This window comes from Somniosus microcephalus, chromosome 28 (genome assembly GCF_052327205.1).
Source record: "Somniosus microcephalus isolate GS21.2 chromosome 28, FLI_Smic_1.0, whole genome shotgun sequence".
In the NCBI taxonomy this organism is placed as follows: Eukaryota; Metazoa; Chordata; class Chondrichthyes; order Squaliformes; family Somniosidae; genus Somniosus; species Somniosus microcephalus.
Genome location: NC_141014.1, coordinates 42521774 through 42593862, shown reverse-complemented (window position 1 = coordinate 42593862; position 72089 = coordinate 42521774).

The window sequence follows — 72089 nt, the reverse complement described above, 5'->3', positions numbered from 1 at the left end:
TGCACTGCAAGTCTAGATTGCGTGATCAAGTGCGTGAGTGGGGTTTCAATCAACCCTCTGACTCAGATGTGAGTGTACTGCCATCTGAGCCAAGCTGGCAATGTAGGCAAAGACACTTCTTGTGTGAAGTTCTTAGTTTATCACCTTAAATATCTCCCAACACTAACACCACCAGTGATGGGTGCCATCACCAGTACTTCACCCTAGTGTATGCAGTTCAAAATGCTGCAGGCATTTCAAGTTTGCAAAGACAAGCTATATACAACAACAGCTTGCATTTATATTGTCCCTTTTAACGTAGAAGAGCACCCAAAACGCTTCACAGAAATGTAATCAGAGAAAAATTGACACCAAGCCAAAGAAGGAAATATTAGGAGGGGCGACTAAAAGCTTGCTCAGAGGTAGGTTTTCAGTAGGTTCTTAAAGGGAGAGCGAGGCAGGGAAGTTTAGGGAGGGAATTCCAGAGCTTGAGGCCTAGATGACTGAAGGCACTGCTGGTTGTTTTTCATATTTCAGGTGAAAATGTTATTCTGCTTGACTGAAATCTTAATGATAGCACTGCTGGTACTTTCTTTTGTTGGCAGCAGATTGCTGGAAATCATCATGCACACTATGAACTTTAAACACATTTTTCACCTCAATATATAAAAAACACTTGGAGCCACAATGAAATGCAGACCATTGTATGGACTTATGTTTGTCTCTGCACTTTTAGTCAGACTATTCCACTATACATTGTACAATTCAATAACGCCTGCATCAGAAGAAAGAATAAATGCTGAGTTTAACGATTTAGGCCTTTCTCTGTAATGGTTAACTGCACTAGGAGTGTCTGCTTTATTTAGTGCTGTGGTGTGATGCTATGTTTTAAATTACCGTTCCTGATTTAGCGAACGTCTATTAGGGCAGCAGAAAGAGAATTGCAACAGGCCTCTGCGTCTGTGGTAGGAACGAGAATATTATGCAGCATTCCCACTCCTGATTGCTGTCCAGCACTCCAGCTAGTAGTGCACATGTGGATGCGAGGTGTGGACAGGATTAGGCTTGGCTGTGATTCACGATATGCTTGAATACGCTGCTGATACTCACCATTTAGGCACACATGAAGGAACTGGAGGGCTACAGGCACTTGTGGAACGATGTCCCGAAAAGATTCGGAGACTTCGAGGAGAGGAAATAAAAAATAAAAAAACACCTAGCTGGTGCGCTTGTTCCATGACACTGGCAGTGCAACTCTAAACATAAAAGTGAAAAAGTTTTTCCCCTGCTTTAGGCCCATGTAGAATATATAAGGTTAAAACTACAAATGCCTCCAGTGTACAACTTGGAATTGATTTAGGGCGAGAGTTGACAAGATTATAACGCTTGATCTCGAGAGATAAAATCACTGTGCTCTCGTATCTATTAAGTTGTAAAATGTGTCCTTCTCTTCAACAAACGTCAGCAACAGCCTTTGTGAAGATTGCATGCAAGCTTAATGATTCATAGCAATGAAAAAGATTGATTCATCACTGTGAATTATTTGAAATTCTATGCAGTATATTTAATCATTAATTTAAAGGCTGTTCAGATACTACATGGATGGGAGACAATTCACTGGAATGAATAGGATGTCACTAATGGCGGTGAGTTCTGTGCATACTTTCACTCGTGACATTCCTGTTTTAAGAGAATGCCCATGAGATATGGAGACCAGTCTGTGGAAGAACACATGTAACTGTTAGCCTTGAGAGCTACTCTATACTATGTTCTTCCAAGCACAGATGTTTAGGAATTGCTCTTTCACAGTATTTGCAGTGTGTTGGTACCAAGTGCACCTAGGAACACTTGACTTCCAAGACAAGTTAGTCACTGTCAGTCATTGACTGGATTAATATGGTGAGTGGAAGTTGAGCTAGTGAAAGGACTGGATTTTAATCCCCTTCATCAAATTGAAGAATCTTTTTCGCTCACTCACGCTTTTTGCTGGCCAGTTGAGTGTGAAATATGTAATTAATATTTAATGATTTTTTGTGCAGCTTTTTAAAGAAAACAAAACCTAAAAATTGAAAGAATTATCCACCTTCAGGTAAAGTAATGTTACTGTATATGATGGAATAATAGGATAAATTGTTGATGCTAAAGTTCGCAGAAAATAAATGTCACTTGACAACTCCAATCTCCAGCCATCACCCTATATCTTCAAATTTAAACTGCAAAATAGGATCACAGAGTATGAGTTTAAATTGATGAAAAGTGAATTTAGGCCAAATGTTGGGAGATATTCTTTGCTTGGAGTGGTAGGGTGGTGGGGATAAAAACCGTGCCAGTGTTCAAATGCCTTGACTCTATGGTGGGAGGGTGGGAATGCTGGAGGGCTGTGCTGCACTGACTAGAAGGTGGTGTTCTCTAGACTTTGGCTTTAATTATATATGTTAAATAATCTTGTATCTTCATGAAAATAGTCCGACTCTCCTTTTCTACAGATTATCAGTGAAGACTTACTCGTCAGATTCACATCCAAGTGAACATTTTCATTCATGTCATTTGCAGTGCAGAGCCTTGCAGGCTCTTTGACACCCATTCGGCGCTGCTTCTATTCCCCGAGGTTATTGCGCATCCAACCTACCGTGCTGAAATCTAGTGACATTCCGACTTGCTGTTGGCAGATAGTGTATTTTGGTACATGATCTCATGCATATTTTTAGGAGCCAGTTTATGTGAAATGTAGCCTCAGATTTCAGGAAATGGGCTGTTAGTGCTCTTTCCACGTGAGATGTATTTTTTCCCCCAAATATTCTTTAAAATGTAATGGCACCCTGTATGATGGTGGTAATGAAAGTGTTGGTTAGCTCTGGGATTAGGACTTGTGATGAGGTTATAAAGCTGGTGTACCATTTATAGAATTTTACAGAACCTAGATTAGAGGGAACATGGTCTAGGTAAGGAAAAGTTCATTGTCTCTTGTTGAGAGAACAACTAAAATTTAAACAACCCTGATTATTTCCTGTGATTTTATTTTAAAAGCTTGCTCAGTGCCTTCTCAGTTTCTCGGTTTGTTATGGAGCGATGTCTGTCTTTGAGCATGCTTTATAAGTTGGCCGAGATTTGCATTGCAACGCTCCTGGGCCCAACAGTGCTTAATCCATTCCAGATCATGACCGATAAAGCTTGTTTCATTGCTGCTTATCCAGTTTAGAATGGACAAAGCTGCTTTAGCTGGGATTGTACAAATCAGATCAGTAACCAGCTTTCTGACATTATGTCAATGCTTTCTGACATATGTGCCTTTGCTCAGCCATAAATCTTGAATTTGCCATGTTAGTTTTAGTGTTAAAATGACTAATCTTACAATCTAATATAATGCCATGTGATGTATATATTTGCTGATCTCCAGTAGTGTTCAAGAAGTCTAGTGTTTGGAGTGCAGTTGTGATAGTATGTTCCCATTCTGAGTGGGGGACTGACATGGTGGGGGGAGTTTCAGAGGGAGTGAGCGTCGTTGGCTGAATAATAGTTTGTGGAAATAAATATGCCACTTGACTTGATGGTTACAACACCATGGCCTGAAATGAGTGCAGCACTTGGCAGTAGCCCAGTGACAATAGAAATATGACTGTTCCCAAAAAAGAGTGAATACTCCACAGTGTGAACTGCTCGGTGTGCTTCGTCGTGCATCTTTTTATGGAATGTTTGCCAACTGCCTTCAGCGTATTCTGAACAAGGTACAGTAAGTAACTTTTTAGTTTCCATTGTGTTGGATGAACCAATATCTTGAAAATCACTGCCTTTTTTTTCAGTTGCTGGTTTAGTTGTCAAATGGTTTTTGGAGTGTTTATAAGTCAAGTAGATTTATCTTGTTTTTCTCTAATTTCTCCCTTTCATTCCTAAAGCCATTAACTCTTGCTAGCCTAAGTGCAACAAATGTGTTTGCCCCGCAACCCCATTCAAATGAGCACTCTTACTGTATGAACTGAGGAAGTGTCAGCAGGCTGTCCAGTTGTGGGTGGCATCACAGCTGAGTTCAATGTTCTCACCTCTACTCGCGCCTTTGTGCTTTCCAGTGGGTCTCACTGGATACCGATTAGTATTTAACGATAATCTTTAGACCCAAAGCTTATTGTAGCGCCCCAGTCTACCGAGACCAGATGATTCCCTACAGCTCGAACCGTTTGGTCTGTATGGCTTGTTCGGTGCTGGCTGAGTTTACCAACCGAGTCACTGGCAGAGTCTGAAGGTGGATTTGTTTGCTGCCACAATAACAACTCCATGCGTCACTAACTGAATTTTATGGTTGACATAACTTTTTCCTTTTGCCCCCAGATGATTGCAGTGCCTACTTTTGGGGAATGAGAATTGTACTTTGCTTGGCTCTTGTGCATATACTCTGGCTTAGGGGAATGCTGGGATGTTTCATCGTTTGCCGTTGATTTGGGGTTTTCTTATTGCGAGTACTCTTCAAAACCTGGTTATGAAATTAATTGAATGGGAAATTGAGAGCACTTGAAGGCAGTTTTTCAAATGGTTAATCTAGGCGGTTACATTATTTGTTACTCCCACTTACTTGATTGGTGTTCTTGGTGAGTTTTAATTATTGGTGAAGCTGGGGTTGTCTGAATGTGTTCCGTCCAATTAGTGTAACTCTTAAATAATTGGTCAAAAAGGACTGCTGTCTAACTTTGAGCGAATGTTCTCCACAATGGAATACAGCTCATTTATGAAGTTTTCAGTCATTTAGATTTGCAGCACTTAACCTTTGGCATTTGCAATCTCTATTTTCAAATAGACCTGAGCTTGTGAAATAAAAAGGAGGGGTTATATAGTTTTTTCACAGGAGCTTTGTATGCTTGCTGCATGGATATTCATATTTTTGATTGCAGTTTACTATTTGGAAGCTGAAAAGAAATTGAGTTTCCTACAATAAGTAGCACAGACATTTCCAGTGTTCTTTGCTGATCTGGATGGCGTTCTTGTTGCTAATCATCAATCAGGAGGATTTTAAAATGTACAAGTCTGGCATTTAATGTATGAAAATTCACAGCTCTGGTGCTTAAAATGAACCATTCGTGGCATGTGGGAGAGGATCCACAATATGCAGGCAAGTATGATACAGTGGGTACTAAATACTTCTTGGTGTAATGTTATGACTTGATATTAACACCAGCCTATGCTAAGACCAGTGCATTCGGTAGCAGATCAATGTCAGGAGTGGGACTTACTTGAGGAACCTCAGTATATGCTCTGATCTGTGCTTGTACCTACGAGGTTTTTCTTGGTAGCTTCAGTTTTCTCTCCTCCTGTTAATGTTGGAGGGAAGCCTATAGCAAGTTCTTATAGAACTATAGAATTTTATAGCACACAAGGCTGTTTGACCCGTCATGCCTCACTGACTCGGAGAGTGATCCACTTCGCCCCCATTCCTTTTCCCCAATAGTTATGAAAATAATAGTCTCACTACAAAGTTCTTAGACATTAAAAAAAAGTAATTTTTCTTGCCGATATGGAGACCCTTGTATAAGTTCTTCCTGTAGTCATTGGGTGGGTGGGTGGGGGGAGATATTGCTGCTGAGCCCAATCCTGCCCTCATCGGACGTCCATACTTTCTTCTAATATGTTGATCGTAACAGAAAACCTAACTAATTTAAACAAAAATCCTTTCTGGAGCTGAGGCATGTACAGGCAAGTTGTGGTGCCTCCAACTGCATGAAGCTGCTTGTAGTTCTTTTTAGCAAGGTGCCTACACAAAACGGCCAGTATGGGCGTTTGGTGAAGTACCACATAATAGACCTGTTAGCAGAATTTGAAGCCCGTGGGATTAATGGGGCAGTGGCTGCGTGGATAGAAAATTGGATAAGGGACAGAAAGCGGAGAGTAGTGGTAAACGGTTGTTTTTCCGACTGGGGGGATGTTCCCCAGGGGTCGGCATTAGGACCACTGCTCTTTTTGATATATATTAATGACCTGGACTTGGGTATTCAGGACATAATTTCAAAGTTTACAGATGACACAAAACTTGGAAATGTAGTAAACAGTGAGGAGGATAGTAACCGACTTCAGGAGGACATAGACAGGCTGGTGAAATGGGCAGACAGGTGGCAGATGAAGTTTAACACGGAGACGTGTGAAGCGATTCATTTTGGTAGGAAGAATGAGGAAGGCAATATAAACTAAATGGTACAGTTTAAAGGGGGCACAGGAACAGAGACCTGGGGATGTCTGTGCACAAATCTTTGAGGGCGGCTGGACAAATTGCGAAGGTTGTTATAAAGGCACATGGTATCTATGGCTTTCTAAATAGGGGCACAGTAGGTTATCCTAAACTTTTATAAAACACTGGTGGGGCCCAGCTGGAGTATCGTGGTCAATTCTGGGTATCAAGGATATCAAAAGAGGCTGCAAAGGAGATTTAATAGAATGGTATCTGGGATGAAAGGCTTCCGTTACGTGAAGAGACTAGAGAAACTGGGGTTGTCCTCAGGGCAGAGTTTAAGTGGAGATTTGAGAGAGGTGTTCAAAATCATAAATGGTTTTGATAGAGTTAACAAGGAGGAACTGTTTCCAGGGGCAGAAGGGTCAGTAACAGAAGACACCGATCTAAGGTAATTGGCAAAAGAACCAGAGGCGACATGAAGAAAACATTTTTTACAGAGCGAGTTATGATCTGGAACACGCTGCCTGAAAGGGCGGTGGAAGCAAATTCAGTAGTAACTTTCAAAAGGGAATTGGATAAATACTTGAAGTGGAAAACATTTCAGGACTGTGGGAAATGAGCAGGGGAGTAGGACTAATTGGACTCTTTTTCAAAGAGCTGGCACAGGTGAGATGGACCGAATGGCCTCCTGTGTTGTATCATTATATGATTATCTTGACAAATATGCATGGCTTTAAGTATCGCGCAACTGTCCAGTTTGTCATCTGGTTAGGCTGTTCTGTGTTTCTGCAGCTTGTCCTTTGTTTTTCCCTTTCTCCTTCCTTCCTGTACTGTTGGAGGTGCTATCATTTGAATGAGACATGAAACCTGAGGCTCTATTTAGGTGGAAGCAAAAGATCCCGCTATTCAAAGAAGAGTGAGGGGCTCCCCTGTTAGCCTTGTCAACATTCCTCCCTCCCTCCCTCCACTACCAAGAAGCAGTTTCATTCAAGTAAAAGGCAAAATATAACAGATGTTGAAATCTGAAACAAAAACAAAAAAGTGCTGTTTGCATTTCAGTGCACCTGATATATTGAGGAAAAAGGGGAGCTAGTAATGAGTGTTAGCTGTAGAAGCCAAAATAAGTCTGGACAGTCTGTTTTTGTAATTGGTCATTCATATTACTGACTGTTTGTTTATAGTAAACTTGTGTGCCCATTATATTTGCCTACATACAACAGTGATGACACTTTAGTAGTTAATTGGCTATGAAGTGTCCAGAGAACAGGAAAGATACTATATAAATGCAACTTATTTCTTGATAATCCTCTTGTAATAGTAGAGGAATGTTATACTTTAATTGGCGTCTCTAGCTAACACTCATTACCAGCTCCCCTTTTTCCTCAATCTGTTTTTTATATTCTTCCCAGTAGTTTCCCTCACCTTTCTCCCTACAGGTTTTGTAGAGTTTGATTTTTATAATCTGCTTAAAGTTTTGCTAATCCATTTAGGGTCACGTTTATTAATCTGTATTTGCTAGCCTTTTGTAAGTCTTAAAGTATTTAATTTATCCCAACTGAGATATTCTTGAGCACTATTGCCCCACCTGGTACATTTGTTTAAGCCCTCCCTTATTCTGTTGAAGTTGACCCTTTTATAGTTGTGTATGCCTGAGTTGGTTTATCTCGGATCAAGTAAAATTTAATCAGATTATGGTATTGGCTTTTTGAGATGCGATTTACGTCTCTGCATTTGCTCAAACACTGGGTTAGAAAGCAGTCCTGCATTTCATTCACTACCTTCCAGACCATTTGGTGTTCCCTGTTTGTATTATTTGTTTAAATAAATCAAGTTTAAATAAACATCAATTCCTTCCTTTATATTATTAATTAATCTTTTTGATTTTGCCATGTTCAAATAACACCAATCTCTCCAGTACTAAACTGGTTTACCCAAAAAATGTGTATTATACATAAAACCAGCACCATTTGATCTGAACCAACTGCTTAGCCAGTCGTGCTTCCATAATTCTATTTGTGAGTTCTTCCTTTTCCAAAGACACTAGTAAGTACACTGCTTTAGAGTCCTGTCTTTAGAGTCCTAGATTGGATGCCATTACCAAGGGATTGAATAATGCCCAATACATTTATTTAAAAAAATCTGAGCTGGACATTTCAAGATTCAATAGTGATTTGTAAAGAACCCCATTGCAGCTACTTGGAGTGAAATGTATTGAGAAGCAAATGTGCAGGAAGTTTGGGGGCCTTGATTTGGGGAAATGAGTGAGACGTGGAGATGTTTCCCAGTGCATCAGTGCTCATTTAACCCTGGATGTGTTTCCTTGTACTTCCTGTGTCTCTGTGTCAGGCTGAAGCTGCCCTGTGAGCTGCTGAAAATGGTGCTGTTTCCCTGTTGGCCCCAAGTAATGTCATTTGCATTCTAATTGTGCCTGGCTGCATTTTACCTATTCATTCTTGTATGAGGTTTTTTGATCACTGATTTAGTGAGAGATAAATCGATGTGGTCAGACTGTCACCAGACTGAGAGATAAATCGATGTGGTCAGATTGACGACTGATAGAGAGTTTTAAGCGATTGAGTATATAGGTATCATCCAGATGTCTGCTTGCCGTGGGTAATGTTCGTGAGTTGAAAATATAAATTAGTTATGTTTAAGTGACTATCAATACCATGGCTCCAACATAATGTAAAATCAGCAAGGGAAATTGTTTTCAGAGCAACAGTAAACTGAAAAAGGTGAAGTTGGTTAAACAGTGTTGTTTTGAATTTAAACTTTGGGCATTTTTCCAGTAATTGGCATTTTGGGGATGCAAATATTTTAAGACTTTAACTTGTAAAGAATTCCTGTACTAAAGAGAAAAATGGCAGGATAATTCTTTGGGAAATTTGGATCATTCTTAACAACTGCTTTTGTTTCTTGTGTAAAATGCAAACAGCAGGGGATGTGTGTGCGCGTACGTGGTATTGCACATCTAGATTTCTTTTTGTTGCTAATCTTCTCTCCTTTGCTGAAAGCACTGACTCTTGCATTGGTGCATTTCCATGGTTACTGGTCACCTTCTGGTACCTTGCCCAAGTGGTTATTCTTTGTGTGAACCTAGCTATGCTGACAAGCTATTTGGTTGTGGAGATCCATCCAAGCTCACCCAGGATGTTTGTCCTCCCCTAACATTCACATATGTGAATTATCAAGCTGGAGTCACTTGATAGTGAACCGGGATGTGACCTCATTCTCTTTCTCTTCCCCCCCCCCCCCCCTCTTCGCAAATGTCCATTGTAGCGCCCCAGTTGCTGTTGCAACAACAGCAGCTTGCATTTATATAGCACCTTTTAATGTAAAGAAACATCACAAGACACTTCACAGAGGGAGGAGAGTGATTAGGCAAGGTGACCAAAACCTTAGTTGAACACCGCACAGAAGGATGCCATTTGGCCCATTGTCAGCTCCCTGTCGGAGCAATTGGATCAGCCGCCCATTTTACACCCCGTAATGGACAGTAAAATCGAACGGGGTGTAAAACTGGTGGCTGATCTGATCCATCAGTTTCCCGCCAGGTGGCATAGGTTAAGATTACCCCCGAGGTGGTAGTTGAGAAAGACAGATGGATCAAGGGTAGTTTATTTTTTAAGAGGTAATGACGTCAATTTTGAAGGAGAGAGGAGTGGTGCATGAAGAAAGGAAGCTGTTGACATTGTCTTCTCGAATGGGTGCCATGAGGGGGAGTTGAGTGATCAGGAGTTGTTTGGGGAGGGGGGGGGGGGGTCATGGGAGCAGGCGGGGGGACTAATGGGCGAGAGGACTTCTGATCCTTCCGGATTAGTACTATATCAGGCAATGCCTTATCCTTTGGAGGCGATATCAGATTTTAATCATGTGGCAAAGTGGCCATTCGACCTGAAGCCATGGTGGTTACAGTAACAGATAGCTAATGTAACGAGAAGTTTTTAAAATATTACTTTGAATGTTATAAATGAAAGGAAAATTTGTAGTATTGTCAATATTGAAAAGCTGTTGAGTATATAAGAATTATATTTATTTCCATCCCTAGTATTTAATCAAGACTGGTACACAAACTTGAAAATAGAATTGTGACCTAGTTTTGTATCGCACATTTCTAAAGTCTTGAGGCAATTCAATTAGTTAGCCATATCTTTTGTTATATGTTCAGGATATTACGGGGAACAGATAGGGTCAATAGAGAGAAACTATTTCCGCTGGTTGGGGCCTCTAGGACTGGGGGCATCGTCTAAAAATTAGAGCCAGACCTTTCAGGAGTGAAATTAAGAAACACTTCTATACACAAAGGGTGGTAGAAGTTGGAACTCTCTTCCGCAAACTGCAGTTGATGCTGGGTCAAATGTTAATTTTAAATTGGAGATTGATAGGTTACTGTTAACCAATGGTATTGAGGGATATGGGCCGAAGGCGGGTGGATGGAGTTAGGTTGCAGATCAACCATGATCTCATTGAATGGCAGAGCAGGCGCGAGGGGCTGAAAGGCCTCCTCCTGTTCCTATGTTCAGAGCTTGCACCACATTATACAGATTTTTGCAATGTCGATTTGCACTCTGGTTGAAGAAGATCGTTTTGTTAAAATGAGAACAAAATATTTGAAAGGTACAGTAGATGCATGGACATCTGAAAGGAGAAAAAAACTGTTAATGTTTTGGGAGGTGACCCTTTGTCAGAAGTTAGATTAGAATTTTACTTTGAGTACCGGACAGCAAATTGAAATGTTTAAATTCTGCTTGAAAACAAGATTTGAGGGAATGCCGATCCAAGTTGTAAAGAGATCGAGTACATTGGAATGCCATCTTGTGCCACAAAGTGTGGGACACTGGTTTGCATCAGTGATTTTCCACAGTCAGATCCTGATAATTTAAAAGAAATTAATGATCTAATGGGTAAAGGCAGCACCGTGTAGTGCTAATAATAATAGGATGGCAGAGTGTAACTAGTGGAGTGTCGCAAGGATCCGCGTTGGGGCTTCAGCTATTTACAATCTATATCAGTGACTTAGATGAGGGAACCAAGTGTAATATATCCGAGTTCGCTGATGTTACAAAGATAGGTGGGAAAGTAAGCTGCGAGGAGGACCTAAAGAGGCTGCAAAGGGATATAGACCGGTTAAGTGAGTGGGCAATAAGATAGCAGATGGAGTATAATGTGGGGAAGTGTGAAATTATCCAATTTGGTAGGAAGAATGGAAAAGCAGAATATTTTTTACAAGGTGAGAGACTAGCAAATGTTGTATTCAGATGGATTTGGGTGTCCTTGTACAGGAAACTTTGGTTTATCCGGAGGTTATATGTCCGGAATACTTGCTCTAACGGCAAAAATCAGGAGCCGTTTTCTATAAGGTTTTTTTAGTTCTTTTTTTTCCCCCCAGTCGGGCACTGCAAGGTCTGTAGCTATAGCAACAGCTTCAGCTAGAGACGCTTGCAGCTGCAGCCGACTGTTTTGAAGCTGTTGGGTTTGTTGATTCACACTGAGCTTTTCAGTTCTGTATGTTTCAACATTAACGCTGGTATGTCCGGCACTTTTGATGTTACGGCACCAGCTCGGTCCTGTCAGTGCCGGATATCAGAAAGTTTCCTGTACAGAAATCACAAAGTTAACATGCGGACTCAGACATGTTAACTCAGAATAAGGGGTCGGCCATTTAGGACTGAGATGAGCCATTTCTTCATTCAGAGGGTGGTGAATCTTTGGAATTCTCTACCCCAGAGGGCGTGGAGGCTCAGTCGTTGAGTATATTCAAGACAGATCGATAGATTTTTGAATATTAAGGGAATCAAGGAATATGGGGATAGTGCAGGAAAGTGCAGATGAGGTAGAAGATCAACCATGATGTGTTGGATGAGAATAAGATTGGGCGTAGGTGTGGAACCCTCCATGGCTGTATAGCTCATTGGCAGTCCAATTCCAATTCAAATGCTTTATTGGCATGAAAGTTTACAGAGAACCATATTGCCAAAGCTTACATAGCAAAAAGGTACAGTTTTCCAACATTCTGTAGGTGTCAATCGATTTGACATTTGTTGGGTACATACAATATTACTTTTAAACAATATTAATTTTAAACAGTCTTTGTACTTCATTTGGTACGTTCAATATTAATTTTAAACAGTCTTAATTTTAAACAGTCCTCAGGTTGTGACATGTTGTTATATATTTGGCCCCAAGGTATGGTCTGTCTCCTTCTCCTAGGACTAATCTCAATTTTGACAGGTCATCCAATTCCTTGAAATCTGGGGTTGTTTGGCTTAGCTTGTTGAATAATATGTTTCTTGATGTGTTGAATTTTTCGCATTTTAGGAGGAAATGCATCTCTGTTTCAACCTCGCCGGCCAGACATTGATCGCATATTCTATTCTCTCTAGGCTGCCAGGATTTCTTGTATCTGCCTTTTTCAATTTCCAGTTGGTGGTCGCTTAGTCTGTACCTGGTGAGGGTCTGTCTCTGTTTTGTGTCTCTGATGGTCGTGAGGTAGTCTGCCAGTTTATATTCTCTTTTTAGGGCCCGGTAACATTCTAATCTGCTTTGGCTTTCGGTTATTTTGTTCCAATGTTCCAGGTAGGTTTCTTTGCATTTTTTAATGATTTGGTTCACTCGGATTGGTGTTTGGACGGCTGTGTTGGTCTGGGGCTGGTCAGGGTCCGGCTGAGTACTTAGTTTCAGTAGCAGCTGACTCAGGGGACTCTTTTCTGGGTTTAGCTCTTGGGTCTGAAAGGCTTTGAAATGAAGGGTGTCTGGGGAGCTAGATTTGAGGTGATTTAGGAAGTTTAGTGCTCGTTTTTGGATGTTTATTATCAGTGGGTATCTGCCTAGTTCGGCTCTGCATGCATTTGTTGGCGTTTTTCTTTGGGTGCGAAGGATGCTTCGGCAGAATTCTGCATGTAGGGCTTCTATTGTGTGTTTTTCCCATTTAGTGTAGCTTTGGTGATTTAGCGGGCCCCATACTTCACTACCGTACAGTGCAATGGGCAGGATTATGCTGTCAAATATTTTGAGCCAGATTTTGATTGGGATTTGGATGTTGTAGAATTTTCTTTTTATTGCATATAGGGCTCTTCGGGCTTTTTCTTTTAGTGCATTCACTGCTATGCTGAAGCTCCCTGATGCTGTAATAGTTAGACCAAGGTAGGTGTAGCTCATAGTGTGTCCTATAGTGGTATCACTGAGGGTAAACTGGTATTTGTTTTCCTGACATCTGGGCCTTTTTTGAAAAATCATGATGTTGGTTTTCTTTAGATTTACTGATAGAGCCCAATTTTGGCAGTATTTGTCGAGTAGGTCAGTCACTGTCTCGGTTCACAAAGGAAAAAATGGCCCGTTCCTGGGACTAGGGACAGGGTCACTGACAAGGCTTGGAAGCTAAGCAGAGCCAGGTCTGGTTAGTACCTGGAGGGGTGACTATCAGGGAAGACCAGGTGCAGAAGGTCACGGAAGGAGCCCCGAGGAGGGGTGGTTGGTGGGAAGGTCACGGAAAGAGCCCCGGGAGGGGCGGCTGGTGAGCAGGCCCGGGCGTTGGGCTGAAGATTGTCGGACAGGAGGAATGGTGGAAATGGAATGGCGGTGCGCAGAGACGCAGCGGCTTTGCTTCTCCCAGGACGGTGCTATTTACGTTTAATGTTTATGTTATTTGTACTGGACTCATGGGAGCTTGCAAGATCACATTTCGTTGTTTATGTACTTGTGCATTGTACAATGACAATAAAGTTGAATTATTTACGAAGGAAGACACAAAAAACCTCCCTGGGATATCGGGAAAAATAGGGACATTGGCAAAGGAGGAACTGACGCAAATCAATATCTCTAAGGATATGGTGTTAAGGAAGCTAAAGGGATTGAAGGTGGACAAATCCCCAGGGCCTGATAACATGCATCCTAGGGTACTGAAGGAGGTGGCCCTAGAGATAGCGGATGCACTAAGGATGATTTTTCAGAATTCATTAGACTCGGGAACAGTGCCGATGGATTGGAGGGTAGCTAACGTTACCCCACTATTCAAAAAGGGGGGTAGGGAAAAAGCAGGTAATTACAGACCTGTAAGCCTTACATCAGTTGTGGGCAAAATGCTGGAGTCCATCATTAAGGATGAAATAGCGGAGCACTTAGCAAATGGGGACAGGATAGGACAGAGTCAACATGGATTTACAAAGGGTAAATCGTGCTTGACTAATCTATTGGAATTTTTTGAGGGAGTAACTGGTAGAATAGATGGGGGAGAGCCAGTAGATGTGGTGTACCTGGACTTCCAAAAGGCCTTCTATAAGGTCCCACATAAAAGATTAGCATGGAAAATTGAGGCTCATGGGATAAAGGGGAAAGTTTTGGCGTGGATAGGGAACTGGCTGTCAGATAGAAAACAGAGAGTTGGAATAAACGGCTCATTTTCTGAATGGCAGGCAGTAACAAGTGGGGTACCACAGGGATCTGTCCTGGGCCCCCAGCTGTTCACAATTTACATTAATGACCTGGATCAGGGAGTCGGATGCAGCATTTCCAAATTTGCAGACGACACTAAACTAGGAGGTGGGGTGGGCTCAGAGGAAGAGACCAGGAAGCTCCAGAGCGATTTGGACAGACTGGGCGATTGGGCGGATAAATGGCAGATGCACTATAATGTGGACAAGTGCGAAGTTATCCACCTTGGGTGCAGGAACGGGAGGGCAAATTATTATTTAAATGGCAATAGATTGGGAGAGGGGGAAGTACAGAGAGACCTGGGTGTTCTTGTACACCAGTCACTGAAGGCGAGCATGCAGGTGCAACAGGCGGTCAAGAAGGCAAACGGTATGCTGGCCTTCATAGCAAAAGGGTTAGAATACAGGAACAGGGATACCTTGCTGCAGCTGTACAGGGCACTGGTGAGACCACACCTCGAGTACTGTGTACAGTTTTGGTCGCCTCATCTGAGGAAGGATGTTCTTGCCATGGAGGGGGTGCAGCGGCGATTCACCAGGCTGATACCAGGAATGGCGGGAATGACCTATGAGGAGAGACTATGTAGTTTAGGGATGTACACACTGGAGTTTAGAAGATTGAGAGGGGACCTCATAGAAGTGTATAAAATTCTGACAGGTCTAGACAGACTGGATGCAGAAGGAATGTTTCCCTTGGCGGGTGAGAACAGAACTAGAGGACATAATTTAAGGATAAGGGCTAAACCATTTAGGACAGAGATGAGGGGGAATTTCTTCACTCAGAGAGTGGTGAACCTGTGGAACTCATTGCCACAGAGGGCAGTGTACGCCAGCTCATTAAATATATTTAAGAGGGAATTAGATATATTTCTACGGGCAAAAGGGGTTAAGGGTTACGGAGAGAAGGCGGGGACGGGATACTGAATTAAAGGATCAGCCATGATCTCATTAAATGGCGGAGCAGGCACGAAGGGCCGAATGGCCTACTCCTGCTCCTATCTTCTATGTATCTATGTATTATTATTTAGCGGAGATGCAGCTGTATCCCATTCCAGGTTACTGTCTTCAGGAGGAGAATTAACTGCTCTTCAAACAAGATCTATTCTTGATGCAGTACCGTATCGCCTTTAGTCCTCTTCACTGATAGAATTTCAACATCTAACACTGCACCATGGCTGAGTATTCAAATGTAGCTGTGCAATCAATACAATCACCTGTCTGCATGACCCTTCTTGTGAGCGAATGCTTATAATGGAGGGGGAAAAGTCTGTGTTTAGTCTGTCTGACCCAGCTACTCGCTGGGTAAATTCACTCCGCCATTGGGGAGCTTGTTCTCTCTTTAATTGTAAAGCCAATGTTCTGACCTTGGAGCTGAAAACCGAGGGTATTGAAGTTATCAGTGGTTGTCATGGCACCGTTGCTCTGGGGCGATACAAGAGCAATTACTGCAAAGTACCAATGGGGGAGGGGATTTCCTACATCAATAAGCCATGTCGTTAGTTGACAGTTCAGAGTATATAGTGTAAAAGAAATTGTAAACTAGGCTCGGCAGCGGAATCATGGGACTTGATTGCAAGCTGGATAATCGCCCGGATGTGCTTTTTTAAAAAAAAAAAAAAAAATTTCAATCAAGAATGAAGCAATGACTATTTGCGATTTCCACCCATGCTTGATCCAATTAGGGGTGGGAGAAGCAGGCAGTCTAGACATCGGTAGGTGCTTCTGCACAGAGCTGTACAAAAACACTGAGCAAATGCTGCTTTTGAGGCAAATTTGGAAAACATGTTGTTTCCTCAGTAGACCAATGATTCAAGGGCTGGTGTTTTCTGCTTCTCCACTCACCAGCCTGCGATTTACGTGAATGGAGAGAGATTTGTGGCCCGCACACCTGGATACTTCTGGCCAAAATAACCACATTTCCTTTAATGTAAATTCTATGAATTGTTGCATTCAAAAACATGAACCTAAAAGTATTTTACTTGCAGGATATCTTTGGAAGCAAGATCACAATTTAGGATGTTCGTACTTGTATTTGGCTTGCTCGATTTGATTTTGTAGTGTGACTTTATTCCTCCCTTTAGGTTTTTTGTTGCCTGCTCAAAGTGTCAACCTTGCTGACTGGTAGCGCACTCACCTCTGAGTCAGCAGGTTATGGGTTCAAACCCAGTTCAGAGACTTGAGCATATAAAAGCAAAATATCGCAGGTTATGGAAATAAAAACAGAAAATCCTGCCAACTATCAGCAGGTCAGGCAACACCTGCAGAGAGAGGAAGGTAGGGTTAACGTTTCAAATTGATGACCGTTCATCAGAGCCCTTCAGTATTTTCTGTTTTTACTTGAGCACATCATCTTCAGGCCGGTACTGAGGGAGTGCTGAACTGTTGGAGGTGCCATCTTTTGGATGAGATGTTAAAACAGGTGGAAGTAAAAGATCCCATAACACTTTGAAGAGCAAGCGATTCCCGGTCCTGGCCAATATTTATACCTGAATCAACATCACTAAAACAGACTAGCTAGTCATTTATCTCATTCTTGTCTGTGGGACCTTTCTGTGCGTAAATTCGCGCAACTATTTAAAAAGAATATCTAAACACAAAAGCGCAGAGGCCTGGTAGGTTTTGCAGTTCTTTGAAGAATACAGTGCATTCTTCGGTCATCATGGTTGTGAAGGTGGAAATCACTGGGCCAATGTGTTGATCAATAATGCCCACTAGTTGAGGTAAAATTAAGGGTAAAAAACTAGATTAAAACTGCCACACACCAAATCCAGATTTTTGCTGCCCATCTTGCATCTTTTTTAAAAAACCATTGAAAAAAAATTGGTCCACCAAAAATGGCAACCGGTATAACCAAAATTTACAACTCGGGATAGAAAAAGTTGCTAAGCCGCCTATCTCTGTTTCCTGAATTGTGTCTAACGCTGCTATGGTGTTGAATGTGCCATGGGCAACTACCTCATGTTGTAGTTACAATATACTTGTGACATACTGAGAGCGTTTTTGATAAGTCACCGTTGTGGTAATATGGTACTAATTCACATTGAGCTGTGAGCAGTCACTGTCGACATTAATTCCAGTACATGGTAAGCAGAGTTCTGGAGGATATGTCAGACAGTTGTTTAAAGCTGAATATTTCCAACCATTAGTCACATGCCCAGAACTGAGAGGTTATGACTATGTGAAAAGACTGAATAGGCTGGGGCTCTTTTCTCTAGAATAAGAGAAGGCTCAGGGGTGACCTAATAGAGGCCTTTAAAATTATGAAGTATTTTGATAGGGTCCAAAACTAGGGGCCATCAATATAAGATAATCGCTAATAAATCCAATAAGGAATTCAGGAGAAACTTCTTTACCCAGAGAGAGGTTAGAATGTGGAACTTGCTACCACAGGGAGTGGTTGAGGGGCGTAGCATCGATGCATTTAAGGGGAAGCTAGGTAAACACATGAGGGAGAAAGGAATAGAAGGATATACTGTTAGGGTGAGATGGAGATAGGTGGGAGGAGGCTCGCGTGGAGCATAAATACCAGCATAGACCAGTTGGGCTGAATGGCCTGTTGTTGTGCTGTTAATTCTCTCATTCATTACAAAATGTTGTCAATGGAAAATAATGAATCGAAAAGAGGCACTTGGTAGGAGCATGGTTCGACTCTGTGGAACTGTATTGATCAGCTTGTTTGGAGACTGGATCGCAGAAGCTTGGGTGCTAATAAAGTCCCTTTAGTGAGATGGTTTTTTTTCAAATCTACTAATTTTTTCAGTTTCGTCCCAACTAGTTTTTAATAATCTTGACTGTTTTCAGCTTCAACCCTCATCCCCAGCAAGTAAGCTTTTTGTTGTAATAAAAACAGCAAATGCTGGAAGTATAACAGATCAATTACTCTCGGTAAAGGGGAAAGACATTTTGGCTGTGTGCCCTAGATCATAATCTGAAATGGCTTAACTTCTTTACCTTTTACAGATGCTGACATTACCTGCTGTATATTTCCAGCATTTTTTATTTGTATTTGTGTTACTATACTTGGTCCTAATGGATTTTCAATTAGTAGATTATCTATTTTTAAAAGACTGGTTAAATTACAGTACATCATTACTTACCAGGTATCATCTTTCCATACCTGCCAATTATTTAACCGCCTGTTATTTATGCCAGTTTGCCAGATGCTGTCCATTTATCTCACTGTGCAGACAATAGAACTGCTTTGGAATTGAGTGCAGTTTTCACAGCATAATTAGAAGAGCTGTTCTTTGCCCATTGGTATTTACACACTAGGTTTTACAGACCTTGTTATAAGAACTAAAAAAGAAAGACTGCTGGTAGCTTGAAATAAAAACCATGTCCCCTCTTTAGTTTTGATCAGTCCTATGGGCTCTGGTGCTTTGGAATTTGGATGACCAGCCATGATCGCATTGAATGGTGGAGCAGGCTCGAGGGGCCGAATGGCCTACTCCTGCTCCTATCTTCTATGTTTCTATGTTTCCTATATCTGTTCTAGTGAAGGGTCCCCATGTGAAATGTTAACCCAGGATAGCTAAAACTTGTGATTACTAGCCAGTTTCGCAACTTACAGAAGTTTAAATACTTGCGATTAACATGGGAAATTTTAACATATAAATCGCAGAACTCTAGTAACTCGGGAGTGTTGGCAATAGTGTTAACCTGTGTCCTCATTTTAATTACTGATGGGCTTACCATGTATTTCCAGAATACTGTTTTTCTTTTATTGTTTAGGATGGTTCTAATTTCCATCTGCACAAACATAGAAAGCATTAAATACCTGTCCAGAGATAGCAGAGGGCACTTTAATACAATGTATCGGTCATATGATGAGCTTTCAAATCAAATATCACTGCTTCACTGCACTCTTCTCGTTGCATCAAGTTCTCCATCTTGCTGTTATGCTCAATATGACAGGATAACAAGATGGCTGGGAATGAGGACAGCCTTCCAGCCTGTCCTAGCTCCTCTATGCAGAAAGAGCCCAGAGTCCCCCCATCACAGTATCCAACTGTTTCTTACAAGGTGCATGGCTAAGCTTGGCAGCAGGAGACTGGCTACAGGTCATAGACACTGGGCTTCCAGAATCCAAATTAAAAGAACATTAGTAGTTCTAAGACCTCGCATCCCAGAACCGACCTCTCTTGGATGTTGGACTGCTATCTTCACTAATATGTGTATTTACAAGATGTTTTGCAGCATGATTGTCATAGATTGTTCATGTGCTGTGGTGTTCTTTTTATAGGGTAATATTGAAGTTTGTAAAAAGCTATACTACTTTTGTGATAGATAATGAAGTTATTCCATATGTAATTCTGGCTGGCCTCCCCTTTCCACCCTCTGTAAACTTGAGTGCTTCCAAAACTCTGCTGCCTGTATCCTAACTCGCACCAAGTCCTGTTCACCCATTACCCCGTGCTCGCTGACCTACATTGGCCCCTAGTCCGACAACGCCACAATTTAAAAATTCTCATCCTAGTTTTCAAATCCCACCGTGGCCTCGCCTCCTCCAGCCCTACAACCCTCCAAGATCTCTGCGCTCCTCCAATTCTGGACTCTTCCACATCTCCGATTTTCATCATTGGTGGCCATGCCTTCTGTTGCCTAGGCCCCAAGCTCTGGAATTCCCTCCCTAAACCTCTCCACCTCGCTACTTCTATCGCCTCCTTTAAGGTGCTCCTGATAACCTACCTCTGTGACCAGGCCATGTCCTAATACAGTATCTCCTTATGTGACTCGGTGTCAAATTTTGTTTGATAATCATTCCTGTGAAGCACTTTGGGACGTTTTACTATGTTAAAGGCGTTCTATGAATGCAAGTTGTTGAGATGATTTTGGACCAAAATATTGTTTTCTCTCCAGGTACTGGCAGACTAGATGTGTACTTGTAACATTTTGTGTTTCTATTTGATTTGCAGGTTTTTTTGCCTTTTTAATGAAATGGTGGTAAAATTGTGTATCAAACTTATCCTCCGAGTTTGGATGATTCCGTAAACCACAATTAAAGTAATCAACATGCTTCCAAGTATATATTGCTAAAATAAATGCAAAATTCTGCAGAATACTGTTTTTTGTTCAGTTGTGAACCCTGATCTTTGTGTTTTACTATTAAATGACCATCAACTTTTCCCATGTATTGGTGTTGTACAATATGAATAGTGTTACAGCATTGTGACATAGATCAGTCAATAATTTATGGTTGGTTTATAGCAAACCAGTGTTTTACAGAGAATAAAATGATGTATTCTATATATAAATAATCACCCAGGATAGTAGAATTGAAATGTCGTCTTTATGCTCACCTATTTTGGGTTGGGTAATTTCAAGAAAGTGGCTGGTCTGTTGACTATATTACTGAACAATTAGGCCTCATAAATGCAAGTTCTTCTTATTGGAGACTAGGATTTGAATTTAATGGAGTCGATTGAATTATTGATATTTTTTAGTCAGTTTACACTGTTGGCTGTTGCTTGGGTTGAGTTTCTTGGCTACCTACATTCAGTTTGTCCCCTTTGTAGCTACTGTTGGACACCATACATCAGTCAGCCGGTGCTCCTCCGATCTGTATTATTGATGGAACTGCTTTGGTGCTATTGTATGAGCTCATTATATACCCTTTTGAATCAAGAGCCTGAAATGGTGCAAACACTCAGGTTTAATTAAACAGGGCAGGTTAAAGATGCAAAATGTGACCACCGTGGGGACTGAAACTACAAACTGGCTCTTTGGTGTATGTTTAAAAATACAAATCAGAAATAAGTTTTTGTGGTTGCATTCCCCTGGGATAAGTACATTAAGCTAGTACAGTATTGTTCAACTGGAGATGATGATGCTGTGTATTTACAGCATTTCTGTTTTTATTTTGGATTTTCTTCATTTTTCCATTTTTCCCTTGAAACTGTTGACACACTAGTTTGAATTGAAGTTTGATTCAAAGGTTTTCCAATTTCACTCCATTTAATTAAAGGTGCCATATAAATAAGTTTAAAAACAATCTACTGTACCAGGTTCTTACAAAAATAATGAGCAAATGACCTGTTTTCAAACCTCTGCTCAATGCTGTTGAGCAGACGAATGGGAGGCCTGAGAGAGACTTTGTGAGTTTTTAAATCCTCCTCCTCTTTTGGAAGTTTCCTTTACTCCTCTTGACCCCTCCCTTCAGTGTATTGCATCAAATGGGTGTAAACCTGCACTGCTGTGCCCAGTCCCGCTCTGTCATTGGAGGGGAATTTATACTTTGATCATTTTTTTTATTTTTTACTTTTTTTATTCATTGATGGGATGTGGGCGTCGCTGGCTAGGCCTGCATTTAGTGCCCATCCCTAATTACCCTTGAGAGTAAATAAACTGCTCCATTCAACTTGCAGGTTACCAGCTGCACAGTTGCAGGAAATGACATATTTACAGTTAACTAAGTACACTGTGTGGAACTTCCTGTAATCGCTTATACAACATTAATGTGTTGACGTCACAAAGGAGTTTAATGACCTTTTGTGAATGTTGCAGCTCTGAGGCATTGAATTCTGCTGGCAGAATATATATCGTTATATCTATATCTATCTATATCTTGCTTTGGACAGACCGCATTGGAAGAAATGGGTTGCCTCATGTGCCACCAGATAGCGGAGACTCTTAACTAACTAACATTACTTAATGAGGGAGAGATCCATGACTTGTATTCCCAGCCTCTCCCAGCCCAGAGATGCTGGAGCCAATTGTAGCACCCCCAAGGTCATATCACGTCCGCTAACTCGGCAAAGACCAGGTATCGAGCTTGGAATGCTCTGGTCTGTGAGACGTATTCACATGCTGTCTTTACTAAATGAGCCTTTGGGGGAGCATCATGAACTTTGTTGTGAAATGGGCTGAAATAGTGAAATATTATTGCTCTAACCTATAGCAACAGATTTTCTTTTCCCCGCCCCATCCCAATTCTGTGATGTATTGATCTCTGAGGAAAGCAGCATTTTGAACAAGTGCAGTGCAGTGAAGAGATTGGTGCTCTTTTACAATTGTCCAAGTACACCGGAGGAAATGAATCTCTGCCTGTTGAGTTTCGTACTTGGGTTGTTCAAAAGGAAGCGGAAACATGAAAGGATATGAAATACATACCTTATCTAATGAAGGACCTTGCTCATCTCTTCTCATTAACCTCAGGAAAGATGATGTACTTTTCACTTCACTTCTGTATCTGGACACACTCTCTCTCTTGGCTCCAGGTGCTGATTTTAAAAAAAAAGTCAAAAATGTCACCAGTGATTACCATAGTTATGCATGTTGAAGCATGAAATTATGCCTCATTTGAACATTGAAACCTTGTTGACTGAAGGGTGTCTTCAGTGTCTGTTCATGCATGATCTGTGTAAATGCAGTCAATGGCAGATTGATTTGATCGCCAGACCTGATGGTGCAATCCCCAGCACCTGTGTTTACAGACCCCAACTACATATCTCGGGCAGTAGTGCAAATGTGGTCTTCTGCAGTTTGGATCCAAAGGAGAAAAGACGAAAAGATTTAAACAATATGTCATTGTTTCCTAATCCATTATGTCTCCTGGGGATAATGTGAAAAATATTTTTAATTGCTGCAAAATTACCTGAAGTGTTTATATGCACGTGCTGCGACGTCACCATACCAACAAATCACTCAAACTCGGATTGAATTTTGGAGGTGCCAGTATGGATTGGCCCTCTAAACCTGAAGTGAACTCAGCAGCGAATCACCTGAGAATTCCATCAGTGGAGTATGATTGCACTGTTAAACTATGCTCAGACCAAAAAAAACCTGACCTTCCATAATACAATGCTGGTGGCCTATTGGATTTAGTCGCAGCAGGTTAGGGTTGATGCCGAGTCTTTACTGAATTACAGAACTGAAACGTTCAAAGGATGTGAATGTGATACATAACCAACCGTTGCACTGCCACGCTAAGAGAAAATGTGATCTCTGATCATGCATAGTGATGGCCGAAGCATCAACTAGTTGTTTTCACAGCTGAGTGAATATTTTCATTAGTGTTATTGGAAGTACCTATCAAAGTTCAGTGTACACTTGGAGGGAGAAGGAGGGGACAAGAAATATGTACTTAATGCAATGTATGGTTTTAAAATGTTAAATACAAAAACTGGTATGAAAGTATGATGTAGATCTTGGAGTCTGGTTGAACAGTAGTAATGCATGACTTTTATAGTGTCTCAAAATTAAGGCTGGCGTGGCTAGAATCTACACTGAAACTTCAGTTGTACAGCTTATTCACATCTTGGTATTCGCATACCTATTACTGTGCATTACTCCACATGTCTGGTGATTGCAGCAGTGTCTAAATTTGCCACAAGTCTCTAACTGCTGGCGCTACTTAAATTGGGGAGGGTGGTGCACAAAGACATGCCGTGCATGTACTATCTAACAAACAGGATGAATGTGATTGTCTATTATCACCTTTCTTTTCATTTTATACATTGGTATGAATGTTCGCTAAAAATCGCATTGCATAAATGAAAATGATTTCTCAATAAAACCCACATTCCCTCCCCCCCCCCCCCCCCGAGTAAAAATATCACACTGCACACCTGCATTCCAAGCCCAATTCCCAACACAAAATATCATGCATTGTTACTTGAGGTGAGTGCACTGCTTTCATCTGTGTGACTGAAATTGTCGGCTGCAAAACTGTTTAACCACCATTTGAATGCAAAAACTTGTGAATAAAAATACTAATATCAGAAAGGCCCAAGCAGCATGGATTGAATGTGCTGACGTGCTGAGTCTGCCGTACTAAATGTCCGGCCAATGTGAGGTATTTAAACACTGAATTAGAACAGTCACTGTCCTGTAGGTGGAGCTTACACATTTAGAAACTGCGCACAAGGGGAGTGAAGAATTAAAACAGGTGATTCATTTTGATATTGTATTCTCTGGGTGCATGGTGTTACCTGCAATTCAGCCTCAAAATTATGCTGCATTGTGGTCACTCGGACAATTGACCGATGATGCAAGCACATTATACACCTGTGAAAGGATTCCGATTCATGGCAACAAGTTATAAATAATGAAATTAGGAGGAAGGTGGTAAGTCAGCCAGCACCTTAATAGATGTGGAATAAGTTATCAAAGTAGGTCATTGAAGAGGACAATGTAAATGATTCAAGAGACAATTAAAGGCATTTTTAGAGAGAAGGTATTGAGGGGATACGGCCAGACGATAGATAGGTAGGGTTGAGGGATATGGCCAGACGATAGGTAGGGTTGAGGGATACGGCCAGACGATGGATAGGTAGGGTTGAGGGATATGGCCAGACGATGGATAGGTAGGGTTGAGGGATATGGCCAGACGATAGGTAGGGTTGAGGGATACGGCCAGACGATGGATAGGTAGGGTTGAGGGATATGGCCAGACGATGGATAGGTAGGGTTGAGGGATATGGCCAGACGATAGGTAGGGTTGAGGGATACGGCCAGACGATGGATAGGTAGGGTTGAGGGATATGGCCAGACGATGGATAAGTCTGGTTGAGGGATATGGCCAGATGATGGATAGGTCGGGTTGAGGGATATGGCCAGATGATGGATAGGTAGAGTTGAGGGATATGGCCAGATGATGGATAGGTAGGGTTGAGGGATATGGCCAGATGATGGATAGGTAGAGTTGAGGGATATGGCCAGATGATGGATAGGTAGGGTTGAGGGATATGGCCAGATGATGGATAGGTAGAGTTGAGGGATATGGCCAGATGATGGATAGGTAGGGTTGAGGGATATGGCCAGATGATGGATAGGTAGAGTTGAGGGATATGGCCAGATGTTGGATAGGTCGTGTTGAGGGATATGGCCAGATGATGGATAGGTAGGTTTGAGGGATATGGCCAGATGTTGGATAGGTCGGGTTGAGGGATATGGCCAGACGATGGATAGGTCGGGTTGAGGGATATGGCCAGACGATGGATAGGTCGGGTTGAGGGATATGGCCAGACGATGGATAGGTCGGGTTGAGGGATATGGCCAGACGATGGATAGGTCGGGTTGAGGGATATGGCCAGACGATGGATAGGTCGGGTTGAGGGATATGGCCAGACGATGGATAGGTCGGGTTGAGGGATATGGCCAGACGATGGATAGGTCGGGTTGAGGGATATGGCCAGACGATGGATAGGTCGGGTTGAGGGATATGGCCAGACGATGGATAGGTCGGGTTGAGGGATATGGCCAGACGATGGATAGGTCGGGTTGAGGGATATGGCCAGACGATGGATAGGTCGGGTTGAGGGATATGGCCAGACGATGGATAGGTCGGGTTGACTTCTACAAAAATGCTGGTGCTCCGAACCTGCCTCTCATTCGTGATGCTGTTAGCATCTTGATTGCCAACATCCCCACACACCAGCAGCCTGGGAGAGGCCAAAAAAACATTCAAAAACCACGGCCTAATTAGGGAGAGAAATATCTGGAAAATTCCTCTCCCACACACTAAGGTGATCAACATTAATCCGTAAGATCACAGTGATGAATTTGTGAACCGTTCATTTATGTGTATATGTTATAAATATGGTCTGAATTGTCCCACAGGATTTCGGCACAGCCAGTCACCTACTTTGGCTTTATTTTCCCATGTGCCCTTCTTTTGACTTTTGGGACATGTATGGCTTCCTTTTGGTTTAATTTTCTTTTAAATTGGGGGAAAAAAGTTATTTTGGCCTAGTGGCCTTTTCCTGTTCGTAAGATTCATTATAGAATATGCCTTGAGGTCCATTTGGGTGTAGGTCACGGCACAAACTGCCCATAATTCAGCACTGAATGTGCAGTGTTATTCAGGACAATACAAATAGTTTGCTGCCCTTGTCCTTCTAGGTGGAAGAGGTCGTGGGTTTGGGAGGTGCTGCCGAAGAATGTTCTCTTTACCATCACTGTCCTTCACCTTGCTAACTAAATTCAGTAAAGAATATGCTTTTAAAAAGGCTTCCCTCGGAATTGTATAACGTGCCTTGTCCTGCGCCATTTAAAATTACTTAATCAAGTCTTGGCCATTAAAGTCACATGGACTGGCCATTGCTTTGGCATAGACTTGGGACTACTGCTGAGGCAGTAGGCTTAGAAAGATACTGATGTAAAGGTAGTAGAGACAGAAAACTGTAGACTGGAAGAACAAAAAGAATCAGTTCAGTGTTAACATCAACTATTTGTCATTTAATCTATAGGTGCCACCATAAGCAGGTGACTTCAGCAAATGTGATGCTTATACAAGAGTGGTTTTTGAACTGTTCTGTTTGTTCTAACTTCTGAAAGGTATTGTCAGAGACCTGAAGCTATCATTGCAGAAAACATGTTCTATTCAGATACAGTAACACATCATGCAAGTCAACAAAGACTGAAATCTGATGACAGATGGACGGAGATGTAACCTCAGGGATAAAAACAGAAAATGCTGGAAATACTCAGCAGGTCAGGCAGCATCTGTGGAGAGAGAAACAGGGTTAACATTTCAGGTCGAACATTCCAGATGCTGCCTGACCTGAGTATTTCCAGCATTTTCTGTTTTTATTTCAGATTTCCAGCATCCACAGTCTTTTGCTTTTGTAACTTCAGTTTGAAAACCTATGTTCTATAGTGTGAAATAATGAGTTTTAGAAGTAAATCAATATGAAATGTTTCAAAGCTCTGGTTTTGTTCATTAAAAGGTTGGGCAGGTGGAGCTTTTTATTGCCTATGTGGATATTAAGTATGCACATTGTTCAGAGTGGGGTTTTAAAATGATTTGTTCTTGGGATGTAGGTGGAATCTTTATAAATGTAGTTTCACAATTGGCCCTGTTGGGATTTGAACTCATCACCCTGAGGCTGATGTACCTTTCTGCATGTCCTGTATTTGTGATAGCAGTGTGGTGGAGCAAATGTGTGCACCAGCTGCTATTATCTTCTGGGTTGAGGTTTATGTGTGTGCACTGATTAACTATGGCTTTGCATTGTGCAATACAGCAGCATAATTTAAAGCAAAATTATGAATTATGTTTTATGGATTTTCAAGAGCTTACTACAATAATTTTTAGAATTTTCCCTCTGATATCTCCCTTTCACTCACTCCTGAAAGTGGCACCTTACACTGGTTTACTGTTCAAATAGGCAGCACTAGCTGACCACTTTTTGGCACCTCGTGCAAATGGCTGTTGTGTGCGAGTGTACAGATAATGGATTGAACTTACTTGGCTGATCTATATGGCTCAGCTAGCTACGGGATGAACTTGCTTAGCCATTGGTGGATATTTAAAGGGTTGGTTAGAGGAGGGGGGAGGAGGCTGGTCTAGTGAAGTCGCACGTAAGTGACACACAAGTGAAAGTTTTGCCAAATCTGGTGTCCTGTTTGTTTTAAGGAGATGGTTACTGATATAATCAAGGCATAGAACTATTAGGATGTAGCCAGAGCTTTATTCACTAATCCGATGTTTCCAAAAAGGCTAATTAAAGTGCTTGGCTTGGCCCTGGTGTGTACTGATCCCAGTGGATATCTGGTGTGTTTGTGTGAGGCTCCAGTGAAGGACAAATAGTGGTTGGGATCAAGATGTTCAATTTTGAAACCGATGTGAAACAGGAAATGGCGTGTGGCTGGATTATTGTTCTCGTCTGTCTGAATTGGATATTCGTCTGCTCGGCACCTGGAAGTCACAGAATGGTAAGGCTGCTAAACTTTTCTTCAGTCCTGATTTCAGAAATTATAAACAACTATTTATGGTTCTTGTGCTCACCAGAAGAGATTTGCTTCAGGATATTATTGCATCTAATTTTTTTTTTCATGCATTTTATCTCTTTCCCCCCCCCTTTTTTTTAACTTTTTTACTCTTTTTCCCCCTCCCCCCCCCCAAGTTTATATTGCTCCTCATCTCTGGCATTTGTTTCAAGTGGTGAGTGATGGCGTGTTTTTTTTCCTAATTATTACTGGTTCGGGAACAATTATGTTTTTAATGACCCTAGACATAGCGAGCTAGAAAACTAGCAAAAGCTATACAGCAGCTTCAGCAAAGCTGGCATAGCCCAAGTGCATCCTTGAATAAATACCTCATGATAGGATACTATGCTGAAAGTGCAGTGGGAAAATGGACATGTTTTAACTTCAGCACCTCCCTCCCCGCTACCACGACCACTGAGAAGGACGAGCAGTAATGCCATGGGAGCACCAACACCTCCAAGTTCCTTTTGAAGTCGCACGCTGTTCTGACTTGGACGTACATTGTCCTACATCGCTGGGCCAGTTTCCTGGAATTCCCCACCGAAAGCGATCGTGGGAGCACCATTACCACAATGAGTGCAGCAGTTCAAGGTGAGGGCCCACAAGGTAACTAGGAATGGGCAATAAATGTGGCCTTTCCACATCCTGAGAACAAATTAAAAAAAACTAACCCTGGTATTGGAGGATAAGAGAATAAGTACATGAAAGTCTGAAAGGAAATGGTATTTACATAACCTAAGAAATAAGGACAGTAGTAGGCCATTCGGCCCTTCAAACCTGCTCTGCCATACAATAAGATCATGGCTGATCATCGACCTCAACTCCACTTTCCTGCACTATCCCCATATCCCTTGATTCCCTTAATATCCAAAAATCTATCGATCTCTGTCTTGAATATACTCAACGACTGAGCATCAGGGGCAGAGAACTCCAAAAATTCACAACCCTCTGAGTGAAGAAATGTCGTCTTATTTCAGTCCTAAATGGCTGTCCCCTTATCCAGCGACTGTGACCCTTATCCTGAGACTGTGACCCCTTTAAGGCAAAGATTTATTTTCTAGGGCGATCAAGGAGCATGCACACCTGAAAAACTTAGATTCTTGACGCTTTATTTTGTTCATTCTGGAGGCTGTATTGGATCCACTGATTCATTCCTCTCTGCCTCCACCCTCCCCATCTCAATCCTTCTGAGTAAGCATGGTTTAAATAATTAATTATATAACATTTCAACAAAATAGGCATTTAAAATATTCGAGGTGAATACAAATGTAATTAAGCTATTACATTTTGATGATTTTTGAAAGAAACCTAAAATGGGAAAAAGCTTATCTGAAGTGTGAGCAATTTGAAATGTATATCATTTTTTCTTACAATTTGCAGGCTGTGTAATTAACTGTTGATTTTGTAAAATATCAAGTTGACCTCCAAGTTTAAAAAAAAAAGTTTTCTTAAGTATAGATAATTAAAAAAAAAAAAACTTTCCAATATTGATAATGTTACAGTTTGCAGCCAATCTAATTAAATGTTGGGGTGAAAAATATCAAATTATTTGCTTGGATGCTTTGCATTGAAAGGAGTGGATAGATAGAATTTGTAAGTGGGAGAGAGACACTGTCCTCTCTCGCTCTCTCTCAAATTTTTCAAATTCAAATTCTTTATTGGCATGAAAGTTTACAGGGAACCATATTGCCAAAGCTTACATAACAAAAAAGTACAGGTTTCCAACATTCTGTAGGTGTCAAACAATTTTGACCTTCGTTGGGTACAGACAGTATTAATTTAAACAGTCGTTGACCCTCGTTGGGTACATTCAGTATTAATTTAAACAGTCGTTGGGTACATTCGTATTGATTTAAACATTTTTAGAGTATATATGCTATGGGTGTGCTCGTTAGTCACTCACTGTTCCTCAGGCTGTGACATGTTGTTACATATTGGGCACCAAGATATGGTCTGTCTCCTTCCCCCAGGACTATTCTTAATTTTGACAGGTCATCCAATTCTTTGAAATCTGGGGTTGTAAGGCTGAGCTTGTCAAAATATATGTTTCTTGTTTTGTTGAATTTTTCGCATTTTAGGAGGAAGTGCACCTCTGTCTCAACCTCGCCGGCCAGACAGTGATCACATATTCTATTTTCTTTAGGTTGCCAGGATTTCTTGTATCTTCCTTTTTCAATTGCCAGTTGGTGGTCGCTTAGTCTGTATCTGGTGAGGGTCTGTCTCTGTTTTGTGTCTCTGATGGTCGAGAGATAGTCTGCCAGTTTATATTCTCTTTTTAGGGCCCGGTAGCATTCTAATCTGCTTTGGCTTTTGGTTATTTTGTTCCAATGTTCCAGGTAGGTTTCTTTGCATTGTTTAATGATTTGGTTCACCAGTCTGTGCTTGGTCCCCAGGAAAGAGCTGTGCCTGGCGGGAGAGAGACACTGTCCCTTCTGCTGGGAACTGCTCCTGGACAAGAGATGTGATACAGGAGCTGCTTCTGTCACCACTTGGCAAGCAGTTGGATTCACCTAACTCGTCCTCTTGCGAGTGCTTAAGGAGTGATGTCTGCACAGTGCTTGGTGGTCACTACCAGGCGCATACCTTGTTTCCCTTGTGCTGCACCTCAAAGTCTTGGTTCCTGTGTGACAAACACTTTCATATCAGTTACATTTAACTTTTAAACTGTAGCCCTTGACTTACTTGCAGCCACTCTGTCGAGGAAGTCCAATCCCAGTGCTCACTTCTGTCTGTCCTGCTGAATGCAGGAATCTCAGGAAGTGGCAGTGTCTGCGCAATAGGGGAACGGTAGCGTAGTGGTAATGTCACTGGGCTAGTAATCCAGAGGCCTGGACTAATGATCTGGAGAAGTGAGTTCAAATCCCACCAGGGCAGCTGGGGAATTTAAATTCAGTTAATTAAATAAATCTGGAATAAAAAGCTAGTGTCAGTAATGGTGACCCTGAAGCTATCGGATTGTCGTAAAAACCTATCTGGTTCACTAATGTCCTTTTAGGGAAGGAAATCTGCCGTCCTCACCTGGTCTGGCCGATATGTGACTCTAGACCCACAGCAATGTGGTTGACTCTTAACTGCCCTCTGAAATGGCCTAGCAAATCACTCAGTTGTAACTAACCGCTATGAAACAAAATAAGAATGAAACCGGACGGACCACCCGGCATCGACCTCGGCACACCCAGCCCAGTCAACCCTGCAAAGTCCTCCTCACCAACACCTGGGAACTTGTGCCAAAATTGGGAGAGCTGTCTCACAGACTAGTCAAGCAACAGCATGTCATAGTCATACTCACAGAATCATACCTTTCATCCTCCATCACCATCCCTGGGTATATCCTGTCCCACCAGCAGGACAGACCCACCAGGGGTGGTGACACAGTGGTATACAGTCGGGAAGGACTGGCCGTGGGAATCCTCAACATTGACTCCGGACCCCATGAAGTCTCGTGGCTTCAGGTCAAGCATGGGCAAGGAAACCTCCTGCTGATTACCACCTACCGCCCTCCCTCAGCTGATGAATCAGTACTCCTCCATGTTGAACACCACTTGGAAGAAGCACTGAGAGTAGCAAGGGCACAGAATGTACTCTGGGTGGGGGACTTCAATGTCCATCACCAAGAGTGGCTCGGTAGCACCACTACTGGCCGAGTCCTGTTGGACATAACTGCCAGTCTCGGCCTGCGACAGGTAGTGAGTGAACCAACACGAGGGAAAAACCTACTTGACCTCGTCCTCACCAATCTACCTGTCGCAGATGCATCTATCCATGACAGCATTGACAGCAGTGAACACCGCACAGTCATTGTGGAGACGAAGTCCCGTCTTCACACTGAACACCATCCATCGTGTTGTGTGGCATTATCACCGTGCTAAATGGGATAGATTCAGAACAGATCTAGCTTCTCAAAACTGGGCATCCATGAGGCACTGTGGGCCATCAGTATTCCACCACAATCTGTAACCTCATGGCCCGGCATATCCCTCACTCTACCATTACCACCAAGCGAGGGGACCAACCCTGGTTCAACAACGAGTATAGAAGAGCATGCCAGGAGCAGCACCAGGCGTACCTAAAAATGAGGTGCCAACCTGGGGAAGCTGCAACACAGGACTACATGCATGCTAAAAAGCGGAAGCAGCATGCTATAGACAGGGCAAAGCAATCCCACAGTCAACGGATCAGATCAGATCAAAGCTCTGCAGTCCTGCCACATCCAGTTGTGAATGGCGGTGGACCATTAAACAACTAACGGGAGGAAGAGGCTCCATGAATATCCCCATCCTTAATGATGGTGGAGCCCAGCATATGAGTGCAAAAGTCAAGGCTGAAGCGTTTGCAACCAACTTCAGCCAGAAGTGCCGAGTGGATGATCCATAGCGGCCTACTCCCGAGGTGCCCATTATCACAGAAGCCAGTCTTCAGTCAATTCGATTCACTCCACTTGATATCAAGAAACGGCTGAGCGCACTGGATATAGTAAAGGCTATGGGCCCCGACAACATCCCGGCTATTGTGCTGAAGACTTGTGCTCCAGAACTAGCCGCGCCGCTAGCTAAGCTGTTCTAGTAAAGCTACAGCACTGGCATCTATCTGACAATGTGGAAAACTACATAAAAACCTAGACGATAGGAGCAGGAGTAGGCCCCTCGAGCCTGTTCCACCATTTTATGAGATCATGGCTGATCATCCGAATTCAGTACCCTGTCCCTGCTTTCTCCCCATATCCCTTGATCCCTTTAGCCGTAAGAAATATATCTAACTCCTTCTTGAATATATTTAATGAATTGGCCTCAACTGCCTTCTGTGGTAGAGAATTCCACAGGTTCACCACTCTCTGGGTGAAGAAATTCCTCCTCATCTCTGTCCTAAATGGCTTACCCCTTATCCTTAGACTGTGACCCCTGGTTCTGGACTCCCCCTGCCATCGGGAACATCCTTCCTGCATCTAGTCTGTCTAGTCCTGTTAGAATTTTATAAGTTTCAATGAGATCCATTCTCATTCTCCTAAACTCTAGCGAATATAAGCCTAATCGACCCAATCTCTCCTCATATGTCATTCCTGCCATCCCAGGCATCAGCCTGGTGAATCTTCGCTGCACTCCCTCCATGGCAAGAACATCCTTCCTCAGATAAGGCGACCAAAACTGCACACAATACTCAAGGTGTGGTCTCACCAAGGCCCTGTACAACTGCAACAATACATCCTTGCTCCTGTACTCGAATCCTCTCGCTATGAAGGCAAACATACTATTTGCCTTCTTAACCGCCTGCTGCACCTGCATGCTTACCTTCAGCGACTGGTGCACAAGGACACCCAGGTCTCGTTGCACGTCCCCTTTTCCCAATCTATTGCCGTTCAGATAACCTGTTTTTGCCACTGAAGTGGATAACTTCGCATTTATCCATATTAGGCAGATGCAGTATAATCACCCAACCTGTCCAAATCATACTGGAGTTTCTCTGCATCCTCCTCACAGCACACACGCCCACCCAGCTTTGTGTCGTCTGCAAACTTGGAGATATTTCACCTAGTTCCCTCGTCTAGATCATTTATATATATATATATATATTGTGAATAGCTGGGGTCCTAGCACCGATCTCTGCAGTACCCCACTAGTCACTGCCTGCCACTCTGAAAAAGACCTGTTTATTCCAACTCTTTGCTTCCTGTCTGCCAACCAGTTCTCTATCCAAGACAGTACCTTGCCCCCAATCCCATGTGCTTTAACTTTGCACGCTAATCTCTTATGCGGGACCTTATCGAAAGCCTTGTGAAAGTCCAAATACACCACATCCACTGGTTCTCCCTTACCTAGTCTACCAGTTACATCCTCAAAAAATTCCAGATTAGTCAAGCATGATTTACCTTTTGTAAATCCATGTTGACTTTGTCCAATCCTGTCACTGTTTTCCAAGTGCTCTGCCATTACATCTTTTATAATGGACTCTAGCATTTTCCCCACTACCGATGTCAGGCTTACCGGTCTATAATTCCCCGTTTTCTCTCTACCATCTTTTTTAAATAGTGGGGTTACATTAGCTACCCTCCAATCCATGGGAACTGTTCCAGAGTCTATAGAATTTTGGAAGATGACCAGCAATGCATCTACTATTTCTAGGGCCACTTCCTTAAGTACCCTAGGATGTAGATTATCAGGCCCTGGGGATTTATCGGCCTTCAATCTCGTCAATTTCCCTAACGCCATTTCCCTACAAATACTGATTTAATTCAATTCCTCCCTCTCGTTAGACCCGATGTTCCCTGACACCTCTGGGAGGTTATTTGTGTCCTCCTTTGTGAAGACAGAACCAAAATATGTATTGCCCAGGTATGTCCTGTCCACAAAAAGCAGGACAAATCCCACCCGGCCAATTACCACCCCACCAGTCTACTCTCAATCATCAGCAAAGTGATGGAAGGTGTCATCGACAGTGCTATCAAGCGGCACTTACTCACCAATAACCTGCTCACATGCCCAGTTTGGGTTCCGCTAAGACCACTCGGCTCCTGACCTCATTACAGCCTTGGTCCAAACATGGACAAAGGAGCTGAATTGCAGAGGTGAGGTGAGAGTGACTGCCCTTGACATCAAGGCAGCATTTGACCAAGTCTGGCATCAAGGAGCCCTAGTAAAACTGAAGTCAATGGGAATCAGGGAAAACACTCCATTGACTGGAGTCATACCTAGCACAAAGGAAGATGGTTGTGGTGGTTGAAGATCAATCATCACAGTCCCAGGACATTGCTGCAGGAGTTCCTCAGGGCAGTGTCCTTGGCCCAACCATCTTCAGCTGCTTCATCAATGACCTTCCCTCCAACATAAGGTCAGAAATGGGGATGTTCGCTGATGACTGCACAGTGTTCAGCACCATTCATAACTCCACAGTTAATAAAGCAGTCCATGCCCGCATGCAACAAGACCTGGACGACGTTCAGGCTTGGGCTGACAAGTGGCAGGTAACATTTGCGCCACAGAAGTGCCAGGCAATGACTATCTCCAACAAGCGAGAGTCTATCCAGCTCCCCTTGACATTCAATGGCATTACCATCGCCGAATCCCCCACTATCAACATCCTGGGGGGTCACCATTAACCAGAAACTTAACTGGACCAGCCACATAAATACTGTGCCAACAAGAGCAGGTCAGAGGCTGGGTATTCTGCAGCGAGTGTCTCGCCTCCTGACTCCCCAAAGCCTTTCCACCATCTACAAGGCACAAGTAAGGAGTGTGATGGAATACTCTCCACTTGCCTGGATGAGTGCAGCTCCAACAACACTCAAGAAGCTCGACACCATCCAGGACAAAGCAGCCCGCTTGATTGGCACCCCATCCACCACCTTAAACATTCACTCCCTCCACCACTGGCGTACCGTGGCTGCAGTGTGTACCATCTACAAGATGCACTGCAGCAACTCGCCAAGGCTCCTTCGGCAGCACCTCCCAAACCCGCGACCTCTTCCACCTAGAAGGACAAGGGCAGCAGGCACATGGAGGGGAACTTGGAGGTGGTGGTGTTCCCAAGTCTCACACCATCCTGACTTAAAAGTATATCGCCAATCCTTCATTGTCGCTGGGTCAAAATCCTGGAACTCCCTCCCTAAGCACTGTGGGAGCACCTTCACCACATGGACTGCAGCAGTTTAAGGCAGCGGCTCATCACCACCTTCTCAAGGGCAACTAGGGATGGGCAATAAATGCTGGCATTGCCAGCGACACCCAGAACCCATAAAGAAATTTAAAAAAATACAAATCGCCTGTAGTGGCTCTAAGTTCTGCGGATGTTTGAATCCCCGCTGCAGCTGGTGCATACAAAGAAAACTTAAATGGGATAAAAAAATATATATAATTATGCGCAGCCTGTTTGTTACCCCAGTATTCCTTTTTTAAAGTTTCTGTAGAGGCAGGTCAGACCCAGCTAACTGTAGACAATAAGGACTGCGGGTTCAAGTGCTGACTGACTACATGTAAAATGCAGATAGTTGACACGTATGCAAGTATAGAAACCCTCCCTTTGAGTCTGGGCTCTGCAAGGAACATATTTACAATTACTAGTGTGGCCAAAGCAGTTCAGTTAGTCTGCTGTAAGCAACAGCAACTAGCAGTTATAAAGTGCCTTTAACGCCAAAAGTGTCCCAAGGCACTTCAGAATTGGTCATATGAAAAACAGGCACTGAGGCAGGAAAGGAGAGATTGGGAAGAGTGAGCAAAAGCTTGTTTGAGGGGATGGGTTTTGAGGCAGCTATTAAAGGAAGAGAGAGGAGAGGTTTAGGGAGGTGAATCCAGAGTGGGACGCTGTTAGCTATGCTGTCACTGGTAGTCGAAGCGAGGGGAAATGTACAAAGATTTGGAGTCTCAGGAATGCAGATTCTGGTGGATCCTGGTCCAGATTACTACCTAATGGCTCCTGATGGAAATCGTGCTTGTGTGGACATTGGCTGTGGGAATGAATGAGCTTGACCGTTCCTTTCTCTGCATGTGCATTTTTATTTAGTAGCGCTAAAGTACTGCTATAGATCACAAGGTAATTACAGATAAGGAAAGCCATTGGCCCATCTTTCCTCCACCTAGTATCACCCTAAAGTCCCTCCATTATAACATCCAGTTGTTTCTTAGATGATTTCAGGGTTTTCACTTCCATGATTCTATCCTGGAGTTCATTCCATGCACCTACAACATTTTGGGAAGAAGAACCTCTTGGTTTCAGTCCAAATTTTACCTTTTAATAGTGTTCCCTTGTCCTACTCTCTCAATTAAATTTGAGTAATAATCCAGATTTACCCTTTCCTTGTCATCCAGAGTTACGTTGGGTAGAGATAGTGCTGCTATAGTTCTCTTAGCACTCCTGAGGAGGAGGTGGTGGGAGGGGATAAATCGGCCTGAAATCCCATTTCTGAGAGATATCCGTCAACTGCTGTTGGAAAGTACATGTGTGTTGGACATCTGGTAAGGGCAGGATTGGACTCTACTGTGATGCTCTGTTATCACCCAGCTGACCAGCACTGTCAAGGCTTACATGTGAAGAACAGTGATTTTTGATCACGTATCGGAGGACTGTCAGTGGTGATAGATTTCTGACTAGTAAGGGCATCAAGGGATATGGCGATCGGGCCGGTGAATGGAGTTGAGGTAGAAGATCAGCCATGATCTCATTGAATGGCGGAGCAGGCTCGAAGGGCTGAATGGCCGACTCCTGCTCCTGTTTCTTGTGTTCTTATGTGATGGGTCCATTTCCCAGCAAGAATCGGCAGTTTCAAAGGGAAGAGGACACAACTACACAGGATGTCTTCATTTCTAATACTATTTAATGAGAAAGTTATAATTTTGTTTTATGATAAAAGTGCTGTCCTAGGGGATAGTGTTAAGTATCATTTCTAATAGTCATTTTCACAGGTTTGCTGGAGGGTTGTTAAGATATGTGTTCACTCTAATGTATATAATTTTATACTTCAGTGTCCTTTTTGGGTCTGGGGTAGTTGAAACTTTGTACTCGTGAAAAAGACCAATATGGGTGGGCCCGAGAATAACTTGAACGTTATTTGAGATGTGCAGTGAGTCATACTTGGCCACAAATAAATGTCTGAAAATTATGTCCGATGAAATCCAATTTATTTTACAAAATGTACTGGGTGTGGCCAGAATTTTCTGTAGATGCCTTTCTTTTTACTGTACACTATAAATGTTAGAGCAGTAAGGTATGCAGGTGATGGTGTGACAGCATTAACAAAAGATTTGTTTTGGTCTGTGCAGTTTGACCAAGGAACGTCTCAGTTATGATCGGTATGCCATATTAATATTTTAGATGTGGGTAAATACTTGCATGGTGTGGAACGGAATCGTGTAGGCCAGAATGCTGTGGCTTCAGTTCCTGAACTGTGCTGAGGTGGCAGTAAGGGCACTGCAGTTGGCCATAACAACCTTAAAGTAGGTAGAGGATAAATCAGACAATGTTCCTGTTCCTGAGAGCTAACCAGTGCTTCTTGCCGGAAAGCGTGCGCGTGTGTGCGCACGTATGTGTTTGTGGGCCTTGAGTGAGAACAGGATTGTGCTCTGTTGTGATGCCTCTCTGCCACACTGTCGAATAGCCTGTTGAAACTCACTTGCTATGTTTAGATGTAAAAAATTGTGATTTTGATGAGCAGTCCGAGGGTTGCCTCCCATTGAAGCTGAACTTCAAACTATAGTCAGCAGCTTCAGGCAAGAGGGGAGAAAACTGGAGGAAGAGCGAGAGTGTACAGACATAACCGTAGAATAAATTCTTCATTTTCACTATTCTACAGTATTGGAAAAGCAAATCAGTTTTGCTGTAAACATGCTGTTCAGGACTACTGCATATAATAGTCATTTTCACAGGTATGCTGCAGGGCTGCTACCCTCTGTACATTTTAATAAGCAAGTATAATATTTGTACACTTTCCTTTTTAGAGTACTTTGACTCTTTTGGAAATGAACCTTATGGGGGGCCCCTAGAATAACTTAAACATTAGCCTGGAATGCATTCTTGAGCAATGATGTAGAGAGAACTTTTACTGAAAATGATCTAGTCAGATGAAATCAAGTTAGATTAAATACAAAGTGAATTTGGTGCAATTTCAAAAATATTGTGTTTTTATACAGCAGTGGTAAAGTACTACAGTACTTCAAATATTATAAAGTAGCAAGATATACTGATAATGGTGTGATAGCATTAACAAAATGTATATTTAGTAATGCGCAATCTGACCACTTAATATTTCAGTTGTGCTTGTGTGTCACCTGTTAACATTTCAGTTGAGGGTAAATATACTGCATGGCACGGAACGGGCCCTATTGGCCAGAAAACTTCCGCTTCAGTGCTTGATCTGAATGGAGTCAGCTGATCAGAACAAGAGTGGCCTTCAGGATGCTACAGTTAGCCTCAGTGCCTCTGGGCTAGGGAGGGAAAAATTCAGCCAGGGTTCCTGCTTTCAATTACTCTCCAATGACCCCCCGCTGAAAAATATGTGGCTGTAGGTAAGAATGGACTTAGCTGTGGAACTCCACAGTCCAATAATCTGTTGACACTCATTGTCCAGGTTCACATGAAGAATAATGACTTGGGTGAGGTACGAGAGAGCAGCTGGTGCCCACAGAATCATAGCCAGCAAAAGCCAGCACCTTCAGGAGAGGAAATGTCTTTTTTTGTGTATTAAGACTTAATATTTGTGCTGCCAAAAACATTCATGTAATTTTAAAGTTTTTAAAACTTTTTTTGGACTGAATATCAGAATTGCATCTGGGTGCCAGGCAGAAAATAACCTTGCATAACCAGGTCACTTACTTTTTATGTTAAATGTTTTTAAAAATGAACTGACAAGTATGGCTGTTGAATTTAAAATATTTTTTCTGGCATTTGTACGAGTCCGAAATGTTGTAATATGAGTGAAGCGCTGGTGCAGTTCCAAATCAAGGATAAAATAATGAGCACTTGATTCAGTTTGCATTTCTGTGCCTTTATATTGGTATACAGCAGTGCAAATGGTAGAAAGGAATAGATTGTATTATGATGAATGGCAAATGGTTGCATTTTACCATTAAATGTGGTATAGGACCCTACCTACAGGAAACTTTGGTTTATCCGGAGGTTAACTGTCCGGCATGCTCGAGCCACTGGCAAAATTCAGGAGTCGGTTCAGTAAGTTTTTTTTCTTTTCGTTGCTTTTTTTTCACCAGTCAGGCTCTGCAAGGTCTAGCTAAAGCTGTTGCTTAGCTAGAGACGCTTGCAAGCTACGGCCGACTGTTTAGAAGCTGAACAGGGTTTGTTGCTAGATACGGAGCTCAAAAGCTTCCGTATGTTCGAATCCGGCCTCGGGTGACTGTCTGTGTGGAGTTTGCACATTCTCCCCGTGTTTGCGTGGGTTTCCTCCGGGTGCTCCGGTTTCCTCCCACAGTCCAAAGATGTGCGGGTTAGGTTGATTGGCTATGATAAATTGACCCTTAGTGTTAGGGGGATTAAATACGTGGGGTTACGGGGATAGGGTGGGATATGTGTTGATGTAGGGGTTACGGGGATCGGGTGGGATATGTGTCGGTGCAGGCTCGATGGGCCGAAATGGCCTCTATCTGCACTGTGGGGTTTCTGTGATGTGATTAGCGCTGGTTTGTCCAGCAGTTTTGATGGGATGGCAACAGCTCGGTCCTGTCGGTGCCGGATATCACAAAGTTTCCTGTATCTAGATTCAGCTGTGGGAAATTTGCCCCCATCATTACTTGAACAATGTTTTGAAAATAAACTTAATTGCCAGCGATGTCCACATCCCCTGAATGAATATTTAAAAAAAATTATGTGGCAGTAAATAACCAGATAATAGCTTCCAGACTTGATTGGCAGGAATCTGCTGTGAATTGTGTCATCCATTGGGGGTGGCACTTTCCTTAATCAGGCTCGGTGACCCATTAATGGTGGAGCATCTCATTGTTAAGAAGCCAAAGTGGCAAGCCATTGTGGGAAAGTAATCGAGATAACATTATCATCCACTCAGTAATAAGACTAAGGTTCCACAAATAGTGTGGTGTGGTAGCTTTCAGGAAACTACAGGAGATGTTTGTGAAGAAAATATGTGGACAAACTCCAAAATAACTCACTTTCTTAGTGTTATTGGAAGTCTTAAGAATATGTGTATCATGTACCCTTTTAGGAATGCAGATTGGAGATGTCTTCATTTTCATTGGTTTGGACAGACTTGCCTACAACAACATCTTGCTGAACAACGTGGCTGTTGCAGAAGACCAGGATAATGATGTCAGCCCAAAATTTATCACTGATAAACTATCTTCAGTATTAGTTTGACCGAGAGTTAAGCTTTAAACCCCACATCCTAACCATTACCAAGACTGTTTAAATCCACTTCTGCAACATCTGCCCATTCCCTACTCATCATAAACTCCAACTTGTTCAACTGTTCCACCTATATTGTGTCCTCCTCACCCATCAACCTTCTGCATGCTGACCTACACTGGTCTCCTGTCCCATAATATATTGAATTTAAAATCCCTGGCCAGTTAAGCAAAAGTGAAGCCCATGGCATTAAAGAGACCGTGGCAGCATGGATAGAAAATTGGGTAAGAACAGAAAGCAGAGTGGTGGTGAACGGTTGTTTTTCAGACTGGAGGGAGGTATACAGTGATGTTCCCCAGGGATCGGTATTAGGACCACTTCTTTTTGATCTATATTAATGAGCTGGACTGGTATACAGGGCATCATTTACAAGTTTGCAGATGACACGAAACTCACAAATGTAGTAAACAGTGAGGAGGATAGTAAGAGAGTTCAGGAGGACACAGACAGACCAAGTGCCTGGTAGTTTTCTTACGTCACAGGGCATCAGGAGGACAGGGACAGACCAAGTGCCTAGTAGTTTTCTTACGTCACAGGGCATCAGGAGGACAGAGACAGACCAAGTGCCTGGTAGTTTTCTTACGTCACAGGGCATCAGGAGGACAGGGACAGACCAAGTGCCTAGTAGTTTTCTTACGTCACAGGGCATCAGGAGGACAGAGACAGACCAAGTGCCGAGTAGTTTTCTTACATCACAGAGTTCAGGAGGACAGGGACAGACTGGTGAAAAGGGCAGACACGTGGCAGATGAAGTTTACCGCAGAGAAGTGTGAAGTGATGCATTGTGGGAGGACGAATGAGGAGAGGCAATAGGAACTGAATGGTACAATTTTAAAGGGGGTCCAGGAACAGAGACCCGGGGGTGTACCTACACAAATCTTTGAAGGTGGCAGGGCAAGTTGCGAAGGCTGTTTATTTTTTTTTTTAAAAGCATACGGGATCTTTGGCTTTATTAATAGAGGAATAGAGTACAAAAGCAAGGAGGTTATGCTAAACCTTTATAAAACACTGGTTAGGCCTCAGCTGGAGTATTGTGTTCAATTTGGGCACCACACTTTAGGAAGGATGTCAAGGCCTTTGAGAGGGTGCAGAGGAGATTTACTGGAATGATGCTTTCAGTTATGTAGAGACTGGAGAAGCTGGGATTGTTCTTAGAGCAGTGAAGGTTAAGAGGAGATTTGATAGAGGTGTTCAAAATCATGAATGGCTTTGATAGTTATTAAAGAGAAACTTTCCAGTGGCAGGAGGGTCGGTAACCAGAGGACACAGATTGAAGATGATTAGCCGAAGAACCAGAGGTGACATGAGGGAACATTTTTTTACACAGAGTTGTTGTGACCTGGAATACGCTGCCTGAAAGGGCGGTGGAAGCAGATTTAATAGTAACATTCAAAAGAGAATTGGATAAATACTTGAAGGGGAAAAATGACTGGGCTATGAGGAAAGAGCAGAGGGGTGGGACTAATTGGAGAGCTCTACCAAAGAGTCAGCACAGGCACGATGAGCTGAATGGCCTCTTTCTGTGCTGTATCATTCTATGATTTGATCCATCGTGCCTGTGCCGGCTTTTTGAAAGAGCTATCTGATTAGTCCCGCTCCCCTGCACTTTCCCTATAGCTGTGCAAATATTTCCTTTTGTAAGTATATATCCAAGTCCCTTTTGAAAGTTACTACAATATTGAATCTGATTCCACCGTCCATTCAGACAGTGCACTCCCAATCGTAACAACTTGCTGCATGAAAGACCCCCCTCCCTCTCCCCCTCCCCGATTCTTGTGCCAATTGCTTTAAATCTGTGTCCTCTTGTTACCGACACTCCTGCCAGTGGAAACAATTCTTCCCTATCGCCTCTGATCAAAACACATAATTTTAAGTTTGTACCAAAATTTCCAGTTTACTGATGGGATTTGTTTTTAAGTAAGTATGTTTTGGACCTAATGTAGAAAATTTGCTTTAAAGAGTAGTAACCTATTTTATATGTTTACAGAAAGGACTTTTTTTCCACAATATTCCCGTGAATGGGATTTTGGCAACTTTGTGCAGAGTATCCACTGATCCAAACCAAATGTATGAAATATGTTAGACACAATGTTACTGTGGGTCTTTTAAGAAACCAAGAATTCCTTATGAAAACATATTTGCTTTGTGTAGTGAAATAGATGGCAGCCATATGTCCTCCCGAGGGCCCTAGCCTATGCAGTGGCTCATCCAGCTGTGTTTTTCTTAAAAAATGCAGCTCTGGATCACATTACGTACAGAAAAAACAAACTGCTTAGAATTTTTTTATATTGGAGTAGCTTGGTTTCCAGGTTAAAAAGTAAATTTGGGCATGTTATACAAATGTTACTGTACACAAGGTAATTCATGTGAAACAGGCTCTCTCTATTCATTCTGTTTACATTCCTGTAGACAAAGTAGTTATTAATGGTAGTGGTTCTCTATAATGACTGGTTTCTAGTGGAACCGCCACACCCCCCCCCCCCCCCCCCCGCCTCCAGGGATCTGTATTGGGGCCGTTGCTCTTCATCTTTTTCAATGATCTGAATGAAGGTGTGGGGGGAACTATCTGAAAGTTCATGGATGACACAGATTTGTGAGGTTTAAGTACCTTAGGTGAGAAAAATAGATTGCAGGCAGATCTAGATGTGAATGAGGTATGGGCCTGTAACTGAGAAGGACCTGGGGGTTATTGTGAACAAGTCATTGAAGCTGTTGGACTATAACCTGAACAAGAATAAAGCTGTTGGACTATAACCTGGTGTTGTGTGATTTCTTACATTTGTCCACCCCAGTCCAACTCCGGCATCTCCACACCAAGTCATTGAAGGTCCATGACCAGTGCCGCAAGACTACTGTAACAGCAAATAAAGGTGTTGGGATGTATTGCCAGCAAAATTAAATATAAAACAAGAAATATACTGTCCTTTCTTTGTATAAGGCCTTGGTCAGATCACATCGAGAATACTGTGCCCGGTTTTGGTGCCCTCGCACAGTGGATGATATAGATATTCTGGAAAAGGTTGCGAGGAGGGCCACTAGATTGATATCTAGTTTAAGAGCCTTTAGTTTCAAGGATAGGCTGAGAGCTGGGGATTTTTACTTTACAAAAGCATAGACTTCAAGGAGATTTGATTGAGGTCTTCAAAATAATGAAAAGATTAGATTCAGTCAAAGTGGATCGGCGATTCAAGCTAGATAGGTTGAAGAGGGCTAGGGGATAAGCATGTTACGTAAACATTACATTAGATGCTAAGAGATACTTCATTTCGGAGAGTATCTTCAACCTCTGGAATAAGTTGTCGCACGTGCAGTGAGTGTGGATTCACTGCAAGCATTCAGAAGTGAGCCACACCAGCTGCATGGGTAATGTCTCTACATATAGAGGGAATTGAAGCTTTTGTCACTCAGTCACCAAGGTCTTCTGGAGCTTGTTCGATTACCTTCAGGGGTCGGAGAGGAATTTGAGTTTTTTTCTCTAAATTGGCCGATGGTTTCTTCCTTTTTTGCTTCTCCCAGGAGAGTGAACATAACATAAGAATATAAGAAATAGGAGCAGGAGTAGGCCAATCGGCCCCTCGAGCCTGCTCCGCCATTCAATAAGATCATGGCTGATCTGATCCTAACCGCCAATCCACTATCATAGAACCATCTCCTGAATCTAACAGAATTAGACACACGAAATAGGAGCAGGATCAGGCTACACGGCCCCTGGGCCCGCTCTGCTACCCACAGGGCCATGACCGATCCGAACCTAGTCTCATGTCCAAATTCCTGCCCGCTCCCCGTAACCCTTAATTCCCTTTACTTCTAGGAAACTGTCTATTTCTCTTTTAAATTTATGTAATGATGTAGCTTCTACAGCTTTTTGGGGCAGCAAATTCCATGGACCTACCAACCCCTTCACAATCTTATATGTTTCAATAAGATCACCTCTCATTCTTCTGAACTCCAATGAGTAGAGTCCCAATCTACTCAACCTCTCCTCATATGGCCATCCCCTCATCCCCGGGATTAACCGAGTGAACCTTCTTGGTACTGACTCGAGAGCAAGTATGTCCTTTCTTAAGTATGGACACCAAAACTGTACGCAGTATTCCAGGTGCGGTCTCACCAATACCTTGTACAACTGAAGCAATACCTCCCTATTTTTATATTCTATCCCCCTAGCAATGAAAGCCAACATTCCATTGGCCTTCTTAATCACTTGCTGCACCTGCATACTAACCTTCTGAGTTTCGTGCACCAGGACCCCCAGATCCCTTTGTACTTCAGTACTTTCCAGTTTCTTGCCATTAAGATAATAACTTGCTCTATGATTTTTTCCTGCCAAAGTGCATAACCTCACACTTTCCAGTATTGTATTCCATCTGCCAAATCTCTGCCCACTTAGCCTGTCTATGTCCCTTTGCAGGTTTTTTATGTCCTCCTCACTCACTACTTTCCCTCCCATCTTAGTATCATCTGCAAACTTTGATATGTTACACTCGGTCCCCTCCTCCAAATCGTTAATATAGATTGTAAAGAGTTGGGGTCCCAGCACTGACCCCTGCGGAACACCACTAGTTACTGATTGCCAGTCTGAGAATGAACCATTTATCCCAACTCTCTGCCTTCTGTTAGATAGCCAATCCTCTATCCATGCCAGAATATTACCCCCAATCCTGTAATTTTTTATCTTAAGCAATAATCTTTTGTGTGGCACCTTGTCAAATGCCTTTTGGAAGTCTAAATACACTACGTCCACTGGTTCCCCTTTATCCACCCTATATGTTACTTCCTCAAAGAACTCCAGCAAATTTGTCAAACATGACTTCCCCTTCATAAAACCATGCTGACTTTGTCCTATTAAATTATGTTTATCCAAATGTCCTGTTACTGTCTCCTTAATAATGGACTCTAAAATTTTACCTACCACAGATGTTAGGCTAACCGGTCTATAGTTTCCAGCCTTCTGTCTACTGCCCTTTTTAAATAAGGGTGTTACATTAGCAGTTTTCCAGTCTGCCGGGACCTTTGCCGAGTCCAGGGAGTTTTGGAAAATTATTACCAATGCATCCACAATCCCTACTGCCACTTCCCTCAAGACCCTAGGATGTAAGCCATCAGGTCCAGGTGATTTATCCGCCTTGAGTCCCATTATTTTACCGAGTACCACGTCCTTAGTGATTGCATGATGCGGGTGGGGAAGAGAGTGTAATGGTGTGCAGCAGTTACAACGTGCCGGGATAGGGCAGGTTGATTGATTAGCTGGTTTTTATCTCCTTTTTTTGTATGTTCAACAAGTTGCTCTAGCCACGGAGCCGTAACTGTTTTCTGTAGAAATAGGATTTGGGGCTGAAGAAAATAAGATGAAATTGTTTTATGCGGACTTGTGTCAGGTCACTTAAGGTGTTTGTCATGTATTTACAATATAGCTTTCTTCTATGATACTTGATGCATCAGGAACAGAGTAAATAACACTGCTAATATAGACACAAATATTAAACGTGTAGGTAAAATCAATGGAACAGAATGGGCAGTAGAAAGTTAATGCTGGTATCTCGTCAGAATTTTAGTTGGTGAGAAATTAAGAATTTTTTTTTTTTCTTTACTGCCAATCTTGAAATGTGAATAATGCATGTTTCAGACATGTGGAAACCTCACTTATAGAAAATAAAACTTTACAGAACATTTCTGCATTGTCTAGTTCCACGCGCCAATTAATTTTATATTTCATCAAAAAGTATAAAAAGTTTCAAAAGGGATTTACCTCCTGACTTAATAGCAGCACTACTGTTGGTTTGTGTGTCTGAGCTGAATGGGCAATTTGCTATCCAGTGACCCCGACTGGATAGTACACCTCCACGTACGTCTGGCAAAGAAGGTCTTCGATGCTCAAATGTGCTGCTGTCACAGTCCAGTAATTTGCCAAAATCCGTTGTTCAGGCTTGTACCTGAAGAATGACAAGTAGGGCTCCTGGAGACTAGAACTGTAACCCAGCATGAATCCTTGCAATGTATTAAATTAAACTTGCAGCCTAAATGGCAATAAATGAATGTGGGTACAGAGCGTGCACATGCAATTAGAAGTGCTGCTCGTGTGGAGTATAGACCCCAATGTGGACTGGTTGTGCCAAATGGCCTGTTTCTGTGTTGTAATATGTAAAAAAGAAAATGGTCAGCAGTTTATAAATGACATTTGAGATCCTTAGTAAAGGTTGTCATTATAGATGGCTTTCAGCATGTTAATCCACTGAAAAAAGTTTATTTAGAAGTTGTGTGGTCTTCATTTGTTGGGATTAGACAGTTTCTCATGGAAAGCTTGTATGCTCTTCAAGCTAGTCGCTAGTGGCAATGTTCCATTACTCCTGTGTTATCAGATCCTTGTGGGGTCATGGGATAAATGTTTTCTCTTGCTAACCCTAGTACTGTCTTGTTTATAAGATTATATCTATAGATTTCGTAGCATTTAAGAAAAAAAATACAGCTTTGTCTCCGAAAACCTCGTGGTCCATCTTGTGAGTTGAGCCTCTAACAGCTAGATTCAGCCAGTGTACAAATATTCTTTTGTGAAATAAAGAGCCTCCAGAAGGTTGTTTGCTGCAGAGGTATGAAATGTTCATTAGTATTTAAAGAGTGAATTATGGTTTTGAGTGCTTGTGAGTCACTTCATATAATTGATTCCAGATGTTCCCAGAATAGAGTCAGAGCACAAAGATTGCCAGTGTTTAAGCCTAGCTCTGAGGCCTGAGCATTTCCTGTGCTGAGTTAGATCAAATGTCCCCAATTATACCCGTGCCTTAGGCTAAAGCAACATCCAGTAATGTCCACATCACGAGGATTTCTGTAATGTGCTATATTAGCTCAAATTAAAGAAATATTACACATTAGAGGCAAGCAATATTTGCATTGTTGCATGCTATAACATATTGGCTAACCATACAATTCTAGTAATTTTCTGAATATTTAGATATCTGGCCAGTAACCATTTCCTATTTCTTTACTGTCAAAGCTTTATATTTGAGGTTTCCGAAGTTATCAGAATATAACTTTTTTTGTTGTTGGGAGAGATTATCATCCGTATTTACCTGATCTACCAGGAGATAGTTGTGATTGATTTTCTTTCCTAGCAAGCTTTCTGCTGGTTATAAAAGAAAAAAAAGACTTGCATTTATATAGCGCCTTTCTCGACCTCGGGACGCCCCAAAGTGCTTTACAGCCAATGAAGTACTTTTGAAGTGGTCACTGTTGTAATGTAGGAAACACGGCAGCCAATTGTGCACAGCAAGCTCCCACAAACAGCAATGTGATAATGACCAGATCTTCTGTGTTAGTGATGTTGATTGAGGGATATATATTGGCCAGGACACCGGGAAGAACTCCCCTGCTCTTCAAAATAGTGCCATGGGATCTTTTACGTCAGAGACCTGATAGAGGCCTTCAAAATTATGAATGGGTTGGACAGGGTAGATAATGGAGAGAATGTTTCTCCTTGTAGGAGAATCCAATAAGGGCCATAAATACAAGACAATTGCTTATAAATCCAATAGGGAAATGAGGAGAAATGTCTTCACTCAGTGAGGTTAGAATGTGGAACTTGCTACGACAGGGAGTGGTTGAGGCAAATAGCTTGGATGCTTTCAATAGGAAACTAGGAGTACCTGAGAGAAAAGGGACTAGAAAGATAGGCTGAAAGGCTGAGCTGAGGCAGATGGAATGGGAGGAGCCTCGTGTGGAGCATAAACACCAGAGACTAGTTGGGCCGAATGGCCTGTTTGTGGTGTTAATTCTATGTAATTCTATGAAAAAGCAAAAATTGGGAGCTATAAATATTGTACCAAGTACAAACGTAATATTGAAGGCTTTAATTGACAGCTTATTTGGAATAAAGTAACTTGTGCATAATGCCTTGGTGTCCTTGTTTTGGAACTGCAACCATAAGTAAGTCATTAATTGTCTAATCAATGCCAGCTGTTACCACTTACACGTGTTGCAATACGGTCACTTAATTTAAATTAGCTGATAATTTAGTATTGAATTCCTGCTTTGCTATCTCTGTTTACTCAAATGATTGGATTATATTTTTAGTACAAAACGAGACTTGCAGTTATTCGACTGTAACCTCTCAGGCTGTTACTAGTCCACAATAGAGGATCTTCAGCTGCTTTTATTGTCAAAGGGAAGGGCCACCTGCGATGTGGGTTGTTTCTAACATTAGCATGGTTTGGAATCTCCACTTCAGATCTCATTGTGACCCGATCACGGCCCGAGGGCGATGTCCATGGAGACTAATTAGAGATATTTTTGCTTTAGAGTATCTTGTCCGGAATAAATGATGATAACCCTCAAATGTTTTCACAAAGCAACATGCGTTAAATTTGGACCTATCAAGTCTGACTCATTTGGAGTTTTGATGAAGGGCCTACACTCAGAATGTTAATCTAGCCTTTGTTTGCAGATGATCGTCAATTTCCTGTAGATTTTCAGCATTTTTAATAAGAATTAGTCACTGTGAGCATAGGTCATCTATAATGGAGGTTTTGATACAGAAAGACTAACCACAGGAAAGAAAATCTTATTTGGAATAGTCTGATTTGGAATTATCCTAGCAGGCATGCGTGTCTTTCCAGATGTAGATCCTTGGGGCTTGTTGATGTCGGGTTCTACACTGACGAGCTAATCAGAAGCATTTTGTAGCTGTAATTCACTTATTGTGGCAGCTTCTCACTGGCAGCAGTTTCTGTGTATCGGAAAGACATTAGCTGGACAAAGCTTGATGGCTTGGATTATATATGCTGAGGATTGACCAGTGTACATTCATTGTACCCGAGTGATAATCTTTTCCAAAAATGATTGTTGACCACATTGTGCAACAACTGGAAATCTTTATGCTGTCTTCAAAGACTCTCTTAATCCATCACACTATCTTATCTGCAGCTCTACAAGGCACTGGGTGCTCTTTTTATGAACCATATATTTATGAAACTCGACAGAACTGTATGTATGTATGAGGTGTAATCTTTTCCCCTCTAATTCCTGCTCCTCCATCCTGAAGGTGGTGGACTGTGATGAGATGCAGTTCCACAGGCATTAGCTGTCTTGTTGGAATGGTCATTTTTCATGCTTGAGCGTGGGCAATTCTGTGTTAACAGGCTATCCAATCACAAAGAGCCATAGACATTCCCATCTGTGCACTTTCCAGGCGAGTTCCATGAAATGGGAATGAGCGCTGGACTTTTTTCTGACTTGTCCTTTCTGCTACGCTGGGGATAGAAAAAAGTAATTACTTGCATTTATATAGCACCTTATCATTAGAAACATAGAAACATAGAAGATAGGAGTAGGCCATTCAGCCCCTCGAGCCTGCTCTGCCATTCAATGAGATCATGGCTGATCATCCAAATTCAGTACCCTGTCCCTGCCTTCTCTCCATATCCCTTGATCCCTTTAGCCTTAAGAAATATATCTAACTCCTTCTTGAATATATTTAATGAATTGGCCTCAACTGCCTTCTGTGGTAGAGAATTCCACAGGTTCACCGCTCTCTGGGTGAAGAAATTCCTCCTCCATCTCTGTCCTAAATGGCTTACCCCTTATCCTTCGACTGTGACCCCTGGTTCTGGACTCCCCGACCATCGGGAACATCCTTCCAGCATCTAGTCTGTCTAGTCCTGTTAGAATTTTATAAGTTTCAATGAGATCCCCTCTTATTCTTCTAAACTCCAGCGAGTATAAGCCCAATCGACCCAATCTCTCCTCATACGTCATCGCTGCCATCCCAGGTATCAGTCTGGTAAATCTTCGCTGCACTCCCTCCATGGCAAGAACATCCTTCCTCAAATAGGGCGACCAAAACTGCACACAATACTCAAGGTGTGGTCTCACCAAGGCCCTGTACAACTGCAGCAAGACATCCTTGTTCGTGTACTCGAACCCTCTCGCTACGAAGGCCAACATACCATTTTGCCGCCTTAACCGCCTGTTGCACCTGCATACTTACCTTCAGCGACTTGTGCACAAGGACACCCAGGTCTCGTTGCACTTCCCCCTTCTCTCAATCTATTGCCGTTCAGATAATCTGCCTTCCTGTTTTTGCCACTAAAGTGGATAACCTCGCATTTATCCACATATGGCAGATGCAGTATAATCACCCAACTTGTCCAAATCGTACTGGAGTTTCTCGGCATCCTCCTCGCAGCACACACGCCCACCCAGCTTTGTGTCGTTTGCAAACTTGGAGATATTACATCTAGTTCCCTCGTCTAGATCATTAATATATATTGTGAATAGCTGGGGTCCTAGGACCGATCCCTGTGGTACCCCACTAGTCACTGCCTGCCACTCGGAAAAAGACCCGTTTATTCCAACGTTTCAAAACTTGTCTCAATAACATATTGGTGAAGTGTAGTGTCTGTTGTTCGGCAAAATGTAGGGATGACGAAGGATCAAAATAGCAGGAAAATCCAAGAAGCCAAGGAAGGAGAAAAGCAAAAGTGGAAGTCCGAGAAATCAAGGGTGTGAATCAAACATGGCCGCAATAAACAATAATTCTAAAAGGTCTAAGAGTGTTAAAAAAAAAAAGCCTGAAGGCTTTGTGTCTTAATGCAAGGAGCATTCATAATAAGGTGGATGAATTAGCTGCGCAAATAGATGTAAACGGATATGATATAATTGGGATTATGGAGACATGCCTCCAGGGTGACCAAGGCTGGGAATTCAACATCCAGGGGTATTCAATATTCAGGAAGGACAGGCAAAAAGGAAAATGCGGTGGGGGAGCATTGCTGGTTAAAGAAGAGATTAACACAATAGTAAGGAAGGATATTAGCTCTGATGGTGTGGAATCTGTATGGGTAGAGCTGAGAAATACCAAGGGGCAGAAAACGTTAGTGGGAGTTGTATACAGACCCCCAAACAGTAATGCTGAGGTTGGGGATGGCATTAAATGGGAAATTAGAGATGCATGCAATAAGGGCACTGCAGTTATCATGGGTGACTTTAATCTACATATAGATTGGTCTAACCAAATTAGTAACAATACTGTGGAAGAGGAACTCCTGGAGTGTATACGGGATGGTTTCCTGGACCAATATGTCGAGGAACCAACTAGAGATCCGGCCATCTTAGACTGGGTATTATGTAATATGAGAGGATTAATGAGCAATCTTGTGCGAGGCCCTTTGGGGAGGAGCGATCATAATATGATAGAATTCTTCATTTAAGATGGAGAGTGAAGTAGTTGATTCAGAGACTTGGGTACTGAATTTAAATAAAGGAAACTATGATGGTATGAGGCACGAGTTGGCTAGGATGGATTGGGGAATGTTACTTAAAGGGTTGACGGTGAATAGGCAATGGCAAACATTTAAAGATCACATGGATGAACTACAGAATTTGTTCATCTCTGTTTGGCATAAAAATAAAACAAAAAAGGTGACTCAACCGTGGCTAACGAGGGAAATTAGGGATAGCATAAGATCCACGGAGAGGACATATAAATTGGCCAGAAAAAGCAGCAAACCTGAGGATTGGGAGCAGTTTAGGATTCAGCAAAGGAGGACAAAGGAATTAATTAAGAGGGGGGAAATAGAGTATGAGAGTAAGCTTGCAGGGAACATAAAAACTGACTGTGTAAAAGCTTCTATGTGAAGAGAAAAAGATTGGTGAAGTCAAGCGTAGGTCCCTTGCAGTCAGACTCAGGGGAATTTATAATGGGGAACAAAGACATGGCAGACCAATTAAATATATACTTTGGTTCTGTCTTCACCAAAGGAGGATACAAATAAACTCCCAGAGATGTCGGGGAACATGGGGTCTAATGAGAAGGAGGAACTGAATGAAATCAGTATTTGTAGGGAAATGGTGTTCGGGAAATTGACGGGATTGAAGCCTGATAAATCCCCAGGGCCTGATGATCTACATCCTAGGGTACTTAAGGAAGTGGCCCTAGAAATAGTAGAAGCATTGCTGGTCATCTTCCAGATTCTATAGAATTTTGGAACAGTACCCATGGATTGGAGGATAGCTAATGTAACCCCACTATTTAAAAAAGGTGGTAAAGAAAAAACAGGGAATTATAGACTGGTAAGCCTGACATCGGTAGTGGGGAAAATGCTAGAGTCCATTATGAAAGATGTAATAGCAGAGCACTTGGAAAACAGTGACTGGATCGGACAAAGCCAACATGGATTTACAAAAGGTAAATCATGCTTGACTAATCTACTGGAATTTTTTGAGGATGTAACTGGTAGAATAGATGAGGGAGCACCAGTGGATGTGGTGTATTTGGACTTTCAGAAGGCTTTCGATAAGGCCCTGCATAAGAGACTAGCGTGCAAAGTTAAAGCACATGGGATTGGGGGTAAGGTACTGACTTGGATAGAAAACTGGTTGGCAGACAGGAAGCAAAGAGTTGGAATAAACGGGTCTTTCTCCGAGTGGAAGGCAGTGACTAGTGGGGTACCGCAGGGATCGGTGCTAGGACCCCAGTTATTCACAATATATATTAATTAATGATCTAGACGAGGGAACTAGATGTAATATCTCCAAGTTTGCAGATGACACAAAGCTGGGTGGGTGTGTGTGCTGTGAGGAGGATGCAGAGAAACTCCAGTATGATTTTGGCAGATGCAATATAATGTGGATAAATGCGAGGTTATCCACTTCAGTGGCAAAAACAGGAAGACAGATTATTATCTGAACGGCAACGGGGAAGTGCAACGAGACCTGGGTGTCCTTGTGCACCAGTCGCTGAAGGTAAACATGCAGGTGCAGCAGGCGGTTAAGAAGGCAAATGGTATGCTGGCCTTCATGGCGAGAGGATTCGAATGCAGGAGCAAGGATGTCTTGCTGCAGTTGTATCGGGCCTTGGTGAGACCACACCTTGAGTATTGTGTGCAGTTTTGGTCGCCTTATCTGAGGAAGGATGTGCTTGCCATGGAGGGAGTGCAGCGAAGATTCACCAGACTGATACCTGGGATGGCAGGAATGATGTATGAAGAGAGATTTGGTCGATTAGGCTTATATTTGCTAGAGTTCAGAAGAATGAGAGGGGATCTCATTGAAACTTATAAAATTCTAACAGGACTAGACAGACTAGATGCAGGAAGGATGTTCCCGATGGCGGGGGAGTCCAGAACCAGGGGTCACAGTCTAAGGATAAGGGGTAAGCCATTTAGGAGTGAGATGAGGAATTTCTTCACCCAGAGAGTGGTGAATCTGTGGAATTCTCTACCACAGAAGACAGTTGAGGCCAATTCATTAAATATATTCAAGAAGGAGTTAGATATATTTCTTAAGGCTAAAGGGATCAAGGGATATGGGAAGTCAGCAGGGACAGGGTACTGAATTTGGATGATCAGCCATGATCGCATTGAATGGCGGAGCAGGCTTGAGGGGCCGAATGGCCTACTCCTGCTCCTATCCTCTATTTCTATGTTTCTATTTCATATTTGAAAATTGCCATCCTGTATGATTCTTTTACCACAACTTTCCTGCGTCTGTCTCGGTCCCTCAGTGGTGGCTGTTTTGACCCATGTCCTCTTTCCTCCCCCTAACGTGGGTTGTTGTATAATGGTTTTGGAGATTTTTCAGCAATAATAAAGCAAATGGATAGTGCTGACTGTACAGCATGCTCCCTGATGTGAATAATTTATATGCAAGGCTTTTAGAGTGGTTTCACAGATGCTACATAAACAGCACACTGACCCAAGGGTTTGACAAATTTTCCAGCATTCATTTTAGGTTGTTAAATGGTGAAAATTACCATAAAGCCTTCGCTCCCTCTCAAAGAAAACAGTAATCGGGTAGACTAGTGTCGTGGTTACGTTACTGGGCGAATGAGCCAGAGAACGTGAGCTCAAATCCCAATTTCAGAATTGGAATTCAGTTTTAAAAAATCTGGTAATAAATAACTTGCATTAGTAAAAGTGACCGTGAAGCTGTTGTAAAAGCCCAACTGACTCAGGTTTCCTTTCCTAAAGGACATCAGTGTCGTCCTTACCCAGTCTGGGCCTATATGTGACGCCAGTCCCATACCAACGGGGTTGACTCCTACCTGCCCTCTGAAGTGGTCTAGTAAGCCACTCAGTTGTATCAAACCTGCAGCGGTTCCAGAAGGCCCACTACCATTTTCTCGAGGGCAACTGGGGATGGGCAATAAATGCCGGCCTTGCCAGCGATGCCCACATCCACGAATGAATGGGAAGAAAGTGATATGTCTAGTGATGATTTAATGTACCTCCTGGAAAAGTCCTTTGTCGATCATGTTACCTCTACCGCGACAAGTCGATGGGTTGTATTGTGTGCAGAATTTGGGAATTGAAAGTGTGACATAATTTATATTGAGAATATGATTGGGTTCAGAAGCTAAGGTAGGGAAATCCAAACTTTGTCATCATAGTTCACTTAGTGCAGTTTCATGGGTCACATGTAAACAATGACAATACAAGACATCACTGTGAAAATAAAAATTCATTTTATGTGACTCGAGAGATGTAAAAGTACCTTTCTTCCCACCAACCCCAACCTCATCAGGCCTGCAAAATTCAAACAGGTGAACCCAGCAGACAAAGGTATAAGCAGAAATAGTAATGGAATCATGGACTGGACAGCCAGGGAACTGGGGCCATCAAACACCAAATCTAAGGAAAGCGTTGAACTTGATTCCATCAATGTAGTCTTTATTGTCAGACATGGTTTATTTTTTAATGTTTAACTTTCACTCTCTAGGAAGGGGGTTTAGTTAAAATATTCCCTGTACATTTCAAGTGCAAAATTTGTTTAGTTAAGCCTCTAAATTTAGATTTTTTAAACATCCATCAAGGCATCATTTGAACTATGTAAGAAACCTCTGGGCAGATACTACCAGCCAATCCTGAATCAGTACAGGTTACCAGGGGAACCGTAGTTATGGGTGAAGAACCATGTTAAAGCATAGAATTCCAGGAAGGAAATATGAATGATGTCATTGCATTTTACTGGCAAGGAAGAATTTAAATTTTGGCATGATATATTCCTAAAGGAAAGGAACGGGAAATGACTTGCATTTGCATAGCGCTTTTCATGACCTCAGCGCGTCACAAAGTGCTTTACAGCAAATGAAGTGCCTTTTAAGTGTGGTCACTGTTGTAATGTAGGGAGTTCTCGCATATGTAACAGAACATAATTCTATGAGACTGACCTGAAAATAGAGTTTGGTATGTGTTATGTCCGTGTATCTTAATGTTGTGTCCTTCAATAATCAGACAACAGACTGCAGGGAACGATTCAACAGGTGTTTACTGAATGAGGGTTACTCTAGAACTAACTGTACAGATCACTATTCAGGGTTTATATACAGGTGTGGTCACTGCCGGTACTACAGTATACAGGAGCTGTAAAAAGTAGTTCTCTCCCTTAAGGTACATACATTACAGTATGAAGCTCGCAGAACAATCTAATTTAGAGTTAAGTAGGAGTACTTGCTTACGATGTGGTCTCTACATTGGGGAGACCAAACACAGATTGGGTGACCGCTTTGCGGAACACCGCTTTGCAGAACACCTCTGTTCAGTCCGTAAGGGGGACCCCGAGCTTCCGGTCGCCTGTCACTTCAATTCTCCGCTCCAATCCCACTCGGACCTCGCCGTCCTCGGCCTCTTTCATTGTTCCACTGAAGCTCAGCGTAAGCTCAAGGAACAGCACCTCATCTTCCGATTAGGCACTTTACAGCCTTCTGGACTCAACATAGAGATCAACAATTTCAGATCATAACCTCTGCCCCTGTAATGATCAATAACATGTCATTCTATAGTGGACACTAGGTGGAGCTGTAGAGCTGTATGTATATAAGACTACACTACCCAGCTGTATGTATATTAAGACTACATTACCCATGAGGCACTAGGCTACCCACAAGGCAGCAGTCAAGATGGATGCCTCTACAGATACTGTACCTAGTCCACATGTGCTCAATAAAAGTGTCTAGCAAAAGCTAGCTGTGCTCATAATAAGAATGTTTATTTATTAATGAACATAAGACTCCCATCATATATATTTTTTATTCACACCTTTTTGTGTCTTTTCTTCTCTCCCACATGGCAGCTGTCTTTCATTCTGCCAGCACAATTTACAATTCAGCTAGAGCTATTCTTTGTTTCTTAACCTGTTCCATTACCATCTCCTTTTGCCTTGAATATCTCTTAATGTCTCTTAATCTTTCCTGCCTTCCATCCTATCACCGACCTTCCCTTTTGTTCTTTCATCCCCTCCCCCCTTTCACAGCCCCTACACTTGCTTAAAAATCTGTTCCATTTCCTCTTTTTTCCAGTTTCGACAAAAGGTCATCGACCTGAAACGTTAACTCGGTTTCTCTCTTCACGGATGCTGCCTGACCTGAGTATCTCCAGCATTTTCTGTTTTTATTTCAGATTTCCAGCATCTGCAGTATTTTCTTTTTGTACTTGCTTACTGATGCTCTTCCTTTTTAAAATTAAAAAAAAATACTATTTTTCTCCAGGTACAATTCCATGGCTACCAGTCATCTTCTGGTACTTCACCAAAGTGGCATTATTCATGAGACTTGACAATGAATGTCAGCAGGCTGTTTGAATGCAGTGGCCATCAAAGCCAGGCCTGATCCTGATTTCAGCTGACAGCCATGCACTTGCACCTGATGGTGATCAAGAACTGGAATTGTGATCTATTTGCTTTCCCTAACCCTAGAAACTGAGACCAATTGTGAAATTGCTTTCTTGTCCAAGCTGAGAGAAGCTAACTCGACACAGACCAGGATCATCCTAGGATCTTTTCATCTGTACGGCTCGAGTACTCAACTGAATAAATTCCGGAGTGATCAGATGAGCCCAGAAGACCTCGTTTTAATTGAGCTCCAATTTTCAAGCCTGGGATCAGCATCAGTTTATACTTAGTGCAGATAGAGGATAAACATTACCAATTAGAAAGAGGATCTGCTTGGAGTTTCTTTGCTTGGTTTTACTGTTCCTCTCATTCCCTGAGGAAGAAAAGCTTTGTGCATTGCTGCAATTTTTCCATAAACTAAAATTTTCATTATATTTAATCGTTATAAGAAAAACCACAGGGACATTTTCTTTTATTTGATCCCATTGTTTTCTGCACATGGCCTTACATAGGAGAAAACATCAAATCCAGAGCAAAGAAAACCATTCAGCCGTCAAGCTTTCTCAATCTAGCCCATGCATAATTGATCCTTTGATCCTCTACTTCAAGAAATATAAAGTTCTTTTCTTTAGCTCCAATGGAAATAACAACCGGTGCTTTTAATATTTTTATAACCGTCAAACCCTTTTCTCAGCAGCTATAAATCTGACCTAAGGTGCCAATTGACCTTGAATCAGCTGCTTTCTTTGTTCTAAATGCGCTCTTTCCTGTGGGGGAAGGGAGGAGAGAACAGGTAGCTTTTTCTAATCTAACCTTGCTTGAATCTGCTAATCATTTGCTCATTTTCCAAATAATCTGATCTATATATTTCATTCAATTAAAGAGCTGTATCACACATCTCCTCGGTCATTTCCAACAGAAATAGAATTGCACAATACTGTGGATGCTGGAAATCTGAACCCCAAACACCCCTTCCAGGTGAAACAGCGATTTACTTGTACTTCCTGCAATTTAATATACTGTATTCGCTGCTCACAATGCGGTCTCCTCTACATTGGGGAGACCAAACGCAGATTGGGCGACCGCTTTGCGGAACACCTCCGTTCAGTCCGTACGGGTGATCCTGAGCTTCTGGTCGCCTGTCACTTTAATTCACCGCTTCACTCCCACTCTGATCTCTCTGTCCTCGGGCTATTGCATTCACAGAATCACAGAAACCCCACAGTGCAGATAGAGGCCATTTCGGCCCATCGAGCCTGCACCGACACATACCCCACCCGATCCCCGTAACCCCTACACCAACACACATCCCACCCTATCCCCGTAACCCCACGTATTTAATCCCCCTAACACCAAGGGTCAATTTTTTATCATAGCCAATCAACCTAACCCGCACATCTTTGGACTGTGGGAGGGAACCCATGCAAACACGGGGAGACTGTGCAAACTCCACACAGTCACCCGAGGCCGGATTGGAACCCGGGTCTCTGGCGCTGTGAGGCAACAGTGCTAACCACTATGCCACTATGCCAATGAAGCTCAACGTCAGCTCGAGGAACAGCACCTCATCTTTCGATTGGGCACTTTGCAGCCTGCCGGACTCAACATTGAGTTCAACAATTTCAGATAATTATCCCTGCCCCCATTTTTCATGCAGTATGATTTTTGCCATTCCCATTTGCAACATTTTATCTTTCCTGCCTCTTACAAAAGTACAGGATGTTCTTTCTATTCCTTCCTCCCCTCCTAACCACCCCCCCCCCCCCCCATCTCCGCACCTGCTTAATATCTGTTACATCTCCAGCTTTTTCCAGTTCTGATGAAGGGTTCCAGACCTGAAACATTAACTCTGTTTCTCTCTCCACGGATGCTGCCTGGCCTGCTGAGTATTTCCAGCATTTTCTGTTGTTATTCCAACAGAAATAAGTTTAGTTGCTTGAGCCTTTCTTCGTTACTTATTCCCCATAGGCCTATGGTCAGTCTTCTCTAAACTCTTTCGAATACATCTGTATCCTTTTTGAAGTAGGGCAACCAAAATTGCATGCCCTACTCCAGAACTGGCCTCGCCATTAATTTGTACAAGTCAGTGGACCTGTTTTGTCCATGGCTCTCCGGATGAACTCTCGCACTCTATTTGCCTTATTGATAACTGAATACACTGACTATTATGGTACCATCCGTGATCACTCCCAGGTCTTTTCCAGCCTTTGCCAGTGATGTCCACCCTGTAAAGAGAGCCATCTGAATTCTCTCCATGGAACAGGACCTCTACAGCAGCAACCTGAATTTATATAGCATCTTCAATGTCGAGAATTGAGAGGTGTGAGGAAAATGAGCAGTAAGCCCAAGGAAAGATGAATTGAAGAGGTAGATTTTAAGGAGTTGGAGAAGCGGAAGGGTTTAGGGAGGGAATTGGAGACTGAAGGCATGGCTGCCAGTTGTGTAGTGAAGGAAGGGAGAGAGCACAAGAGGCTGGGGTCAAAGGGATGGAGAATTCGGAGGAGCTTGCAGGGTTGGAGGAGGTTACACCGATTGAGAGAATCAAGGGAGTCGAGGGATTTGAAGAGGACAGGAATTTTAAACTTGAGGCATTGGGAACCAGCAGCCAATGCAGGTTAGCCCATCGAGCCTACTCTGCCATTTTGTTAGCCATGGCAGATCTATCTTTTTAATTCCAATTCCCTGTCATTTCATATTTCTCTTAAATACTTCAATTGACTTTGCATCAAAGTTCTTCTGGGCAGTGTGTTCTCACATTCTCACAACCATTTGTGTAAAGAAGTTTTCCTGGATTCACTTTTTACTGGCGGAGTGCGAATGATCAGATTCTGTCCGCTGTCTCCCTGTTCTGGATTCCCCTGTTAGAGCGAAGAGTCGTTCCTATGTTCCAAGTTACTAACCAGCTGGTGGATTACTAAATGCCAAACCCAAAACAAATTTGACTCTTAGTGTCTGTATATTCCACTTTAGGTCGTTCCCAGCCTGTTCATTCAACCTCCAGAATGTTGGAGGAGCAGCTTAGCCCAAGTCTCTGAGGGAGTACATCAGTCTCAGCAGAGACGCTGTCTAACCCAGAGTAATTAATTGAAGTTATTTGCAGTGTTGGATTCACTGATGCTCCATTCTCCATGATCTTATCAGCACTCAGTTCCCACAAAAATATCCACAAGATACAGAAAAGCTAACTTTATCAATCTTTGAACTTATTTTAGAATGTACTGATGGTGAGATGTTTACTTGAAACTAGTCATGTGATGGTGTCACTCGGCTTTCAATAAACTAATGGTGATTATGCAAAGCTTTCCTGCTTCGTTGTCACTTTGGTGTGTTGGAAGAGAGCACTTTGAGCTATATAGCACTATGGTGACAGTTGTGTATCTGGGGGAAAAGAGTATACTCTAGTACATTGGCACATATTAAATTGCATTGCTGTAAGTGTGACTTTATGTTCGGCTACAAGCATGTTGATGTAACGGTGTGGAATATCTGGGGACAGAAAGGGCAAGACACAAACCTGCTGTACTGGGTCATACCTAAAACTGAGGCACTTTATTCCTGTTGAATGGTGATGAACTTGCTTGGTGAGTGGGTAGAATTGATAACACGAAAGCAGAAATGGAGGGAAATGTTTAGCCCTGGAGCTGTTACATAATTGACTGTTCCCCACCCCCCTGGGCGGGCGGGCTGTGTGCAGGATTTGGCAGTTGCTGCTTCAGACCAGTGTCCTGTAGTAATCACTTTAATGATTTCCTCTAATCCCTCAAGCTACAGATGGATTCTGGGTGCTGTTGGTCTCTTCACATCTTGAACCCATTAACTCCGATCAGGGAGAAATAATTCTCTGACGTGCAATGACCCAAATGCATTTCTTAAACAATTTGTGTGTCTGGACGTACTTATTTTAGCATGTTTTGTTAAGCTGAGCTGGTGATAAGTGAAGCTGCTGTGAATGAATCAGTAAATGCAGTTTCTACATTTGTAGGCAAAAAAGCAAAATGGTGAGTTTTTAAAAGATGGAGTTTTAGTTTCGAAGCATTGTTCACTAATTCAAAAATGTATGTTGTTTTAAAATGCTTCAATATTGTGCCTTTGCCAAACCAAATGACCACTGGCTCTTATTTTTATCAAACATATCTCTCTCTTTTAATTTAACTTCAGGGCAATATGAAACCAAGCTGTTGGTGAGTTAGCCATTTTATACACACTCCAGTCCACTCTTATTGAAACATGCCTCTCGGGAATGAAGCAATTTGTGCATTTGCAATCAGATGTACACTCTAGTGAATGGTCATAGTCCAGCAGAGAATAGAGTGGTAAACCATGCTGAATCTAGGCTCCATGTATGAATTATCAAGTGGAACTGACTTGTTTATACTGCTGGCGCTCTACAGACATTAGTATCTTCTTCCTGTGTGCCATGTATCCCAACATCAGATGTTGCAAATTTATGGAATACTTAGTCTTGTTCACCGATGAACAAAATGTAAGGTGTAGCCATGTCAATCCTTGATCTATTTTTAACTCGTTAAACCAGAAAGCTTATTTGGCCAAGGGTTGTGAGCTTCAGGGATTCTATTGGAATACTTGTCAGCGACCCCTGGAAGAGTAAACTTGTCTGTGGTACTTGAAAGGTTAATATCGTGGTGCATTTGTTTTTTTAATTAAAAAATGTTTTCCGTACTGATGTAATTTCAGAGGGACTAGCAGGGAAGAGTTACTGAAGCATCAAAGAACAGAATCGATACGCATCATTAAAGTGAAACAATCTTCCAATTGACCCTAGCACCCTGAACTAGGGAAGGTTAAAGAACTCCTACTGGTGATCACTGCCCAGTGACCTGCTGAAAAGTGCATGTGTGGGTGAGGACAGGACTGGCTTTCAATATAATGCTCTGCTTCGTGCAGTAGCCTTCAACATTCAGTGTCTGGGTCACACATGGATGGGCAGTTGGACAAGATACTGGAGGTGCCTGGTACCAGTGGAATCGTACCCCAGCAAGCTTTGTTAGCTTCACAAGGGGGGAGAGTTTTTTTTAAAATAAATTGTGATGCCTCTAAGATTAAGGACCGTCTTTCAACTGCTTCCTGCTGTCTGCCTCTGGCGTCCTATCTCGTTCCCTTGACATTAACTCACTGTTTATACAAAGAACAAGGAGAAAATTCAGAATGTTAATCACTTCATTGGATTGATTTTTTTTTAAATTGGGTACTGATGATGAGAGTCCCAGTTCAAGATCTCATTCCTGGTGTGTATTTACCAAAAGTTCACCCAAAAAGCACTATGGACTGGTTTTGAAAGGGCGGGGTGGCGGTGGAAAGGGGAGAGTGCGAGAGAGATTGTTTCATTTTACTGCCCTGCACAGAGTAATATGACTTGTTTGGTCATTGCACAGCAATAGAAATAGAATTAGCCAGGGTCACCACGCCTCACCTGCCATTTGAACAGGAGTGTGGCTAGTGCCCTTGTGTAATAAAGCGTTGTTATTGGTCTGATTGGAATCATTGGTGCGTGGCCTTTGTGGAGGAGCCGATTGCTTTTTTGTCGAGGCCTTTTGTTTATATTCTAGTGGAGGCGTTTGAGTGTATTAGGCTGTTATTAAATCCTGGCTCATCCAATTCTCTGTCTGTTTTTTTGGCCTTTGATGACTTGATCTGAGCAGATTAGGCACAAATTAGATTTGGCTTTTCTTTGTTTTAACTGGATTGATTTGCAGCTTTGGTCTCCATTGACTCTTTCAGTACCCAAAAATGATTGGCTAGCAATATCCAGATTCCTGGTACTGTAGTTTATATAGAGCTGGTAAGACATCTGGTTTTGGCAGTTGATTTGTATTTTTTTATAGTTATGTCTAAAAATTTTCTGATCTCTACAATCACTGACCAGAACAGCTTCTAGCAACTGGATCCTCCCAAGCAAAGTTCATATTTTATAATATTTCAGGGATTCAGATAACTTTTATTGTCCTCTTCTTCCCATATTTTCATTATTGTGAGGTGAAGCCTGGAGCCCTTGGCTGTTGTGCGTGAACTTGGAGTTCTTTCAACTGACCGAGCCATGGCTTTTGCTGCAGTGGGGGTGGAGAGTGTTGGAGTCTCCTGGATTTTGCAGTATACTTGGGCTGGTTCAAATTGTTAGCATTTAGATTGGTGGCTGAGACATCATTTGGGCTGATGCTTGTTGGCAGAACAGTAATTGTGATCAAGTACTTCACAGTGATGTGTTTATAAGCACATTGGCTGAATTTAGCTCTTTTTTCAGCACATCACTGCTTCTTCCCCCCCACCCTCTGAATACCCTTGTGTACATTCAAATGGAAATCCCTGAAGTTACAGCTGGATTGCAGTTTCTGTTCCCTCTGTTTAGTCTTGGAGTGTGATGTCAGTCTACAGTCATGTGCCTCTGATCCTTTCCGATTGGTCTAGTTCAGAAAACAGCCACACTCACTGCAGACTCCCATTTTCTATTCCAATTAGTCATGGCCACTCACTACTACAGTACAGTAGCAGAGATGTCAACGGAACTCAGTGAGCTAGCCTCTCCAACACATGCCAGGGTCCGCAGTGCGGGGCCTTCCCGAGGGCCCCAGCGGTGTCAAAGGGTGAAGGAGCCTCGATGGAGGTCCAGTGGGTGAAGCCCCTGACTCCTCATGGATTTTAATCATTTTAAAAGGCAAAAGAATGACTTTCCTTGCAAGAATGTAGGAGCCAAAGTTTTCAATTGTCACCATATACTCACACCTTCAATGTCAAATCAACCCCAAAAGATATTGGAATACAAACACAATGATTAACATCCCTCTTCCATTATAATTCAGGTAGGCAATTAAAGCCTTGCTGTTCCAATTGCACCAAAGTTGACACAATTTGTTGTTAATGTGATAATATCCAAGAATAAGCTTTTTTTTAATTAACACTGAAAATATTAGCTTTACACCAGTAACAGGTCTACTCCACTGGTGCCCATTTCACTTTTTATGGTGGTTTATGCAAATACATTCTTGACTGTAATTGTACAACATGTTCTGTCACACTCCTCTGTAGACAACTTGGTTAAATGTTGTTTTAGTCAATTTATGGACCCACCTTTTTGATTTTAAAGTTTTTTTTTTTTTTAAAGTCAACCGGATCTGTCTGACTCCAGCTCTGCTCCAATGACAACTGTTCACGTGCCTACTCCGCAGAAAAGACATGGTGTGAGCGCCTCAGACTGAACCTCTCACTCTCATCCTAAACAGACAATCGCAGCACTGCGGCCTGGGTATCCAAAACATGCACACGTTAAAGCGTTTTCAAAGACAATTAAATCAAGTTAGTTCATTTTTGGGGAGTTTGGATCACATTTATGTGAGACTGAGATGGGCATTGAATCTGAGAGTTGACGTGTCTGCAGTATGAGGCCCCCATTTAAAGCCTGACTTTCTAATGAGCCTCTGACAGTGGTAGAGTTGCAACAATTTGTCAGAGCAATTTCTGCCACAAGCATTTCCTCAAGTTTTGAGTCCTATTGGTAACCAAGGTTACGCCGACGTGTGCTGCTTGCTGTTACTGCCGATCCACCTTTTGTTAAATGCGAAGGATGCTGCTGCCTGTGGTCACGTTCATTGCTCTGTGTTCAGCTAATAGGATAATCTGATTCTGCCTTTGAGGAAAGGGCGAGTTCCCCTGCAATTTAATCGCTTGCTTTTGCGCAGTGCTTTATTGAGCAGCCCAGCTTCGAATGGCTGAGAAGGACTGGTACTTGTGACCGTATTTTTGGCAGCTAGGCCTTGAATTGCTGTGCTGCCAGGCTGTCTTGTGACACTTTATCAATCAAAGTAATATATAGTCAATTGTTTTTAAAAGGTGTAGCCAACCACCAGCTTAAAATTGCTACCATATTAGGAGAGTGCTCTCAGGTGCTGAGTAACTATTGGAATCTAAATGTCTGAATTCTGTACCCTGGAATCCAACAGAATGCATGTCATTTTAATTGGGGCTGTTCTCTCCTCTTCCCTTGTTCCCCTTCTTTCACTCCCCCCCCCCCCCCCCCCCCCAATATCAGTTCATCTGGCACTCCTCTCGAAAGGGAAAAAAACTAAAGAACACACATGGCCAAAAACGTACATTTTCCAGAGTATTTCACTGATGATCAATGGTCCAATAAAAAGGGCTCTGATCAGTTTTTACGCTTTCATTGAAGGTGGGGAGATCTATTTCTCTGGAGACGTGTTGCTGCTGTTTTCGCTCCTGCTTTTTGCTGGAACATGCCGTGCAGATAGTGTGTGTGCCATGTACAGTGACGTTTAACGTAGTCAACTCTTTATAATTGTGTAAGTGCTTGCTTTCCCACCCCCCACACTTGACGAATGCATTAGCAGGCTAATGGATTAATAATGGATGACAGTAGCAGGATTGCATTTGTTGGTAAGTTTCAGATGTCTGCAATCTGCAAATAGGATTATTGGAACAAAAGAATTAGTGACACAAACCTTGGGAAATGGGACAGGTGCAGAGTGTATATTCAATCCTTGTCCACTGTCGTTGCTGTGAAATTCTAGTAGGGTAATGTACCGGTGTACACAATGTACATTGGTAGATTTTGACAATTATGTAACTCCTACAGTTGCTGGGAATCCCTGATCTAGAAACCCCCAAAGCAGGTTTCTCGGTGTCTGTTATACAAGATATCACTGATCTAAATAAGTGATAATGGAGATGTATGTGTTCTAATAAGACTGTTTTTTTCTTCAGAGTGAAGTCTTGACCCAGGGATACCTTTCCTACCAGACCTTGAAAAGTCAGGTATGCACAAGTGAAGGTTCATTCGCTTCTCAAATCCAAGCTTCCGTTTAATGAAACTACTTCTATTTTGCTATTGGCCATTAAGCTTGTATGTTTCTGTGTGCAAACTAAACCTGATTCATATTTACAGGAGTGCTATGATGGACCGTTATCATTTAAAAGTGTTTTAATTTGTTAAAGTTGATATGTTGTTGCAAGATGCATTGAATTCCTCCTCTTACTGGCAACTTTCCCCTCCATGAGGGCATTGCCTCCTTGCTGGGTTCCACAGGAGCTGCTGCTTGTCTAAGTGGTCATGTGTGAGCCTGGATAACCAGAACAAGAAAAACTTGTGTTTATACAGTGCCTTTAACGTAGAAAACACCCCAAGGTGCTTTACATGAGGGGGGTGGGGGAGGATGGAGAAAGAAGAAAAAGACTCCAGCTGAACCTATTCCTGTCCCCTCACTCGCTGCTTTCACAGCACAGGTTGCCAGTGCTCAGAGCTGGGAACATTGGCCAATTTCCCCCTCTTTAATCCAGGGATGCTGCGGTGAATTGTACCATCGATACTGCTGATCTAAGATAACATGCATTTGTCTGAGAGGAGACTATATATCCTCAGCAGTTTTAAAGGTGAAAGCTGTTCTAACACTTGCCCCATCTCAACTATAAATGTATGAAGAACTTGGAATCTCTCATTTGCTTTATGCCTGGGTGGCAAAAATTCAACTACAGCTCTGTTCTGCACTTTTTTTCAAACTTTTTTTTACCCTGTTGTAAAGTTGGACAGTAACTGCTTTATACAAGGCTGCAATTTGAAAATACTGCAAACTTCAAAAAAAAATCTCCCCTTTAATGGTTCTTTTGAAAGCAATTTGTGCCAGAGTACAGTTCCACAAGCACCAAACGATTTTTCAGATGCCTTGTCCAAGTGTCCTTCACCTGCTGTTCATTGCTATTCTGTGACCCCGCCAGAAATCAAAAATGGGAACCAGTTGTAGTGCCCCCTCACCCTCACTGTCCCCATTCTGACTGAGCATAGATCAGGAGCCTAGCTTGAGACCTTCCCAGTCACTGAGTTTGCGTGTTTCCCCTCTGAGCCATTAGGGAAACGCCCATTTGTGTCTAAACCTTCCTAGAGTTGGCACATTCATCAGTATACTGACTAACTGCAAGAACATGTAGTTTTCAATAGTATTACTTGTGCATTATAGAATGATACAGCACAGAAAGAGGCCATTTGGCTCATCGTGGCTGTGCAGGCTCTTTGTAAGAGCATTGTGTGTGGTCTTGCTGAGGGAGATGGGGAAGGGGACTCTTAACATGATCCATCACCCATGCTATTTATAGCTGCACAGACTGATGACAGTGATAGAAGTATTCTAACTTGAGGCATCCCAAAGAGTGGTCTAATTACACAGTGGCAATGTTGTTTTAAGAACTCTTGAGAAATCTGTAGAGGGCATATATTTGCAGAAATATGCTCTGAATTTAGCATCAACTCCTCCATCCTCTGATTATGGAATGGATTTTATGACATCTGTGGGAGAAATGTGTTAAATTGAATAGCCTTGCAGGCTGAAGGAGGAATTTTGAACAGCAGCAGTGGGAATTTGGTAGAGTTGTGGGGGTGGTGGCTAAAAATGATCTATCAAAATGTGCCTGAAGCATTCGAAGTAAGAAATTAATCCTGAACAATGCTAAGCTTGTCACATTTGGTCCTCGCAGTTAACTGTAACTAAAAGGTGTCTTGCCAGACTTTCAGAATACAAACTCACTGTTTGCAAATATGATTTTTCCCTTTTACTTTTAATGCTGAATGCTTTAAATAGGACTGACTTTCTTATTCCACCGTACGATAATATTCTGTGTGAAGCCTTAGAAAACGGTGTCATAGAATGATTGCTGGATGTGGGTTTGCACCTATGGCCCCTTGTGTGCTACATTTCTGAACTGGGGAAGGTAACCTTGGTGCAGTGTTGAGCAGAGGCTTGGTGCTTTCCCTGGGGAAGGAGTGATTTGCCCTGCCCTTGTATGTGCATTTCCCAGCAGCTAGTTTTAGAGCAGCATTGATGGGGGCACGGGTGCAAGTTCTTGCTACACAGTAAGATCAAGAAGGAGGAGCAACTTCCGCATAACAGATGCTTTACAGGAGGTCAGATCGGGGAAGGACAGGCCAAGAGTGAGTTTCAATGTTATGAAGGTAGGAAAAAAAATGTATGTAGCATGGTTGAGAGGTTTGAGAATTCCAGAGTACAGGGTGAAGACTCTGCCAAAGAGAGTGGGGCAAGGGGGGAGAGGGCAAAGGATGCATAGTGTACCAGCGTTTGAAGAGCATGGGGTGCTGCTGGAATGTAGGATTGGAGAAGATTGCAGAATTAGGGTGTAGTGAGGCCATGGAAGGATTCAAAAATTAGGTTTCTAAAGTTGATATGCTGGTGGGCTGGGAGCCAATGGAGGTTTCTAGGGACTGGGCTACAAGATTTAATATTGGATGGAATATAGGAAGTGTGTGTTGTGGGCAAGTTGAAATTTATGTAAAGAAGGGAGGTCAGCACGGGAAGCATCAGTGAAATCATGTTTGAGGGGGCAGAGGCATGGAGGATGGTTTTACCATTGGTGGCGGTGATGCATAATAGGCAGGAAAAATAGAAACAAATAAGGGATCTGACCCTGAACCACAGAGGGAGAGATTCGGGAGGGTGACAAAAAGCTTGGTTTAAAAAATATAAGTTTTGAGAAGGGTTTTCAAGTTGGGAATAAAAGTGGGTTTTGGGTAGGGCGTTTGAGTGGAGGGCCAAGGTGGCTGAAGGCTTTGTCACCGCTGGTGGAAAAGAGGGTGGTGCACAAAAGGCCAAAGAATGTGGGAAGAGATACAAGAATGGAGAGGTGGGGTGGGGTGTGGTGAGACTGTGGGGAAGGGTTTAAATTGAATGTGTTGTGGATTACTGAGGCCAGGGGTAATGGATGGGACTTGGTTCTGTCGATATGGATGGCTGAGTTTTGGGCAAGTTGGAGTTTATGGAAAGTGGAGGATGAAAGGGAAGCAAGAACGATGTAGAAAAAAAATTAAAACCAAGGGGTGACCAAGGCATGGATCAGGGTTTCGGTGTTAGAGAGCCTGAGGTTGGGTGAAATGCAGGCCACATTGTGGAGGTGGACGTAAGCATCCTGCTTATAGATGGGATGTGGAGTTTGCATCTCCGGTCTGGGTTGTACAGGATTCCAATGTTTATTTTGGTCTGGTTTAGCCTGAGTGTGGAACTGGGGAAAGGGAGCAGATTGACGGAGGGAGCAGATTGACGGAGGGAGCAGAAAACCACGGTTTTGGTCCAATGTTCATTTAGAGGAAGTTTGAACTGCTTTGCTGCAAGGTTCGACAATCAGTCTGATTAATGCAGAGGTAGTCATAGGGTTGAGGAAAGGGGCGGATAGGCGGAGCTGGGCAACAGATTGGTGAGGATGACACGGTTGAATAGCGCACCATGTCACACTCTTGAGGATGTAATTCATGACTTTGACCTGAGTGATCGCAGTGCTGTTAAGATGGGTGGAAATTGCACTGTAAAGTTTTGAACAGGGAGTTTTGTGGAGATGTAGGTATGTTGCAGGGTGGCGATGGCATGTTCAAGGTCCTTCACGAGAGAACAAGATTAGAGATGGGCAGTAGTTGAAGAGAGTGGTTTTAAGCTGATTGTCCCCATCACCAAGGATGGGATGATGTCGGCCTTGAAACAGGAAAGGATGGTGCTGGAGGAAAGGAAAGCATTAAAACATCAATTGGCTTGGGGGCCTGAAGGAGAATTTGAATGGAGAGCAGATCAAGAAGCAGGAGTTGGATCTCCTGGAAGAGATGATCTTGGAGATGGGAGAAAAACTGCAGGTTGTTGGACTTAGGCTAGAGTGCGTGGGAAGCTGGCGAAGGTCAGGTTGCTGAGGCTAAGGGAGGAGGGATATCTTGGTGAGAAAGCTGGCATGGTACTAGGGAGAGCGGTACACAGCAAGGATTTTGATTGAAGGCACTGGAACAGAGTGAGGTGCTTGAAGGAGGGAAAGGGTCTAGAACAGTCGGAGGTGAGGCTGAGGTGTAACTGTATTTGCCAAGGTACAGTTCTGAATTTTATAAAGTATCCTAGTCTGATTTTCAGAATAAAGAACATGTTGGTTTTTGTTATTGAAATCCTCTCCCTAAAAGTGTTGTATCTTGTTTTTTGATGACAGTTGGGAGAGGACTTGACCTTGTCCTAATTGGCAGTTTCATACTGCAGATTAATAAAATGTGTTGGGTGATTTGCATTTGGCCTTCATAAACTTTCTCTCTCACTCGCCTGCTTTTATATATTTATCCATTTAGTGTGAGTTGACTGTGGAAGTCATTGATGTGCTGTGCTTGGCTGCTTCCATCCCTTTCATTCCTGGGGAATGAATTGAAGCAGGTATTGGTTACCCTTTGACTGTTGTTGCCAGTGCTGAACACAGCAGCAGTAGCTGAAGGCTCCTCCCGGGACCATCGATCTCTCGCTTTGTGTTCCTGTGACTAGAGGTTAAGATAATGCAAGGGCAGAATATCGATCTGTTGTCACAAAAGCTGCCATACACCAACTGGAGAATTTGAAGGACAGTCTGAGGTCCTTGGATATTTTATACAACTGAAGATCTGTATTAATTCTAATACTTGACAAATTGCAGTGCAGAGATGGGGAAAAGGATCAAAAATAAAATGCAGTATTCTAGGACTAATTGACTATTAAAATTAAAGCTAGAAACCGATGCATTTTTTCCTGCCTGGTGAACTGTTTGGGTTCCAGGAAAAATGTAATCGTCCTATACTTTGAAATACTGGGGCACAGTGAGGCACAGGAACAAGTATGGGCATTAATGTAGTCTAATGTGCTCAAGTTTGCAGCCATTTTCTTTCCGTTTAATGGGCAGGGTGCAGAGATGATTGGCGTATCTCAGCTACAAGATGGTTGTAGAACTGTACAGGAAAAGCTCTGCAACTGGAAACCTCGCTGGCATATTGCCACTTAACTATCATTGCCCACTTCACTGTGGAAGTAGCAACCACCAAGTATTTTCACTCTCAGACAATGAGATACAATGTACACAGGAGCATTATGCAGACTGCAGCGAATAACTGATGGATAAGAATGTATTCAAGACTGTGTGTAGCACACTTCAGAGGTTTGGATTAAGTGAAGCTGCAAGAGAAGAGTTTGACCAATCTGAAATCCATGTCAAAACCGAGGGAGCAAATTCTAACTTTCAATACGCTCTTGACGCTTTTTATTCCTTATGATATATGTATTGTGGTGTATCAGTTTTGTCAATCGTTCTATTTGACCCTGGGCTTCCGACTCCATATCCACTCCATCACCAAGACTGCCAACTTCCACCTCCATAACATTGCCTGTCTCCGCCGCTGCTGAAATCCTCACCCATGTCGTTGTTGCCTCTGGACAAGGCCTCCCACCTTGCACCCTCCGTAAACTTGAGCTCATCCAAAACTCTGTTGTCGGTGTCCTAACTCGCACCGAGTCCTGTTCACCCATCACCCCGTGCTCGCTGACCGACATTGGCTTCCAGTCCAGTAACGCCTCGATTTT